General features: G+C 42.8%; 1 protein-coding gene and 1 long non-coding RNA gene across 6 annotated transcripts; both read left to right on the forward strand.

Moving 5' to 3' along the window:
* The first annotated feature begins 12,518 nt into the window (after positions 1-12,518).
* On the forward strand, positions 12,519-48,851 carry nrip1b (nuclear receptor interacting protein 1b). Of its 5 annotated transcripts, XM_042431870.1 has the most exons (3): positions 12,519-12,802; positions 17,903-17,985; positions 44,712-48,851. In XM_042431870.1, exon 3 carries the CDS (start codon positions 45,171-45,173, stop codon positions 48,810-48,812), a length of 3,642 nt encoding a protein of 1,213 aa, XP_042287804.1. In that variant the 5' UTR covers positions 12,519-12,802; positions 17,903-17,985; positions 44,712-45,170; the 3' UTR covers positions 48,813-48,851. The 5 variants fall into 5 exon arrangements, with proteins under 5 accessions (XP_042287804.1, XP_042287802.1, XP_042287806.1 ...); XM_042431868.1 differs by lacking the exon at positions 17,903-17,985; XM_042431872.1 differs by lacking the exons at positions 12,519-12,802; positions 17,903-17,985 and adding an exon at positions 29,971-29,989.
* A 7,748-nt stretch (positions 48,852-56,599) lies between these two features.
* On the forward strand, positions 56,600-58,863 carry LOC121910846. Its single transcript, XR_006099744.1, has 3 exons — positions 56,600-56,651; positions 57,127-57,480; positions 58,798-58,863. It is a non-coding gene; the product is annotated as an uncharacterized LOC121910846 (long non-coding RNA).
* Positions 58,864-60,948: the final 2,085 nt, after the last annotated feature.

The following is a 60,948-nucleotide window of genomic DNA, read 5'->3' on the forward strand; positions in this document are numbered from 1 at the left end:
ATGCGTCACATGGTACCACATGCCTGCTCCATACTTTGTCATTTTTTAGTTTTATGTATTTCAAAGTGATGGATGCCTTCTGTTTGTGATAGTCCACGCAGGGCTATTCTTGTGGGCAGGAGGCAGACCCGACACAGCTAAAGGTCACGGTTAGAAAAAGAAACGTCTGTCTCTGCATCATTGCCCGACTGGGACAAGAGGGAGGGGGTCACTAATTTAATCTGTGATACAGTCATCAGTGTCAGTTCCCAATTACTGGAAACTGTTTTAACGGGTGACGCAGGCTCTGTGGATATCTGGTATTTTTATACCAAAAGAACAAATCTCAACAAAACATTTAGTCCTATTTAGTCTTTCAATAGTTCCAAGTGCAAAAGGACTTTGAATTAGAACATTCTTGTATCCATTGACACTGTCTTGGTACTAGTGGGCAAGGGGAGGTGCTTTGGAAACAAATTAAATGATCAAAGCAGAACTAGTGCTGTAGTGAACTTTAATGGATAAGGCTGGCTATTTTCCATATTTTTCTAATTGTCAATATGTGCAGAGTCAAACCAACAAATTGATCCTTTATACAAGTATTGTGTGTGTATCCAAAGCTTGATATACATCTTATTCCTCTGTAGACCTCCGTTGTTGTCCAAAAGCTATTAAAAATATGTCAGTGAGCCATACCGCTACACTGGGTGACATGTACCTTCCCCACAAAGATTTTAGTTTGTTTACTAACGGCTCCAAAGACTAATAACAGTGATCACATTTTCATTCTCCAGAGAGTAGTTCTGTGTATGGCAGACACCACTGAGCATGTGCAGGAACACAGTTTAATTTACAGAGTTTTGATCGCTTGTTTTGTTACATATTACAACCTCTTGACTTTGTACTAAAGTTCTTTGAGAAATTTATAATAGCATGGCAACATGCTCACAGTGATGATGCTAATGTGCTTATATTTTGCAGGTATAATTACCATGTTCACCAGTTGAGTTAGCTTGTTAGCATGCAAACATTTGCTAATTAGCACTCTTAACACAGCTGAGACTGTACTGAACTGGACAATCTGAAATGCTGTCCTGATGATGGCAGTTAAAGGGAAACTTGGGGGTTTTTTTCAACCTGGACCCCATTTTACCATCATTTTGTGTCTAAGTGACTAATTGGGACAACAATATTTGAAATTGGTCCAGTATTGGCTGCAATGTAATCCTTTAGGGCAATTGTGCCCCATTAATGTACAGAGCATGCACACCAGAAAAAAAAGCCTATTACAATTCACCCCGATGGGGCATCAATGTCTGCACCAAATTCAATGGCAATCCATAGTTGTTGAGGCATTTCACTCAAAAACACAAATGTGAACCTCAGGGTGGCGCTAAAGGAAAAAGTCAAAGGATAACCAAAGTCATCAGGATTCATCTTCTAGGCACCATGGATATCTGCACCAAATTTCATGGTAATCCATCCAATAGTTGTTGAGATTTATCAGTCTGGACCAAAGTGGTGGATCAACAGACCAACCACTGACCTTGCCATGCCTGTTACTTCCAGTTTGTGGTGGTATAGATCAGAAGTCATCTGTTGATTGGCATGTGGTGTAATGTGGCACTAACTGAAGATTAAGAGTAAAAGTGAAGTATACGCCAAATATTAAATATCCCTCTGTCATAGCTACTCTTCTACTATCTGAATATCACTGATTTTAAACAAATTTGGCACATTTACATCACAATGTGGTTCATTCATGTGTGCTGTCCCTGATAAATGAATAAACAAAGGGATCAATTGTTCATACAGTATACATACAGCTGATTGTCATCAGCATACCATCAGAAAATGGATGGCATATTTACAGATTATCTTACACTGAGAAGTATACATGATGCTGTGCTGCAGTGATATCCATCTATCTGTCCATCTCCAGCAGGTTTTATCACATGACACAGATAAGCTGAAGTAAGGTGTACTTATGTTCCTTCATGATCCAGAGATTAACCTCTCAATGATTTGTTCACCCTGGTTAACCCCAGATGTTGTGGTAAATCTTCTTGCACTGCATATCCTGTGGGTTGGGCCCAATCTAGTTATTCATCATCTGGATGGAAAACAAACACTCAAACAGTTGGTTGGTTGGTGTGATCTTTTCTATCAGTTTTGCACTGCAGCAGTAGACTACAGCTGTAACTTTGGCAATGCTATCCAGATGGGATACATCACAGCACAGTGAATTGGTGCAAACTCAAAAACATGGCTGCAGCAAGTTGCAGGCTACAATCTTTTAACTGCACACTTAAGGTGAACAACCCTGTCAGGTGAAACAATGATGTGTAAAGGTTTTGCGGAGTGCAAACATGCATAGTCAAACAAATTCAAACATAATAAAAAAAATATAGCTGCAAGCGGCAGTTCCTCAGTTCCAGCTTTTTTGTGCTCATCAGAGGGAAGCAGCTCAGTTGACCAAAATTAAAGCCGTAAGCAGCAACAAGCAGGTGTCAGGCTTCACAAAGGTGAGTAAAGTCACTTCAGTTAGTCAATTCTGTTTAAAGTAATGAGACCAATCAAACACTTGTTTCACTGTAACAAACCCTGCAGCATTTCAATAATTGCACTCAAGTTCACTCAAGTTCTGTCATTTGTCCCCCCTTCATAAGATGTGAACGAAAGTCAGTGAGTATGTTCAGGATGTCTGAGTTAAATCAGGATTGCTCAAAGGCATCTTGAGTCATGAGCAAATATGTGATAGGCCACACTATTTGCACCAATCAATATGGCACTTCAGATTTTGGTTAATATTTGCCCTCAGAGCATGCACACCAATTTTAGTGAAATTCTGTCCACTGGGTTTTCAGATACACCTTTATGGCATTTGTAGTGCTCCCTATAGGTCAGAATCAAAATGTTTTGGTACACCTATTTGCATAACTGAAGTTATGTATGAAGATTTAAGATGATTGGACAAATGGTTATTGAGTTATGACAAATATTCTCTAAACCCCACCCATTGCGAAGATATTTTGGTTGATGGCAGCCATGTTTTTCGACTGATCTTGCTCATTTGTAGTAGATTTGTGTATTTCAGCTGTATCCCAAATTTTGTATAGACCGAGTCAAAATCCAAAAAGTAGATGTCACATTACTGTTTTTCAGATTATGCAAATTAGAAAAAAATCCATCATTGCAGAATTTTTGGTCCAAGAGGCTTTTTTGTAGAGTACATTGAGATGGACTTGTGTGTCAAATTTCAAGTCAATCAGGCTCATGGTCTGGGGGCGCAGCCTTTCCAAAATTTAATTTTTGGGCCTTAATTACAGTGCCACCATCCGACCGATTGGGCTCATATTTCTTGTGAGCACTTGTACATCATTTCCAGTTACTGGGACAAATTTAATGGTTTTCGTTCATTTCAGCTCACAGTAATTTGAGCCAATGCAGCAGAAAAGAAATAATAATAATAATACACCAGCCAAACATAGAAGGTTTCTAACTCCTTGGGGGTTTGTACCCTAATTATACATAATTAGGGTTATTGTTTTAATACAACTTACAAATGTCCATTTTAAAAATAAACTCCAATGAGCACCTATAAACATGCACAGGCACACAAATTTTAAGTAACACACCAAACCATGCTTCTTTCTGTAATTAGACATTGCATAACCGACATCTGGAACTTGCTGACACACTTGCAATTTCAAGTGAATGCAGCAACTCTTGAGGCATCCTATACATGAAGGGATGGGGGGGCGGGGGGAGGTTGCCAGCGCTCACCTGGCAACCCGCTTTGGCTACGCTCTAAAAGCCTCAAACATTTCATAGCTCAAAGAGTTTGCGGGGGAAGTCTTTAATATGGCTGGTAGTATCTGCTACCGCCTGTGCGTCTTGCTCGTCTGCCTTTGAGCGGCAGATCAGACACATCAGTGCCATCACCGCTTGTCATGAGGAACAATCACGTCTTGAAATAACACAAACAGCCGTGTTCAAAGACCAGACATGAAAAGATGACATGCATATCAAGAGTTCTGAATGCGTATTTTTGTGTGTGAGCGTGCGTGTGTCTGTGTGTGTGCCACATTAAGACAGACAGTTTTGCAGGGATGGAGAATAGAATAGAATAACTTTTACGTAAGGTGCAGAAAAAGAGGGATTTAATGTGAATACAAGTACTGTAGAAGAAAGGTAAAGAGAGTGAGGGATAGAGGAGGAAACAGTGAGACAGGCGGGGGGTGGAGGGAGGGATGAGAAGGATAGACTTTAACTGTCTGAAGGACAAAGCTACTGACCCGCGGATCATTCAGAGGATTGCCTTTCAGTTTCAGAGCAAGGTCAGGCTGCTTATTTTACCTCAGTGTTTTCACTAATCTGTTTTTTGTGTGACACAAACAAACACTGAGGCTGCGTACACATACACACAGGAAGCACACGTGCACACATGCAGACACTGAAACTAAGCCTTCCCATACTGCCTTGAAATAATAACAGCCTATGTAGGCTTTGCTATCAATAAACATTAGATGTGCAAGCTTTGTGCCTACATGAGTATCACACTACCTCGGACCTGTCATGAATTTCAATTGCGAGAAGGGGCCATCACAGACTGCACATGTCCACGCTGAATTCTAATGTCTGTAAGATGTTTTCAATGCTGATGATTTGGCCTTCAAATGCATGAAATACTGTGAGCTTTATGCTTTAATCTATTGTTAGACATCTCAGCGCAAAAGTGTAATGAGCTAAAATCTGCCTCCATCTTGTATTGACAGGTCTTGAGGAGCTGACAGTGGTTCTTAGTTGGCAACTCATTAGCCACACTACATTTATGTCAACACGTTTACTGACAATCAGCGGAGGGATGCTGGGAAGCCTTGGTCGTCCCATGGGACCCGCCAGCATCTGTGGAGGAGACGTACCAGTGGGCGTTCATCTCCTGATGGAACGCTCCATCGAAACACAACAGCACTGAGGAGTGATCACTGGAAATTGCTTAGTGCCCTACTGTGGGTTTGGGGTAGGACTGCTATGAAGCAGAGTAATCTGCAGTTCGTGTGTGTGGAGTCTGAGGGTGTGTGTATGTGTATACAGAGTGGGTTAAAGTGCCCCAGCGTGTTCCATGCTGATCTGATAATGAATGAGCAGGGTCAATAGGATGTTAACGGCCCCGTGGGAACGGCTGCTGGTGGATGGGTGGAGGAAGGACGAGGGCCCAGGGACACTGAGCTGTGTTTTCACTGTCCTCGCTCACCACCATGTGTGTGTGAGAGAGAGAGAGAGGGCAGCAGGGACAGTAAGGTGCCTCTGTCCCTGATATTTGACTCTTTAGCTCAACCCCCGCTGTGTCCTCCCAGTAAAGCCTCAGTCAAACAAAGCAGCTCGTCCAGTGTAAAACCAACATCAGCACAGCAGCTTTGACTACGGATTAGTCTTTGCTCCCCTGCCACATTTGTCACACACATGTAAAACAAATATGCACATTGTATGTCCACTGACATATCAAAATATAATGTTAAAAACTTGGTAATAGCATCAAAGTGTCCGTTGTTTTATAGTTTTACTCCCAGCTTAACATCAGTCTGAAGGTGTTTTAGTGAAATCTGGTGGTGAATGCTTTAACAGCATATCTGTGACTCATTATGCTTGCAAATGGCCCATGCATGAGCAGGTTAGAAGAGACATAAACCACAAGGTGAAAGAGTAATTGGATCACCCAAACATAAGTAATAAAACCTCATACAAGAAGACAGCATGTCAGCTGTGTGTCAGGGAGAAAACTCCTGTTACATGTGTAAACTGAGAGACCAGCAGCACTGATAGCTGAATAGAATGGATGGCTACATGATCAGGAGTACAACTGGGCCTCTAATTGCTCAGAAAACACACACACTCTCGGACACACAAACACAATGAAAGTATCAGTGTCACTTTGAACCGGTGGGTCAACATGTGCAAAAAATATGGGTGCCTTTTATGTCTGACAAGTGGATGAAAGAAGAAGAGCCGTGATAGCATAGGAGAGAGAGGAGGGGGAGAGAGAGAGGAAGTGCAGGGAGCACTAAAAAAACATTGCGTGTTGTGTTGGCAGGCGCTCCAGTCAAATCCCTTGGCAGTTCCGAGGCCCCGCCTTTGCCATCTGATATTCAAATGCAGAGGAAACTGGAGGAGAGCTCCTCCCAGACCACCCGCAGAATCGCCAGGGATTAGTCAAAGAGCACCAACTAGGTCAACAAGATGCAGGGCCAGTGCATGTACAGGGGGACGTGAGGCAACTCACCCACACAGGAGCCGCCCTAGTCTTGCCTGCGTTCCTATTCACACGTGTGAACTGTCTCTCTCTCTTACACACACACACACACACACACACACACATACACGGTGCTCTCACACAGAGGCAGCCACGCTTATGCAGTGACCTGTTTTCCCATACTTTGACAGTTATCCAAAAACAACTCCAAAATTCCTCTTGATTTTTCTGTTTCAGAGCAAGTGGGTATGGGTTAAGCATTAGATATTAGGACAGGCGTAGGGAGATGTAAACATTCCCACTGCTGTCAGCAGCCTTACAATTGAATCCCTGGCAGAACATTTGCTTTGCCAGATAAAAGCAAAATGATGAAATGATGAAATGAACAGTTTTAATAAGTGGGATGTTCTATTTGGATAAAACTGCTTGTTTTACCTCTAAACTTCACATGCTGTATGTGTTTAGGTCATGCAGACTACTGAACAACGTCCCTGCAGTTTCATAGTCACACCTTAACAAAACAGCTCCAGGCAAGATGGCCTTTTTTTTTTTTTAAACTGTAGGTGTTTATTAAGCCTATTCTTCCCTTTGCCAGTAGCAGACTGAAGAAACTGTTGAATGGGAAAGCAGACACCATCCCCATTGTGAGGCCAACATCATGATATGCCTTCGCAGAGCACTGTGTTGAGTGTGGATCCTTTCAGTCAGATCAGTGGCTCTCCAGAGAAACTCAACACGGAGCTGATGTACTAAATAACACTGACATACCTGGACAGTGACCGTAGTATCAACTGTCTGAGCGTCAACACCCCAGAAGACATTTCTCAGCGTCCCATGATGACCTCAGTCAAATATAATGTTGCTTTCCTGGAGCACTTTTCCTGGCAGTGCAAATTTAAATAACTCACAGAATGTACTGATTGCGAGTCAGATGGGAAAATAATGTGAAATGGGAGAGATGGGGTCATCATACTGAATCAGTAGTTTGGCACACCTTTTCTGACAGTGGCAGCTGTGACTTTCATGTATCCCCTCTCTTAGCGCACTGCTGCGTTGTACTGAAATTATCTATCTTGTCTATCAGACACAGTTTCATCTCTCTGACACTCTTCAAGGACAAAAGCAGAATATTTACCAAGACGACTGAGATGGCTGTTTAGCATGTCTGCCATAATCCAGTCATAATCACTCTTGTCTGTTTATTTTGCACAGAGGTCAAGCATTTTCTTCTCCGTCCATAGTTTGCTGCACCAATAAAGACAGTTTCACTCGTTAATGAATAATCCACTCATCACAAGGTTGTGTTGAGTCTGTAAAAAAAGGGATATATTTTCATGACATTGGAGGATGTTCAGGTATTGACCTTATCTGAATTATTTTAAAAGATGAATGTGGATTTACGTGCTTATTCCTTTATTTGCTTTGTTGAATTAAATACAGTAAGTTGCCCTTGCCAGAGTTTTTTTTTTTTTTTTTTAAGCACAACAGTTGAAGAATCCAAACCCTGCAGCTGTATACGTGGGGAATGTCACAACCATCCCATACTCACTCCAGTTCAAAGGTTACAGTATGGTGTGACTTCCAGCGGGCCCTCCCACTGCAGCTCGCACCTGCCTCCTCCCCAAGAGGCCCTCCCTTCACTCCAAACCTTGGGAGACACTGCGGCTGAAATTGGGGAGTAAAGGGTCAAAGGTGGAGGGTTAATGTCTGCTGACACTTCGCTCCCTCCCTCTGAGACAATCAGGCGTCTGAATCTAAACTCTCCTGTGTTTGCTGCCAGGCCAAGAGAACACCACTGCAGAGCTGACCTTTGCCCTCTCATTCATATGTTTTCCATCTTTTCTTTTCTTACCTTGATATATTCAGCGGAATACAGTATGATCATATAGAAAACCTAATTTATAGAGGGCTGGGGTCAGATTACTCTATTCCTGGATGGAGAAACAAATCAAATCCGCATATCCCATCCAAAGATTTGAATGATAATCTGCCCCAGTAACCGTTCAGTGAACTCAAGCTGACATGAAAGGTGAGTCACAGATGAATTGGCTGTATTGCAGTGTTATTCAGCTGAACAAATCTAGTGCATAGCTTTGAAATATGTGTATAATGTGTTAACTGAAGCGTTTCTGCTTTTGTTTTTCAAAGTTGCTTAAATACTTTAAACACCACCTCAGTTTTAATTAGCTGAGAAGTCTGCAGTTGTTTAATTAGAGAAATAATATTCTACATGAGGATACGACTTGTTAGGTTTTAAAATTTTGAATTCATTGTACTTAAATAATTAAAACAGTAAGATTTTTTTTTTGAAATTCTCAATTTCACTGTATTCTACAATTTTTATTTATTTTGATAAAATTAAATTACAGAATCCCAATCCTGCACTGTTTTACACACTTCATCCAACACTGTGTTAACAAGATAGTAAAAAGTCAGTCTTGTAAAACATCAAACGTCTGTTTCCTAATGACTTTTAAACGCCTGTTAACCTTTCCTTTTATAATGCGCCACACTTTTTCAATTTTCTTCACTTCTTTTGTCACTGACCACAGCTGTGTCACTGCAAGCGGACTGTTAACATCTGTAACCAACCTTCTTTTCCGCAGTGCCTGACAAAATGTGTTAAATCGCCTACATATATAAGATCATGACAAAATGTTTTCAAAAAGGCCTCAGACTTTTTTGTTAGTCACAATCTGTCCCCATACTTCAGGTCAAAGGACAGAGTTCCCTGAACCACATTTCTGTGAAAAGCTTCAGGGGCAAAGTTCAGCGTGTTCTGGTTGGGGGGGAAGGAATGAAAGGGAGGATATTGTATCTCCATTTATGTGGCATTCTGGGTCAGAGTTCAAAGATGAAAGGTCGCTCCAGTTCAGAGGTTACAAGGTGAGATACCATCCAAATTGCTGAGCCAGTTGTGCTAATCTAACTTGAGGCTGATGTTAACGACTGAAGCGTGACACAAAAATAATGTCCTGAACAGCACTTGTGATGCAATCAGACAACAACAATAAACATCAACTTTTTATGAATACCACTTTGGCGAGGACTTTGATCAGACTTTTAACTGCTGTTGTATTCAAAATGCAAATCGCAGGTAACACCTATTGCGAACAACAGCCTTGTAAAAGAAAACTATCCAATTTACCTGACTGACATGTTGAGTGCTGCCTCTGTTTATACTACTGGCAATGAACTGAATTACTGTTTAACACCACAGTGGGGTTACAGCAGGTTAGAAGGCACAATATCCAACTGGCTGAATACAAGTGGCCAATAACACAGCATGATGTGATAGCAGAGCAGTGGGAGGACAGGGAGGGACTACCCCCCCAACCACCCCCCCCAAAACACACACTCCCTCCTTACATACACACAACCCCCCATGCTGGATTTGAAAAGGGAAACACAGACAGAGATGGGTAGAAGTAGGTTATATTGTTGTGTTCTTATTCATGAGAACACTGATGTTCCCCAGGTCCTTAGAGACATTTTGTTCAAGGCCAAGTTGAGATGACTGACTGTAGGCCAGTGGACCTGATATCACAGATTAGCACAAGATGTCAGAAAAGAGAGAAAAAACAAAAGTTATTTGGAAGCATTTGCCACACAATTGTTCGTTTAACTTTACATTATTGATAATATTCTCTCAAAAGTAATTCTTCATATTGCCGATTTGAAACTCATGAAGTGATATTTTAAGACAAAGTAAAAAGTTTCCATGTGCACATCCGCTGTATGTGAATGACACCCTGCTTCACACTTTAGTGACACACATTCACACCTGGGAGCTGCCTCAGTGCCTTGTTCAAGGGCACCTCGATGACGTTTATGTTGTTCATTTTCTCCACTTGATCACTGTGTGCTGAGCCAGGTAGTAAATCTCCAGTACTGTGGCAGATATATTCTTTTAACTCTCATATTTTGGACCTCATCCAAGGAGAGGCCTAATGATTTGTTTAGAGATGCCGACTAAAAGGTTGGTTGGGCCACTTCTTATTTAATCCCTCATTTAACTGAAAGGCCATTTTATTAACCCGCTTTTGTTCTGAGAGGATAGGCTGAGGAATTATTGTATCGTCTCCAATAAGGTTTTTGACTTCAAACTGCCCATTAATTGGTATCAGACCGTTCATTATAAAACAAAACATGTGGAGACAATGTACAAAGTTGGTAACTGTGCTACAATAAATGATGTCAATTCTATTTTCCACCAATTAGTTTTATGTTGACCCAAAAAACGTGAGAGATCTTTATTCCAGAACTAAAAAGAAAAGTGAGTTTAGGATTATTGTCTTACATTCATGTATATGACATTAATATTCAGTTTACTATACATTTTAAATCTGAGCAGACCCTAAACATATTAAGCCTTATGGAAGGGGGACTCCAGTGATTTAGTACTGCACTTCCACAAAGTTAGGACACTTGTGAAAAGCACTTTAATAAATAATGGTCAAAGTAGATGCAGCAGAGGCCTAACTGTTCTGATTTTAGTCACTAGTATGGGTGAAGTTCCAAAAACGCTGGATCCTACATTTCCCACAATACAACGTAACCAAGCGGGTAGTTCCAGGTCTGAAAAGTGAAGCCAATGCGGAAGTGCCTTAAACCTACATTCTCTCTAAAGGCCAGCAGGGGGCGACTCCATCGGCTCCAAAAAGAAGTCCGATTGTATGGAAGTCTATGAGAAAATGACCCTATTCCACACTTGATTTGTCACCTCAGTAAACACTTTCCTAATAAGTTTATGGTTTCAAATCTTCTTCAATACAGCATGATGTTCATTTTGTAAATTATGGTCCAATTTAATTTAAATTTACGATAAAGCATCAGTATGCTTTAGGGCATGGCTATGTTGTGATTGACAAGTCGCTACCACAGCGACAACGTTGGTTAGATACCGTAACCATGGTGTAACTCCAGATTCACAGAGTATAGGCATAGCCATATACTCTGTGAATCTGTTTATTTTTCAGTGTGTTTTCATGAAAGTTAATTGTAACATTTTGGTCGCCTGAAAAAGTCTTGTTCAGCATTTGGTTGTACTAAAAGACCCTCTAAGGAGTCAGCTCTTCAGTTTTTACCAGTAAGTACATTTTGTTTTAATGGTTTTATGCCTGTACATTGCTAGCAAAAATTAGCATTAGCAATATTACAGTCAACCATACACTGTAAATGCAACATGCTAACCAAGCTAGCAGCTAGTGTTAGGGTCAGATCTCCCTGCGGCCCAAAAAGCATTTTCCCCATAAACCACCATTGTAAAAAAGACGTCTGTAAAACTGTTGACAGGACACCTTGAACTGCAAACAACTTCAATTATGACTCTTTTTATTATGAACTTTTGACCCATGGAGGTTTTATATTTGTAAAACTTTCCTCGAGCCAAGAAAAGCGATTTAAAAATCCATGACATCATCACAATGTAAAGTCTATAGGCCTAGCGTAACTCGCAGGTGGGGCCAGTGGGGAAACACCACTGCGCATATTCAATGGGTTGCACAACGTGGAACAAACCCAGAAGCTAGAAACTTTTTTTGACATATGCACCAGTCGAGCAATTCTGTAGGACTGAATGGGTGCCATTTTTAGTCCAGTATCCAGCTCTTATAATACATCCATGCTTCTGGCTCCAACAATCCAAGATGGCGACGGTCAAAATGCCAAACTCGAGGCTTTAAAACAGAGTCCACAAACCAATTGGTGACATCACGGTGACTACGTCCATTAATTTTAAACAGTCTATGAACGTAACACCATATTTCATTAAACTTCCCCTGCCTGCCTGGAAAAGGTGACTGTACAAAGTCCCTTCAGAGCTGCAGAGGACATTATACAAATGTTTTCACAGGCTGTACAGAGCTCCCCATTGAGAGTAAACTAAAGCTCATGTGTGAAATCGGTGGACTTCCCCTTTAAGTAAATCTGCGCACTCAAGAACTTTTTAAATTTCCTGCCTTGACTCTGTGTTTTGCTGATATTCACTGTAAAGCACTTTTTGGAGTTTACTGTGCTTTACTAAAGTGCTAATATACAGTGTGCTGCTGCTACTGTTACACTCAATACTGCTACAATTACTACAGTTGCAATTTACAAAAATAGTTGTGGTCAATTAAAAGAAGAACATATCAAATAAAAACTATAGCCTGCTTAAAATGTATTTTATTGTTATGATTATGATTATGATTATTATTGGCAGTGGCAGTGTGTGGGCAGCAGCTGTTCCTTTAAGGGTGGTGTCAGCGGCAGGCGGAGGAGGAGGAGGAGGAGGAGGAGTGTGGCTGTCTCCGCTCACTTCTCCACACACAGCGAGGGGACTCCGACAATAAACAATTCCCACAGACTACACGCTACACACCTCAGCTCGGTCACAGTCGCAGCGAGAGAAAAAAAAAAAAGAACCGAGGCATTTTTTGGACTAAATTTTGATTTTTAAAGCCTGCCTCGCCATTTCTTTTTCCTGCTAAAAGTGTCAACATAGATGCCAGCCGTTTTCATTGGATTTGCCTCCTCCTGTCGAATAATAACGATGCGCCTCTCCGGCTGACTGTGGGGTGGACAACGCAGGTAGGGATCTATGTGCTATAGATAAACGCACTGTCATATCTGGGGAATTATTACCACTGGGGGTGAAAAATACACGGGTACCCATACAGGACGCGGTGTCGAGGATTATGCTAGATTATAGCGTGTTTTATCGAGGATAGGAGAGGCTGTTTGTGTGTCGAAAGGCGAGCAGAGGCGCATATGGATACACTGTAGCGTTGAAAACGCTGCATAAAGAAGTGGAGAATCAACCTGGCTGTGTAGTGTTTAGTAGCTAATAACTACCGCTGTCTGTATTCCTTGGCTAGCAGGAAATTAGGCCCAGAATAGAGGTATTTTTCTCTGTAAAAATTGCTAAGATGGTTGTCAATTCTAGTTAATTTATCCTTATGTGCGAAGCTGAATCAAATAAAACCGTCCTGCTAATTTCCTAAATATGTTCTCGGCTACTGTAGCGTTACTTTCATATGCTGGCCATGTGAACGCTGAATGAATAATGTCAACCCATGGGTTAATTTAATAACAATATACAGCACAGGGCCGTCCATGTCAGAGGAGTTGTAATGTAACGTTAGTACAGTCACTGTAGTTCATCACGTTGGGTCAAAACAGTAGACAGCCTCCTATTCCGAAGTAGTTTTAGCACCACCAATGGTGGCAACGCTTCACAGTGGCACTATTCTGGCAAGTCCCGGTCCTTAAAAAGATATTGAAGGGTTCTGAATGAACCTCAAGGCCTTGGAAAGGTATTAAGTGCTGTTAGGTATTCAGTTTGAGTTCTAAATAGGGTTTCTGGTGTGTTTAAGTATATCTTTGTCTGGGATGCAATAGGCTGCTTAATGAGGCATCTCCCTGGTTGTCCAGACATATGCTTAATGTTTTGGAGTTTTAATAGGTTTTATATTGTATTAGTATCTGAAAGAGTTTAAAATGCACCTTGTACATGTTTGTGTAGTGTCATTTTCAGTTTTTGACATTGCAGTCCCACTCAGGGGGAGTCAGTGACAGTGGCACTAAACCCTGAGCACGTACAGTAAATACAGTATAGGCAAAGGTATCTAAAAATGTTACAAAGCAGTGGCACACTGTCCGTTGCTACAACAATACTACAATTAGTATGGAGGTAACATTTGGCCTTTTAATGCACTATAAACAGCCATGATCTGGATTTATGGCTTAGTTCATGATCCCCATTAAGGGTCATTTTGTTTTGCTTTGTTGTTACACCACATTCTAAAAAATCAACTTGTCTGTCATCAGTGGATTATTCCATCCTGCAGGTTTGGTCTGCCGACCAAAATGCGGTTGGTTGAAGTTGGTCTGTTGCAGCCTGTCACATCACTGATCATCATGTCAGATATGTTTTGATAGAGTTCAAAGACTGGTTTTCAGTAACTGCCAGGGAGGCTTTTTGAGTGGCCTTTGAGTAGGTGTTCCTTCTTCTGAAATGTCCTATTGCCTCATTGGACTTTGAATGAGCGCAGAGGCAAAAGGTCATGGGCTGAAGTTTGCAGCGAGTTACGGGAAATAGGGCAGAGTACATCTTCAGTTCAGGTTCTAAAAGGGCAATTTACAAAGATTCCCAGCAGCAACCTGTTTGTGTTTCGCAATATGAGGCTAAAAAGAAATGGTTTTCAGTTAATGTGCTACCTTTCACAGTACCATTTATAGTAATGTGGAGAAAAGTCCAACTTTTTTTTTTTTTTTAAAGCCTTCTAAATACTGTCTGTGTCTAGGGGTCTGCCTTTTAGCCTTTCTTTTGTTGAGCATTTAAGCTGCTTAATTATTTGACCTGAACTTACACAAGATGTTCAAGGTAGTTCAGCTTGTCCTCTGTTGCCATAGATAACTAAAACCTCCACATTTATAGCCTAACTTTAAAGTTGCACTTTAAAAAGTACTTTTGTTTGAGTGGTCTGGCCATGCCGCTGTAAGTCAAAGGATCCTCTGTATTGGATGTAGCTTGATTTGACTGAGCCATCTGCTATTGTCCAGGGAGCTACTGTTGAGTGATGTGCAGTAGCCTGCAACAGAAAACCAGAGGACATTCAAATGGCTAAATGCAAATGATGCCAAGGCTGCTGAACAGTCACAAGACTGGACTCTGCACTCTACTCCCTTATCCACTGGCTGCCTTTCATGACAGCAAATCTTATCTGCCATCAAAACATCACTGCTGCTGCTGCTGTATGGAAGTAGCATGTTTTGACGTGTGTGTGTGTGTGTGTGTGTGGGTGTGTGTGGGTGTGTGTGATTGTGATTGTGCACATGCAGGTGTGTCCTGCATGTCTGTTCTGCAAATGTGTTTTACAGATAACATATTGGGTTACAGTCTGAGCAACATCAAAACACATAAAGTAATTTCAGGATCGCGCCGCTTGTCAGTTTCCTGTTTTTTAAGCAAATACATGTAACAGTGTATTTTTATACAGAAAGCCACAGATACAGGAGTACCTGCCCAGACACTTATCTCTACTAACAGCCTCTCTAATTACTACCACTGTGCCAACTCAAACCCCACTGTTTGTAAATCTGTCAGTCACAACAGCAAGAGACACAGGGCAGGCAATATCCAGGATAGCATCACGCTTTTTGATCGCTGAGATACTCGGCGTCAAAAACAAACTAATGTGCAATCTACCTGAACAAGTGTCACGCATTTACTGCAGAGTTTTTGATTTATTATAGACCTGGGAGCTGCCCAGCACTTGTGTTGTTGGCCACTGAACATTGTTCAAGGGCACTTTGACAGTAGATGTTGAGGAATAGAAGTGCATTTCTCATCTACTCACAGGCTCGTACTATGTCAGCCCACTGAGGATTCAAACCCGAGACCTTTTGGCCACAAGCTCATTTCTCTAATTGTTTGGGCTCTATAATATTTGTGCGGGGCATGCATTAAGCCGAATCATTTTATTGTTCTGTTTACTGTTTGTTTATTCAGTAGACACTCCCTTCTTATGATATTACTGCTGTTATTATGCAAAGATTTACACCGGAACAATTATGCTGTAAATTTCATAGTCGGACTGTAACGTTTATCTTAAATTCACAAGACAGAAACACGACACGAGACCGCTCCATGTTAATGAAAGTGTTTGAAACGGATAGTTTTCAATATCGAATTTATTACTAACATGTTAGCACTTGTTAGTATCTTGGATCTTTTCTGTGCTTCTTCCTCTTCCACACCTCTTATCTCTGAATGTATTTCACACGCATAAGTATCACACATACCACGATGGGGCGGGATCGCATAGAAGCGGTATAGAAAATGTCTTGGAATGGATATGAGGAAGACGAGGCTAAAATGTCATGGTTTAAGTGATTTTAAAGTGTAGACATACAGCACACAGATTGATGCAGTGACTGAAGCAGCACCGGAGCCAATAAAATTGAATTAAAAAAAAATAATATAAATGAATATATACACTACAGATATTTAAACCAACACTGCAGCTCCACTATTCTTAACTGATCTTCAATTAGTCAGGCAGAGACATGACTTATGCTGTTTACTGATTATTTTAGTGTATTTTCTCAGAATATTCTGCCATTAGAATACCCAGAAGACTGAAACCACATTAGAAAACAAGGCACAAAACTCCTGAAGTTAATGTCGCTTTCTGAAATAAGATCCTTGTGTGGGCAGTTTTGGAGTATTCCCACCGTGTGCAGCTTAGAAGATAGGGTTTTAGTAGTGGCTCTCAGTTATAGCAGCACTATCTCGTTCAGAGACAATCACTCCGGCTCCTGTTGGTGCTTCTGTCATGAACAGAAGGCGACCAAAGTCAATGGGACTCATTTTGATGACAAGGCAGGAACTGCTAAATGCGTCTTCACAGCCATCGCTCCTCGGATGCAGGCTGGAATGACGAAATGCGAGGAAGAAAGATGGACGCCTCCGCTGCAACCCCTGAGAGCTATACTAGCCAGAGCTCATCTGTTGAATGACTCTCCTCCTTCGCCTCCTCCCCTCACCCCTCCCTTCACCCTCACCTCCAACTCTCCACCCCTCTGCCTCCACGCTTTACCTTGGCCTTGGCGCAATGACAGGCCCCTCAATTATCTCCACCGATTGATCGCTGCTGATTGCAATTGCTGTGAATTATTTAGACTTTGCTGAAATTGCCCACTAAATTGGAAGGATGCCGAAAGAGAAAGATATTGCGGGTCAAATAAATTACACGTTACCCACGTGAAGCATCGGCCCTGTTTTGAAAACAACAGCTGTGGAAGCCTAACTGTGCCGATCAATGAAGCGGAGCAGGGAAACCTTGTACTGTGCTACCAGCTTAACACCAAATCTCTACTGTCCCTCTCCTCTGATACGTTAAGTAAAGACTGAGGAGATGTAGCGTGGAGCAGCAGACCTCTTGGGTGATGTGAAAGGAGCTGACTCCTCTCCTGGCTGGGCTGGTGTGGTCACAGTAGAGGAGCGGAGTCGAACTGACTCCCTCCCTCGCTCCTTCTCTCCTTCTCTCCCTCCCCTTCTGCCTCTCTTGCTCTCCTGTAGCAGAGCTGCTGCCCCCGGGCTGTAGAGGTGCAGTAGGAAGGTTTCTCTACCATTGTGGCGAGCGTGCTGCCAGGATGCTGCAGTCAGACGAGGGGAAGGTCTCTGCGTTGCCACAAGCAGGCCTATGTCACGGGCGTGACAGAGTGGGCGGGCTGCAAGGGGAATGAGGACAGACGCTCGTAGACGGGAGGCATTCCCAGCCTGTGTGTACATGTGAAAGAGAGCGTCTGCTCGGAATACAAAGACGGCAGATACTTGAATGCATGTGTGTGTGTGTAGCTTTTGTCGGAATTCGTCGGGAAGATGTACGTAATTAAGTCTGCGATAATACAGCCGTTGATCCCGAGGATCATAGCAAACACGGATTCACGCGAGCTTGCGTCATGACACAGCCACACTCAAACAAAACAGATCCTGACAGGAGTCTGACAAGGCTACTGTACCGTGTGTACTAAATGCTATTTGTGCCTCCTCCAGTTGTATTATTGCATACTGTATGTTCCCGGAGTGGTCTAAGAAGCCTAAGGGTTAAAGGCTAGAACAACGGGTCACAAAGTCCAGAGACTGAGGTCGGCTGTTATTCAACTGTGTCTTATTTTAACCAGGTTATGTGGCAGGAGTGCAGGGGAGAAGCTGGGGGCTAAGTGAAAATGTCACTCATTCCTGAAGAGTCCCTGGCCTCGTCAAGGTTAGTGGCTTGTCTTTGTAAGTTGAGGGATTGATGCATGAGCCTGTCTGGCGCTGAATTCAAAGTCCAAGGCTGTCACAGGCAGCAGCTCCCCCCCCCCCCCTCATCCCTCTCTCCCTCCCTCCCTCCCCTTTGCAGGCTATCACAGGGCCCCGTCCTTCCCAACTTCTTAGCAGTCTGTCCTTTTGGGAACCTTGAGCAGCCCAGGCAAGGACACAGCGTCTGGTGCAGTAAGCCTGTGCAGAGGGGGAGGCTTTACGTAACGTTCTGCTTTAAACATGGGTGTATGACTTCCCTGACACGGAGCAGTGCGGTGCAGAGCTGCACAGCTCACAGCACATGTCCCCTCGGCCCCCCTGGACAAGGAGGGGGCAGAGAGATCCCTGCAACTTAATTATATCTTTCTCTTTTAAAAGCTTTCGTTTGAAATTAAATTTTCCCAGGCAATTAACTAAAGAGGAGTTTTCAGAATTTATGAATGAATGATGGATATATTGCACGGGATGACAGGGGAGGGAGGGAAGGAGGGTGGAAGGGAGGGGGGGGGGGGGGGGGGGGGGGGATGCATATGCAGTATATGCTTGGAGGTTGAGGTCTGAGATTTATTTCTATTGTGAAGTTCGGGGAAATTCAGACATCATTAAACTTTGTACCTGAGAACTGCTCTCGTGTGCAACCAGCTCAACAACATTTCAAAGTTCATAGTACACCGTCCTGCTGTCAATATTTGGGTTATTGTCAGCGTAACCTAGTGAACACTCACACACTTTCACATCGCTCAGCTCTGCAGGATGGGTAGAAAACGCAAGAACCGGGCTTTCCCCACTTCCTCTTTCATTCAGACACACATCTTATAGCAGTTGGATATAACTTGCTGAATGATGTGATGTGCTGTGCACCCCAAATCCTCTTTTGGCTTGAACTGTAATTGTGTAACTTTTTGGCTTCTAGTGATGAGCTGAATTGTTGCTGGGCAACAAGGGACCTGTGCGGGTGGCCGTGGAGAGTCGGAGCTCTGTGAGTTCAGATAGATCTGCAGCATATTATCCAGGTTTCCAATAGAGGAATATCAAAACATCCCCTCTGAAATACTTTTATTTGTTGCATGTTGCATTCCAAGGTAGATGATTTTTTTAGCTAATATAAAATAACATTCCATTTCAGTGTGTCTCCTGTGACACATTAAGTCCTATCTTATAATGGCTCTGTCATTACAGACTCCCTTCACTCTATTCCAATATGTCAACAAACACATAAACAACTCAGTGCTCTTTCAATAAATATTTTTCAAAGAACATGATCAAATAAAGCTCATCTCTAAATCCAAAAAAAAAAAAAAAAACCCCAATGCACTCCCACACCACAAAGCAAGGACCAAGGACATTTGGCATAACCCCAGTCCTCCTCTTTTACTGAGAGTGGTCTCTTGAATTTCTGAAACATCCTCTCCTTTTGTGAACCTCCAGCCCACTTGTAAATCCATTAGCGAGGTGGCGTTATTCAGTGTGTCCTCACTAGAGCCGGGTAAACAGACCGAAAGACTGCTGTTCAGAAGTCCAGCTTTTCTCATATAAACTGTGTTAGAAGGCTCCCAGTAGAAGAGAGGCCATTTGAGAGGAGATGGAGGAGCGCCGGGCAGATGACTTGAGGCAGCCGTATGACCTATTACTTAGGGAAAATGGACTGGTGACCAGAAGATTGCTGGCTCATACTATGCTCACCCTCTGCCCTTGAGCAAAGGCAATTAACCTGGATTCCTCCAGTAAATACCCAGCTGTAGAAATGGAAAGAGATGTGCAAGAGTGATAATCGTGTAAGTGACTTTGAATAAAAGTGTCCACTAAGCAGGAAGATTAATACAGCTAATAGAATCATAGCTTGTGTTTTCAAGTTATCAAGGAGCCAAGACTGCTGAACATGTAGAGCAGTACGTAGTCACCCCTCCTCCCTCTCATCTGTCTTTGTGCACTCTTCCACACACACACACACACACACACACACACACACACAAACAGATTCACAGACTTCTCTCTTTTCCTTTGGCATTAGGGCTAGAGCGTGACCTTGACCTGATTGCTGAGGAGGCTTTTTAAGTAACTCTCCAGAAGGAGATCCAATCATGTGACACCCTTCACCCCTATCCTCTCTCCCGACCTTGTATGTCTACAAGGATGAGGGGGTGGTGGGTTGCGAGGGGGGGGGGGGGAGACACAGGCATGCATGCAGCTGCAGGGGCCGTCATTCAATTGGGTAATCACTCCCCAAGGTCAAACAGGGTCGAGGTCGTGTCAGTTGGAGCAGCGCGGGTCCAACGATCCCTGCCCTTATCTAAATTTGGGATCGGCAGGCCACAAGTTTCCACCCGGCTTTCACTGCTGTGACGAATCGAGCAGGTTTAGTCATCTTCTCAATTCTCAATCACTGATACCAGCGTATGTCAGGCAAAGGTTGTTTCATGTCCAGAGTGATTCATGTCCAGAGTGAGCTGGCTGCTCAGGATTTGTGTTATTGCAGTTGCCTCCGCTCTCTCTCTCTCTCTCTCTCTCTCTCTCTCCCCATACAGCTGCCCTGCTGTTTAAACCACGCTGGCTCACTGTCTCTCTCTCTCTCTCTCTCTCTCTCTCTCTCTCTCTCTCTTTTGGAGCACGCTACTGTCTCTGCTTCAGAGTATTTTTATGCTAGTATGTTAACATCTCTGCCCCCCGGATATGTTTACCATATGGTTGGGTAAATCAGGATCCCCGGCCCACTTTGTTAAAACTGCATTAACGGCAGTCTATCAGTGTAGGAGTCAATCACTTTTTCAGAATACTGTGTTTTACTTTGCCTTCTCACTGTAGTTGGAGAATTGAACAATCAGAGGGAGGCACTGTTTCCTCCTGCTTCCTTCAGGCTAGTTGGAATCTATTATGATAGTGTTTCCATATAGCACATGTGGCAGAAAATCCCAGGCTGCCTTATGTATCATTAGCAACTTTGTATACATTTTAACTTCATTTCTGAATTTATGATCAAGTGTCATTACATAGTCAGTAAACATGGCCCATGTTACATAACTTTATTTCTTTGTTTGTTGTTGTTGTTTTGCAGTGGCACCCTACACCTTAAACATGCCTTCTTAGAAATGATTAAAAAAAATATTTTTCTGGTCCATTCAAGAGTTTACAGAAGCCTGTGAGACTAACAGAATAATCTATTGAATTTACTACATTTAATGTGAGGCTGAAATATAACATAACTGAATTAAAGGTTGTTTCACCAAATATAAACTGACCCTTAATGTCATCAGTGCAACTACTGTGAATTCTTTACTTGAGATAATAATAATAAGAATATTAATCAGATGAATTTGTTAAGCCATACAACCTCTTTATACAAATGTAACATTGCATCTGACATGAAGGGCATTTATGCTGCATTCAGGGTCTCACAAAACTATACGAAGAAGACTTATTTCCAAACAGGTTTTTCCCTTGAAATCTACTCCCTTTATTTTCTCTCCACGGAGCCAAGTGTCACTAATTCTCCATCGCTGTGCTTCTCACGTCACCGTAGCGTTATTAGATACATGCCGAGACATGCCGTATTCTTCAGCTTTAATAAAAACTAATCATTTTTTGGAAGCAGTACAGCACTATACAAGATGGTTGCCAGTAGTTGCTATAGGTCACAATTTGTCAGGGTGGATAATAGTGAGTGATCCAGATGAGCATATGCTTCTGCATCTATTACATACTAAGAATGTTGTTCTCATATATATATAAAACTTGTAATTTAGTACTTGTTTATTTTATTTTTATTTATTTATCATGGATGACCGCAGTGGGAAACTCTGGCATCTTTAGCGCTCTCCCTTCTTGATTATGTGCAAGAGTCGTCTTGTTAGTCAGAACTTAAATAAAGGTGATCACCCGCCAGGATGTGACATTTAAAATCAGACATCAATTGCCGCCCGCATGAATACACCTTTATCTCACGCACACAAAGGAGCTAAGAACCTGTAGCTTATATAATTTGGATTTCCAATGTGAATTTTTCAGCCTGAGCCCATCACAGGAGCTCCTCTTGTATAACTGTAAGTGTCGCTAACCCATGTGTCATTTTAAATTAAGCCTTGTTTGGGTTATAAAAGGTAATGGAAGCTACAGCTTGTGTAACATGTGTGTGTGTGTGTGTGTAACCGTTTGTTTTGTTTTTTTTTTTTTTTTTGCACACACTCCCACACACACGTACACACACACACACCTAGGCTTAGCACAGAGGGAGCTGTGTGTGCTTGTGTAACTGTGTTTACACGTCTGGGGCTGGTGCTGGCACAAGAGCCAGACGAATGTGGTTTTATCCAGGGCCTCTTTCTCTCTAAGCCACCTTCCCTTCCATTCAGCGTTGACCTTGGTGCTTATGAGGAGGCAGGGCTTGACCTACATCCACCCCCTTAACTGGAACTAGAACCTCCACCAGCCCCTCGCTGAATAAAGAGACCTGACACCCTATTCTACTTTTTTTCCAACGGCCATTTTCTCTCTCTCTCTCTCTCTTTCTCTCTTTCTCTCTCTCTCTCTCTGGTCATATTTGCTGCACTTTACACCTTTTTAAAAAGTATGATACAGCAGAGCTCGGGCCGTATTTTGAAAGCGTGTCTGGCAGCGGAGGAAAGTGGAGCAGTGGGCTTCATGACTCGTCTCAGAGGCACCAACATGTCTGTGTGCACTAGGTCACCATTAGCACGCAGGGGCTTAGCACCAGGCTGGTGAGAGTTTAGCGGCAGGTCAACCCTCCTCTGGTTTTTTAAAGTAGAGTGTCAAACTGTGGCTGATGCAAATGAGTACACACGCAAACACATGTAGTCACTAGCATCTGGTGGGGCTAATGTTCTTGTATAGGCAAACTGTGTGACACTGGGGTGCTAACAGAAGGCATGCTAATGTTCAGAGAGCTGTTTGACACCAAGAGTGGGGCCCAAAATTCCACGTTTTCTGTTTTCATTCTTCTAAATTCTGTAGCGGATGAATAAAATGTCAACAATTCAGTAAGAAAGTATCCAAAAATGGAATCCTACATTGACTGAAACATATCGATGAATTTGTAATGATGCAGCACAACATTGCTTTATCTTTTTAATCATAGGAAGAGCTGCAGTACAGTCAGACATTAGCATGAAGAAGTGAAACAGATATGTGAGCACTATGGCCTGAAGTAATCCTTCACATTTTTGTGAGTGATGGCGCCGCGCACCGTAAAAAATAATGATGACAAAATAAGAGTGGTAAAACGAGGCTTATAGTGAAGAGATTTGAACAGTGATTTGCTCATCCTCCCACAGTCAGGGTGTAGCCTCTAACCAGCTGCAGAGATGGGCATGGTAGGATTTTTATCTTATCCCATGCTCTTATCAGTCCGCTTCTTTATCTGTGTTTTTACTGGGTATTTTTCATTGCTAAATAAGTAGGATTTTTTTTTTTTAAATTCTTATTTAAAAAAACAGAACAGGATTAGAATTGATTTATATTTAAAATATATCTAAATATTGTTTCTAGAGCAGCAACAGTAAAGTCACTATATAAACTCAATAATATGAAGTTATGAAGTTTAGAAAGAACACAGACATCAGTCCCCACCGTCCCAAACCAGTCTCTCCTGGGAGGGAGGGACTGGTTTGAGAGGGGGGGGGGACTGGTTTGGGAGGGATGGGACTGGTTTAGGAGGTGGGGACTGGTTTGGTAGGTGGGGAGTGGTTTGGGATGGAGGGACTGGTTTGGGAAGGGGGGACTGGTTTGGGAAGGGGGGACTGGTTTGGGAAGGGGGGACTGGTTTGGGAGGGAGGGACTGGTTTGGGAAGGGGGGACTGGTTTGGGAGGGAGGGACTGGTTTGGGAAGGGGGGACTGGTTTGGGAGGGAGGGACTGGTTTGGGAGTTGGGGACTGGTTTGGGAAGGGGGGACTGGTTTGGGAGGGAGGGACTGGTTTGGGAGGTGGGGACTGGTTTGGGAAGGGGGGACTGGTTTGGGAGGGAGGGACTGGTTTGGGAGGGAGGGACTGGTTTGGGAAGGGGGGACTGGTTTGGGAAGGGGGGACTGGTTTGAGAGGGAGGGACTGGTTTGGGAAGGGGGGACTGGTTTGAGAGGGAGGGACTGGTTTGGGAAGTGGGGACTGGTTTGAGAGGTGGGGCTGCCGTCTCAGCCAGCAGCTAAGTTTACAGGAATTTGCTACATTTTAAGATTTGTAGCAAACTAATCTTAACAGGCTACATCCAGCTTTCATTTTAGCTTCTTCATAAGAATTTCCTGCAGACAAAACAGATGAAAACATCACTCTCCTACATGTTTCTGCTTGTTGAACACATGTTTTGATAAACTTATTAGCTTTTTACTCGTGAAACTTATTGCACTGTCAGTAACGAATGTAGTTGTTGTTGACTGGAGTTAAACTTAATCTTTCACTTCACCTGGTTCACTGTGTCCACTGTGTCTCTGCTGTCCACTCTGAGTGTGTGTGTGTGTGTGTGTGTGTGTGTGTGTGTATGTGTGTTTGTGTGTGTGTGTGGAGGAGCTGAGCCCCGCCCTCGGTGAAACTCCAACACAGACAGCAGAGGACAGAGGCAGCACACCCGTAAATGACACCAAAACACAGTAGAGACGCTCAGCATAGTGTTCTTGTGTTCATTCAGCTCAGTGTGTCTTCTAATGTTAAGCAAAACATGATTTTTTTATAAATTGCATCCACAATAATCCACCTTTTACAGTTGATTCCATTTTATTATCAAATTCTGCGTGATCACAGGGCTCTATAAAAGATCTGTGTCACATTTTTAAATTTGCTTACACGAGTCATGCTGTGGTTTTAGAAGAAAATCACTATAATGTACAGTGACAAGTGGCTCACTACAAAGAAAGAAAGAGGTAGCACACTGTGCACCTGAAGTAGAATTGCTCAGTTCAGTAAGACTCTTTTAAAGGTAAAAGGTTTTTAAAAGGTAATAATTAAATGTCACTCTCACCCACAAATATAGCTCTCCAACAGAAGCTAAACAAAGGTTGCTAGGCGACACCGAGGCACCATTGAGTGAAGAGTGATGATTTTTGGCTGGCGTATTAATATTTAAATTAGCAGTCAAAGGTGTACTTGATTAGCTATTTCACAACAGCTTGAAAGAGGAATCCAACACTAACAAACGGCGCGGCGGGAAACAAACTATCTGTTTTTATAAATGAATGGAACTCTCAGCTGTCGTCAGAGGAATGCGCCGCGCCGAGGAGGAGAGCCGCGGCCAATGTATGGAGGGATTTACAAAAGCGATGCATGAACGGACGCGGCTTAATGAGGGGAAGGGTTTTGCATGAGAGACACCGTGCGTGATCTGAGATGTATCATGAGCTGTCCTAACCCGCACACAGGCATTCAAAGAGAGACCGGTGTCATGCTACCAGGCATTAGGGCAGCTCCCCCCCCGGCTCAGCTCGCACCCGTAATATCCCCCCCCCCCTAGCCAGGAAAAGCTCATAATTTTTCAGGCTGGATGACATGTCATACCTTCATGGGTGTTAAATGACTGCAAAAAGCAGTGTGTACGTCTGTGTTTAAATAAGGCAGAGGATCCCATTTAGCATTCTGAGTAAGAGATGAGATAATGGTGGGCCGGTCAGGCCTGTAGATGGTGTTTAACCTCAGGAGCAGTTGTTGTATTAAGGCGTGGGAGGGTTTTTTGCCAAGCATACAGCAGGCCAGCTGATAAGGGTCGCCACTATTCTAAAGGCCAAAGGAACCCATCTCTAAAATGCAGGGACTCATCTTAGAGAAGTCTCCGAGCCTGCCTGCCTTTTTTTTTTTTTTTTTTTTTTTTTTTTTAAACTTCTTTTCTTCCTTCGTCTCTCTCTCTCTCTCTCTCTCTCCCTTTTACTGTCTCCCTCGATCATGCTCTGCAGAACTCCTTGCACGATCTTAGGGAGGGGAGAAAAAAAAAAAAAAGAAGAAGAAAAGTGGGTCAGGGCGACCTATTTTTTTTTCCCACAGTTCACGGAGGCAGAGGGTGGCGGTGTTATCGTCAGTTAGACGAGGAGCAGGGCCTGATGGGGAGGCAGGGCTTGTCGCGAGACGCAGCCACTCAGAACTGGGTCAGCGGCAGAGGCTACGTCTTGTAAACGGCTTGTCATACTGGGGAGAAAAGCTGCAAATGAACCATAGATTATACGCCCCAAGCTGAGCACTGAGGTCTCTCCTCACTCCCCAGCCCCACACTTCAAAAAAAAAAAAAAAAAAAAAAAAAAACACACAGACACTCACATATAAGCCTTACAGTAGCGCAGGAGTCTCTGAAGCACTGCCACCTCCTATAAGTTCCTCTCTTCCCCTCTCAGTCTCCAGTAATAGCGTTTTGATTACTGCAGTCAGACCTGACAAGCTCAAAGCCCAAGTCACACACGCTTTTAAGTAAAGGATCTTTTCACATTTCTCTTCCTCTGACACACGGGTTGCTGTTTGCTAAATATAGACCGCTTCCTCCCAGATTTGCTCGACTTTATTCAGGTCAGGTTATTTACTGTACCAAGTTCAACTGTGGTTTAGAAATGAGCAATACAGATGCTTATTCAGCTGCAATGACCTCTTTGCATATCATCTGTGCCAAAGCCAGACATGTGAATAGATAATTTGCTTACATGAGCCCACATGAGATTTTTTTTTTTGTTTTTTTTCTGACCAAAATATGGGGCAGGTTTTGATAAGATTTTATTTAACTCATTCCTGTGTTCTTTTCCAAAGGAAGCCTAATAAAGCAGACTGATCATTGATGTTATGTTAGAACAAGACTTACTGGCGGGTGAATTATGCTCATGTTGATTTTTTGGCAAATCGCCCCGGAGTGGCGGGGAAGAAATTATCCACAGTCACCATATATATATTTTTTTGATATTGATTTCACAGGAGCCTGTGCCGTCGCTCGTTGTTTCACATCCTTTGTGTCGTCCTAGTGTGTCTCAGACAAAGCGGGATAAACACCGGGTTTGATCTCCTCCTCACAAATAATTGCTGTGGCTGTTGTACTGAGCTAAGACCTTTTAGAACTGAAAATCGAGGCTTATTCTTGCATCGGGGTCTGCTTATGGAGCAATGCAATTTTCAGGCAGTAGAGCTCACTCATATTTCACTATGTGGAACAAATCTGCCTGTAATGAATCTCCCAGGACACTCTGGTGCCTCCACAACCCAGGCTGCTTTTTGGCTTTTTTGGCGAAGAGGGGGGGGGGGGGTCTATAGTGGGCCTTTTTAATATTTCAACACACCCATCTCCCTGATATGAAAACTACATTTGAGTTTTTGATGAGCACAGCAAATGAACACATGCTTCATTAGCGTTTGAGTTAGCGCCGGGCGATAAAACGATCTCCATCATTTTCACCATAAAATCTTCTACGATAACGATGATGAATTCATGAGATTTGTTTTCAATACAGTTATTTTTGAGTCTGTTTTCCTCTATCTACAACACCAACAGAGAAACAAATGGTTGAGGTATGTTTCCCGGCACCTCCCGCTCACAACAACTCAGAATGACCACCTGTGTGTTGTAGCCTACTCAGATGAAAATGAGCGAAAGTGAGTGCGAGGAAACTGTCGCCAAAGACAAAGAAATTGTTCCGAAGAGGTAACGAGCCAGCCAGACTGCTCGTCATGACCAAAGAGGGTGGCAGGAGGCGGTTTGTTTGGGAAGTCGGCGAGATCCTGACTACACACCGGCGTTGCCAGGCGGAGAACACGGGGGAGGGTGATAGATAACGCTGGGCAAACAAGCCTGTGGCTAGCATGCTAATCTGTTAGCTCGCACCAACAACAGACGACCTTTGCCAAATTTACCTCGACAAACTTTACTGAGGGCAGGACTAATAATGCCCTGCCCCAGCTGTGTTTTTTTTTTTCCATTTATTATGAGAAAATAAAAAGCCCGAGACAGTCGACAGATTAATCTTTCTTGCAAAAAACGTGTGACGTCGCCAAGACTTTGCAATATTCACTGAATTTACAGTCGCATAATCATCCTCAACATGGAAGTTTTAATTTCATTTTCTTTAATCAGTGTTCAGTATGCTAACTGTAAAATGTTTAACATTTGAAACAAGACATTTGATGTGACTGGAATCACATCAGTTGTTTACATATTTATGATTTTATTTTATTTATTCAGTGTTTAGCCATGTTGGTTCTGTTGAATGTTTGTCACCTATTTGCTCTGAAAATAAATAATTGTATATCATAAACCATAATTAACCTTCTGGTTTCTTTAGAGTTCTGCCCTAAGGAGAATACTTTTAAAACTGTAAATTAAACCTTATTATTATTATTATTATTATTATTATTATTATTATTATTATTATTATTATTATTAAATATATATCATGATAATTATTGACATCAATCAATATATAAAAACATCACATTTTTGGCCGTATCATCCAGCCCTCTGTCACACTAACAAACCTAACATAATATCCCGGGGTGGGGCTAAACATGGCGGGGGATCGGATTAGCAGCAAGTCTCCGGTTAGTACACACACCCGGCTCTCCTCGGTGCCACAGCTCCCGAGCCCTGCCACTGCCGGGCAGCAGACCTGTCTAATGTTATTCTTAGCCCCAGAACTTCATGTCTCTGTGCGAAAGCCCCTTAACGCTAATTGAGGAGACTGCTCATGGCTCATGTCGCTCAACAACAGCCTCTGAGGGGGCGTATGTGTGGGACCGTCTGTTTTTCTCTGTGTGTGTGTGTGTGTGTGTGTGCGTGTGTGTGTGTGTGAAGGTGAGACATGCTGAGCAGTAAACCAGTCAGAACCAGTACTTGGCCACTCGAGCCAGTGTTGTGTTGTTTTTTTGTTTTTTTTGGTGATAGGGAGCCACCACAGCGCCTTTAGCAGATGGTTTCCAGCAGGCCTGCGTATGACATGTGATAACATTACAGTTTTGAAAGGTCAGGCATGAAGAGAAGCAGTAGGAGGGCTAGGCCAGTCTCTGAGTGTTCAAACCTCCAATACCATCCTCTGCACACACACTGTATGTGTGTGTGTTATGTTCAAAAGAAAAGGTCTTCTATGAATTTTCAAACACCCAGGATTGAACACATTGCTTCTAACAGAGCAATGCAAATATTTACTGTATTACTTGAACCTTGGTGCCCTGAGTTGCAGTCGCTGGAAGGGTGCTGCAATATTTGCATGCTGATAAAAACCCTTCTTTGTACTTTTACAGTAGGCTATGCCCATGCAAGAGCAGAGTTTGACAGTGCAGAGCCAGACTTTGGACTCTGCACTCCGCGGTGTTTACTCTGGAAAATCAGAGGTCTTCGTCGGGACCCAGCAGGCCGTCATCAACCTGTCAAAACATTGGCTCTGAGACACCACCCCCTCTCAAAATCAGAGAACCTTGATAGGCTGGTAAGCCAGAGGCTCATCTTTGGAACAGAGGCAGGGATATTTGTTTTGAAGCTACAGGTCACTGTGCCAATGGCTCAGAGCAGAGCGGGGAGGAAACACAGTCTGGAATTTCCTTGTACGTAAACACCTCTGGAGTGGATGGCCATCTCATCACACAGGTGTATTCCATAAAGCAACCCCCCCCCCTCCCCCCTCCCCCCCCCATCCCCTTTCCTGAAATGGCACAGGGCTTGCGCATGAAGGAGGAGGAGGCGGGGGTTTAAAAATAAATCCGCGCAGGCCGGTCAGACATTTTGAAATTCTGTTTCTATCTCCGTCTGATAGAGAGGTTAAAGATACAGCATCCTGATAAATCTCTTCCCACCAGGGGGAACAGATAAGGAGTGGCGTAGATTGAATAAAAGAGCTGAGGAGAAAGAGGGAGGATAGGTGAGGGGGGGGGGGAGTAGGAGGAGGGCTGAGATGTCTATCAGGCCGCGTGAAGGTTTTTTTTTTTTTTTTTTTTTTTTTTTGTCTTGCAGATCCAGTTCAAGGGCGCCCGCAGGCGAGGCAGCTCTCGCTCTTGCCGTGCCAACGCTGCTGCTCAAGGTCATATGAGCCAGCCCTGTGACATTAAAGAGGAACAGGAAAGGGGAACGGGGAGGGAGGGGGGGGCAGAAAGCCATCAACCACAGACATGCACACACACACAAACACACTCACTCACACACACACACACACACACACCACACAGAATTGAGTTGTAAGGGAAAAAAAGTAGCCTTTCACTCCTTGAATCTTTCCTGTGACTTTCTGCACCGGTGTCTGGGTCCATAGTGGATTTTGTGAGGGCAAGAGCTTTTTAAGGGCAGTAATGAGAGTGTCTTATTCTCTCTGCACAGAGCCAAGAGATGCTTGGCTAACTGCTTTGTAGTTGCCAGCCACACATACAGGCATTCGTGTGTGTGTGAGTGTGTGTGTGTGTGTGTGTGTGTGTGTGAGAGAGAGAGAGAGAGAGAGAGAGAGAGGGAGAGAGGGGGAAAGATGGAAGAGAGAAGAGTCACAGTGATAAACCTCAGGGGAGGGAGGTTGAGAAGAGAAAAAGGGTCTTAAAGTTATTTAAAGGGACAGCAAACCAATGACAGTCGCCTCCAAATGTTCTTCTGTAGAGGGTTTAGGCTAAAGTGAGTTTCAGCTGAAGTGAAATTCACCTTTTTTTTTTTTTGACCACAGAGCAGACTGTACTCCATAAGCCCACTATGGCTTATCAGCAGGTGGTTTCAAATGGATAGTAGAGACGTGGTCACAGGTCCAGGAGTTTAATGTTGATAACTTTTTCTGTTATTGTAAGTCATATTGATTAACGCCAGCAGCTAAAAGCCTACAATGTGAATATGTTTGGTATAATTACTTAGCATTTAATGATGTTAAGTCTATAAAACTAAGTTATCCTACTTTCCCGGTGGGTTCCTGAAGTGCTCATTTAACACCAGCGTTTCCCCTCATGACAGAAATATACTTGAACTGAGGTCAGGTGTCGATGCCGATTACTGACAATAGTCTTTCTGCCCAGAAGACATTTGGACACGTCACAGTAGGAAAAGCACAGGTGTAAATGATAACATTAATGATGGCTGAATTCCATTTAGCTGCCTCAGTTTCAGAGTCCTGGTGTTGCACATGCTGGTTCACTGTCACACTGTCATGACTTACTGGGACACTTGAGTAGAACTTGTTAAAGCAAAACCAGGTGACACAAAATGCGTCATCTGGCTTGGAGATCTGCTTTAGACTACATTTCCTCATTTTCAGTAGCAGCGCCTTCAATGACGGTAAAATGCGGCTTTCCCAACACTCTAACACGTTACGCAAGCAGTAGAGAAAAGCAGACATTAAATATCATACTACTCAACACTTACATCAATATATTTGGAAGAAAACTAGTTTCATGACAGGAGGTCTAGTATTGCACCGTTGAATCCGAGTCTGGAAAAGAAAGTGGCCACCGGATCAGAGTGATGTTACCGCCGCAGCTAAGCTAATAACAAAATAACAACTAGCTTTACACTATAGTGTCAAAGCAGAGATGTGGCACCACTATTACAATTTATGAGGCCAAATATAGTATATAGTGTATATAGTATAATATAACACTAAATATTATGAAACAGAACGTCTTTGTATTTACTTTGCACTTTGTATCCATATATCAATTTCATATATCAAGTTATATGTTATATTTTGTTAGAATCACTATATTTTTTTATATATATATATGTATTTACATGTATATGCGTGTGTGTGTTTGTGTGTGTGTGTGTGTGTATATATATATATATATAATTTTTATCTGAAACAGTATCTTGATATGTATTTTTCTTATTCCTTTTTTGACAGTTGAGTTAATTGCGATGACGTCCATCATGTTTTGCTAGTGTCATATTTGTAAAATTTGCAGTATCAATAGCAGTCCCTCTTATTAGCTCTGATGGTGTTGATATGATAAAAACAAAGCCCATAACTGAATATCATCCAGATAATAGAGTGTAGTATCTAGTATCCAGGGGCTGACTCGCTCGTCCACTTTATGTTTACATTGTAGTCATGTGTCCATCGGTCAATCAGGTATCAGTTTGCAGTGCCCATTACACTGTATGGCTGCATGGTGAGAACGTGGTCTCGTCCTACGACAGCACACAGCTGTACTTATGAGGGATGCACTTAGGGCAGCAGGGTGGTGTAGAGAGTTCAGAGATCAGCCTTTAGCTGAAGGACCTGGGGTTCACTTCCATGTTTTTGGCAGCACGCTGGATGCTGCACTGAATTGTCATTAAGAAAAACACTGGATCACTACCAGTTCCAGTCCAGGGCTCTGCTATGTAGCTCACCCTGACTCAGAAGTGAAGAGGATTTCCCTGAATAATGTATCGAATTATAATATAATTCAATTATTATTTTATGCAGCTGCATTTCAGTAAGAGAATGTGTTACTCCTCTGGACCAGTGCAGTTTTTATTATCCATAGCCAGAAATGAGAAATATGTCCTCCTCTATGATTTTACACCAGTATACTGCTCACATACAATGAGTTAGAAGAGAAGTACAAGGTGAATGTAAAGTGGATGATTTTTGGACAGGCATAAGGCTATGTTTTCTGGAACAGAACTAATAGCCTTACTATCATCTAAATTTCCTCCGTAGATGTAAAAGTACAGGCAGACATTGTATGAGTCCACAAAGTCAGTCTCCCAGGCCGTTAATGGAGCAGCTTCAGGCTATGCATCAATATGACATCACAGATTACAATCTGTAGACTTTGGGAGCACTTTAGGTGCTTTCAGTGTTGGAAGAACGGAGCAAGAACTGGCCGACAAAACACTGAGTCATTATAATAACAATCACAGAGATGGGTGGAGTCACACAGTGATACAGCCTCACAGAAATGACTAAAGTGTTCCTATAGGGGCTTGACAGGGATTTTACAGTGAACTTTAATGAACTTTATAGTATCATAGGGGTATCACAGTATTCCTATTACATTGTTCCAAAGATTAGCAGTAAGATTGGATTACAGTAGTCAGTCATCTTTATTTGCTGAATATATATATTATGTAATATATAATTTACATTGTATTTCACTAAATGCAGTTAATGCTGGAATCCTCTCCAGCACATCAAAGTAACCACAATCAATGAGTGGTATGTTGTAATGTTGTAAGGAGAGTATTCTAGGGTACCAGTGCAGGTACAATCACATATAATGTCAGGTAAAGTATTACATTATTATCTTATTGATTCAGAAATAGGCTGTTTGGTAAAACTCTACTCTAACTACTTTAAGTTCCAGTATTTAGCATGTATTAGCAGGTGTAAATACTTATAACACACTATAATGTAGTTGTTAGCAGACATAAGTGTAAGTATATCTAACAACCATAACCCATAAGTAGGAGCCAGTGTATAATGAATGACAGCATATACTGAACATTAATAAACACTTAAAAATGTCCTTATATTCTGCTTCTAGCTGCATTATACTGTGTTAGAAAGCATTTATCTAATGTGTTTGTACTCTGCTTATGAAATCTTAAAATAGGGGACTTAAAATAAAGTGCTACCTGCTATTTTTCCTAGAAATTTCTAAAATATATTTGCATTATTTCTTTACTAGTATTGACATACATATGAACAGAGAGTGTTAACAGTAAAGGGGTTTATAGAGAATACACAGGATATAGATAGAAGATGAGAGTGTAGGTACCTTGGAAAAAAGTCACTTCCAGTGATGAATAATTAAGTGACATTCAAATTGCAGCAGAGAAAGTCCTTTCTGTGGGGTGTTGCTCAGAGGATTTCACTGTTTATCCCCTTTGCATGCTCTAACTATATTAATGGAACTGGACCTTTTTTTTTTTTTTTTTTTTTTTTTTTTTTTTTCCTCTTGCCTGCACACAGTCCTCCCTTTCCATTTTGTACTGTAGGTTGACCATCTAGCAGGGAGGACAGACCCCAGAGACACCTGTAGCCAAGTGAAAATCCCCCCCCCCCCCCCCCCAGGGTGGAGGAACATATGTATCCAGCCTGTATGACATCTAGCCTAAGTCCCTATGAACTGTACTTTCTACTCAGACAGGATTTACTGGATAAGTGTCCCTCGCACTTGTGACGCAATCCTTTTGAACACTAACCACTCAAAGCTGGATTTGAAGCTCCACTGAACCCTGATGAACTTTGGCATATAAAGTGGGACTCAGGAAGAAAAGAGTGAGGAAAAGACTCTCTCCTCTCTCTCTCCAGCAAAAAAAAAAAAAAAAAAGCCTCTGTGCCCCCCCCCCCCCTCCGCCCCCCCCACCCCCCGGGGCATTCGATCATACCTGTTCATCACCCAGCTGGCATAGTACCATTTTGACTCTTTCTTTTGATTAAACGAAAAAGCATTTAGACTAAACAATCAATAGGTACAGGCTTGAGTCCTGAATCGCTCTAGCATAAATCTTCCTGGTGCCCGGCGTGGAGTCGTCTCTGTATCATTTTTGCTGATTAGTTTTCCCATTACTCAAAACAGATGTGTTCGCCGGTGATGAATGATCCAATTATGGGATATTTGTCACCCATTTGATATCTGCTGCTAGTCTGGGACTGTAAAGAATTTCAGTCTGGTGCTTTCCCTCCAGTCCACAGTCCACTCTGGTCGGGTATGTGCTGACCCGACCTTTGGATTTGTTTAAACGGTCAACTGGCCGTTAGACGGGAGCTTTGCCCCACGGTTATTCTCTGCCCCCCCCCAGTAGCACCCAGCCACTTCTCTCTGATCATCTCATCAATCTTGTGGTTAGAGATAAGAGAGGTACTCCACAGAATATTCAGCACTTGTTTCATTTTGTGATAAGAATAGTCGCCTGTCATAAAATTTCATTTAACTACTGTATCCTCAAAAAGTCCGCGCGCCCCGCTGCTCCTCCTGTTGACATGCCTCAGATAGTAGTCATACATGTCTAAACTGTAGTTGACCCCCTCAACTGCTCCACACACACACGCACACACACACACACACACACACACCAAAACAATACACAGACACTCACAGCTGAAAGGATTCATGTACACCCCCTAATTCCGCCCCTCTGTCTGTGGACAGTAGGCTGATTCTGCAGCCTCCCTCCCTCCCTCCCTTCCTCTCTTTCTCTCTCTCCTGCTCTGCTGTGCTGAGCTGAGCTGTGTGTGTGTGTGTGTGTGTGTGTGTGTGTGTGTGTGTGTGTGTGACAGCTGCCTAATTGGGCATTCTCCCCTCGTCGGAGCGCCTGCCTCTCCTCTCTCTCCTCTCTCTCCTCCAGCCTGGGCCGGGGCTGCTGACGAATGGCAGCGGATTACAGATGAGGACACGGTGACCCGCCTGACCTTGCTGCACAGCCGCGGGGGAGGGAGAGGGGAAGCGGAGGGGGGGAACAGAGCGCTAGGGGTGGGGCGGACGGGGTGCTAGGACTGCAGAGGGGCTGAGTGGGAGGGGGGGGCGGTGGGCATAGGTGGAGGAGGGAGGGGGCAAGCAGCGTCAGGTCAGTGGAGGATGAGGTCGCACGAAGGTGGGCAAGATATTGGTAGGAGATCGGGTGGGGTGGGGTGGAGGGGGGGGGGGGGGGGGGGGGGGGGGGGGGGGGGGTGTTTGCCAGGTGGCCGGGCGGGCAGGCGGGTGGACAAGCGAATGACAAGAGTGTCACATGACAGCACCTCCCTCCCTCCCTCCCCCGCTCGTGTCAGTATGTCAAGGGCATGAGCCCCCGCTGGCAACCGCCACTGCGGCATTTCCCCCCCCACTTTTATTTATATATTTATTTCCTCACCTCCCCTTCCCCCCACTCTTCTTCTTCTTCTTCTTTTTTTTCACTTCTTTATGTGTTTTTATGTGTCTATCAGACGAGCAAGTTCTATATGACTGCTGGCTTGCCTCCACACACACCCTCAGGCCGCGATGTGGTTGGTCAAAAGGAGGCGGCGGATCCTTGAGTGTGGTGAATTTTAATTTCTGTGCGCACTATAGATATTTCCATGCCCCCCCTCACCCCCCCCCCCCCCCCCCCCCCCCCCCCCCCACCTTCCTGCTGTGCGTGTTAGACTGCCAAGGTGAGGTTGTGTCCTCTTGTTAAGAGCGATTAATGGCACTCGTTATGTACATAATGAAATATCCCTGCTGATGCATAGGGTGGCGTTGTCTCTCTCTCTTTCTCTGTCACACACACACACTCCTATATATACGGGCAAGCGATAGGAGTGTGTGTGTGCACGCAGTGTAACACTCTGTTACAGCCTCCAGGCAACTCCGGTATGTGTTTGATTTGGTGAGACCCCCCCCTTGTAAGCCATCTCTCCAAATGAAAAACGAACAGGAATTAAGGCCCTGTCAATTCACAGTCGAGTTTGTTCCTCTTTTTTCGCTTTAGATGCACACAACACTGCAGCTCCCTGCGTGACATGTGTTCTGAGAGATAGAGATGGGTGGCTCACCACCGAGTCCCGTTTTGACTGGCGGAGTAAATTTAGATCTAATCTTCTTGTGTGTGTTCTTTTATAGCCCGAGAATGTTCACCTAACATCAGCTTTTAAGTTGACCTTGTTGTGTTGTTTGCTCGTCAGAGGCTTGTGTGTTTGTGTGTGTGTGTGCGTTTTTAGGACGTGACGCTGCTGGCTTCCCTATAGGTTTTTTATTTTGACCTCGTGTGTGTGTGTGTGTATGTGTGTGTGTATGTGTGTGTGTGTGTGTGTGTGCGCGCTAACACCATTCAGTGCCTGAGTCAAGCTGTGCAAGCTCTTTTAATCCCACGCCCCGGTGCACGTAGGCTTGATTAGTGGCAGCAGTTATCTGTGCAGAAGACAGCCTGCCCTCCTTTAGCATTTGGTCAGGTCTGGGGCACTGGGGGGGTGTCAAGTCATGAGAAAGGTGAACGAGGAAGGAGAAAGGCAGAGGGGGCGGCGGCGGCGGAGGAGGAGGGATGGAGAGAACGAGGGAAGAGGGGAGGGCCGGAGCCTGATTAGTATTCTCAAGGAGCACTCCTGCCAGTAGAGCAAATTGATTACTGCACTTTACCTGTATCAGCCTCCACAGCTAAGGATGACAAGGTACGGGGAGCATGATGTGTGTCTGCGTTCACCTCCCAACCACAGCAGAATAGGTGTGTTTGCAGTTGGCTTAGTGTGGATTTTTTTTTTTTTTTTACCCTGTTGAGCACTTTTTACTACATTTGCTACTGGATAGTTTTCTTTCTCCTCAATCTACTTCATTACGGAGAAATAATAGGCTGGTTGCAGTCGGGTGCTGGCCTTGTCTCTCTCGCTCTCTCTCTCTCTCTCTCTGTCTGATTTAATAGTCAATGGCTGACTGAGGGAAGACAGACTCATTTCCTGCAAGCCTTGGCCTCGTGCTTGTCTGTACCTAGGACGACAATTAGCGTGTAACTTGTGTTTACAGTAAAGGAAACCTGATCAATCCCAAAGAAATAAAACAAATATTCAATTATTTTTCCTGGATCATAATTTCCAGTAACATGCTGATCATTTCAAATGACGGGTTGAGTTGTGGTCGTCAGGCTCCTGAGCCCTGCTGGTTTTCATTCTAGCTACTCAATCAGGGGCTGATTACACCTGGGCTGCCAGGTGATGGCAATTAATTGCAATTAACCTCTGCTTAGCTAGAAAACCAGCTGTACTTTGAGTAATTAAAACCCAGAATTGAGACCCATTGACTTAGATACAATACTTCACTCACTTCATTTTTTTTAATTGTACAGATTTTATACAGAAAATATTCTGAATTATAGTTTGAATTATTGCTTTTTTTACTGTCTTTCACTGTGAAATTCTAATTCCCAGCCAATCACAGTCATCAGACTAGCTCTTTAGTTGCGTGTACTGTGTTGTCAGTGCGTTTTCAAGCATTTTTATATTCACCGCTCCTCCTCCTCCCCCCCCGCCGCCTGGCCCGAATCATGAGCCCTCCATCCACTGACAGAATACGACCACTGAAAGTTGATTAAGCACAATCTTATCTAATCCACCTGTTTTTAAAAAGGACCCCGTCTAAATACAGAAGTAGGTTTATTATTTCATACGCCTGACTTGTCACTTTCGTTGCACTTCACAGAGATGAATATTCCCTCTCTGAATCATCCTCCTGACCACTGCAGCAGAAAATATATTTATACACATCTACCAAATAGTTTATTTGTGTAATAAATGTATTTTTTCTTTTCAATTCCAAAAAAAAATGTTCTACCCAGTTAAACATGACTTGTGTAGACTATCTAGAGGGGGGATGATAATCTAAAGAAAATTGAAATAATGAGCTCCTAACAGGGACGACACATCCAACTACTGGACAGACAGTCCAGACGGGGCCTCAGATGGCCCTACTGTAGTTAGTAAGTAGTGCAGACCGCTGTTGCTGCTGTTTAGACTCAGTGGTGAGGCACAGACTTAAATATATGGAGGAGGTCAAGCTAAGTAAAGCATGTTTTTCCCTGGTGTGTGTATAGAATATGGATTTATCTCTGGATCAACTGGAGATTATGGTTCTCCTCCGTGAACAACTGTCTGATGACCTCACCATCTTTATTCACGTTATGGTTCATGTTTTAAACTGAAATCCAAAGTATTGTCACAACTTTAGTATAACAAGAGCCACCGCCTTATTGTTCACGCTTGTTGTCGTATGAAAAAAGGTGGTGAATGTGTTTTTTTAGATCCTACATTCTTAGTGTAAATTATAAAGATAAATGTCTCAGATAATAAAAACATGGATTCTGTAGTTATTATAGTCATATCAGCATGAGCATGTAAATGATTCATAAAGCGTGTTTCTTATTTATGTGGAATATTGGACGTTATTAGGACTTTTAAGAGTGAGCGTTTGTGACCATGCAGCACTACTAGTCTTTTTGCTCACGGGGGCAGTGATGTCATTGTAATTAACACGGGGTTATCCGAGCTTAATCATTGGTAGAACATATTTTTTGTGTGGTTTTTGTTCAGTGTTTTTTTTGCTTGAAAAGGAATCACATGAGGCATGTAACATTAACTCAAACGGCTGGTTTTACCTGTCTACAGCGCACTCTTGGGTCTTCTCCAAGTTATGTAACAACAAGGTGGGGAACGAGGTCCTCTGGGGTGACGGGATGGCGTATTGTTACTTGTTCTGTTACCTTAAACCCTTGCATTGTGGGGAAAGTATTGCGGGGCGTTTACTAATTTTGGCGCGGTTCTCTTGACAGGGCGTATGCTTCATCCTCCATGAGTTCAAAGTTATTAATCATCACTTCACTTTATTTATCTTGATGTTTGTGCCATCTTGTCGCTGCATCATGTGATTAATGTAAGTGTAGCTGGATGATGAGTTAGATTACTAATTCAGCCTACAGGCGTACAGATAGATTTGCGTCACCGTCACCTGATAACCAAGCAACGGACTTATATTTAAACGTGGAGATATTAACCTGGATGCTAATTTAGATTCTGAGACTCAGGAATATTTTGAGTGTGTAGGTGTCGGCTGGTTGGTTGTACCAGCTACTGCTCTGTGAGTACTGGGTTGGGCAACGGGGCCAGGCGTAGGACTCATGTTATTGAAGTCTCCTGGTCATTGGCATGTAATCAGCTCTGCCCTGCCAACGGGATTGGTGCTGCTTGAGAGATTTTCTCTGAAGAGGTTACACATAATTGTTTTATGTTATTGGGTTAAATACATCTAATTGGTGTAAGAGATTATTTTAATTGTGTAACTTTGAATAGAACAAAAAAAAAAACATAGCCGAGTTGTGTTTTTGATGATTCTATTGGAATGTCCCTTCAACAACCCATTGTACTGTGTAATATTCGCCAACCTCACTCAGAGCAAGCATCAGGATGATTTAAAAACTAGAAAGTAGGTCAATGGGAGCATTATGAAAGGCAAAACAATAGCAGAGATATGTCCTCTTCTTTCTCTGTCACTTAGACCTCCGTCACACACCATATTTCTCCAAACCAACCCAAATTACTCACAGTAAAAAGAAGGGGGGGGAGGGAAAGCAATACTCTTTTAACCCAATAAAGACAGACATCTTGCTGACTCACGGCAATAGCCTTCTTAGGGCTGATGCCAAGGATATTATGGAAATGATTCATTAAAGGCCAAGGTCTTTTAGCTGGTTTTATCCAGCTTTCAGGGCAGCCTGACAGTGGGACATTTGATCTCAATTGCAAAGTGGCCCATTTCCCTCAGACATCACCACTGCAGTCTGCTTCAAAAGCCTAGCTCTGCCTTTTGGCATGCTGGCCATGGGGCAATCAGCTGTTCCTATTTCCAGCACCAGTGTTTACAAATGGAAAATGTGTGTTGTTTTCGGGAGGGAAATGAGCACCATTTTGGACAGGCGATGTAAGCAGAAGATTACCACGGAGCCCAATAGAAATGAATCAGGTATAGATTGATGGCAGCCACGGCTCATTAAGGAGGGAATGTGTGTGTGTGTGTTTAATTGATGCACTAATTCGCAGCCACTCAGGAAATGGCCCTTGGGTGGGTCTTCCAAATGGCACACAAATATTTACTATGGACACAAACATTTTTTGTAAGCACATCCATGCACCGCCTAGGCATGTAAGGTAAAAGGGGGGGGGGAGGCTGTCTGGGTGTGTGATACAGTGCAGTGATACAGTGCACTGGCTAGTTGGCTGGGTCCTCTGACAGTCAGCTGGGCTCTGAACCGCTTAGATGACTCATCAGTGTGCATGAATTCCTCTATGCTCTCTCTCTCAACCCCAAGAACTCTTTGTACTGATGAGCACAGATGAAGTTAAAATCCGCCCCCGTGCTCTTCATCCAAGGCCAGATACAAGGCCAAGAACTTTAGCGCTCCAGTCCCATTTTGTCCAAGTCTGAAAATGTTAGCTTTCAGTCATCACACACTGTTCCTCACTGTGAGTGGGATGGGTTTTCCCAACGGATGGCCCGCGCTACTTAACACAAGAGGTCTGACTTTTCAGTATTCATGTATCGCGTTTCTTTTTATGTGGGGTACATCCACGGGTTTCTGTGTGTGTGTGTGTGTGTGTGTGTGTGTGTATGTGTGCACATGGGGGCGTGTGTGCTATGCATGACTTGTTTGGTCAATGCATCCTAAGAAGTGGGTCAGAGTGCCCTAGTTCTCATTGTGTGGGCGTGCATGTGTCTGTGTATTGCATTTCAGTGTTATTTGCCCTGATTGACTTATCTGCAAAAACATTTTCTTGCTCTAGCTCTCCTGCTGTTTGGTAGCATGTTATTCTCTTGTTTACCCCTCTCAAGGTGAACGAGAGCTTTTAATTCAACTTTCCTCCGGTGCACTCGTTCACTCGCGGAAGGCTCGGCAACAACTACAATTGGTCAGGTAGCTTATGTTTTGTCTTATTTAATCATGTCAGGCCATATTGAATTTACAAATAGCGGTCACGCCGCATGTGTAAGTGAGCTACCCCGTTGAGTATGTGCAGCAGGGCTGGGCTGCAGATTACATGATATAATAGTGTTTAGGCATCGCCTCTCCTTTTTAAATTCCTTTAACCTTGACTCCCCTTAAATGCAGGGAGAACACATCTGCCAGGCTGGTGTCAGACATTAGTAATACACACCGCTCGGGCAGCATTGTCACTTTTTATTAACGCCCAGAGCTTTGCATGGACACCAGCTGTTGCATCAAGTGGAAAAGCCTTGGCGGCATGAATGACCTTGACTTTAACTGCCGCTCCTTTGGCTCTTCCCCTTTTTAATTCTTTTGTTTGGTCTCATACATTTTAAATGGCTTAAATGGATTACCATTCCTGACAATGAAGGTCATTTAGGAACTTACTTTTTTTAAGATAAAGAAAGGCAAGTGTGTTCTTGCCTGTGTGTCAGTGGGTGGAGGAGGAGGAGGGGGGGAGGTGAGGGGGGTTGTTATCTGGAGGTCAGTGAAAGGAATGAAGGTCACATTGCGAGATCTAATCCGTGACATCTGCATTGGCACATTTTCATGTCGGCCTTCTGGTAATTCCACGTATCTTAGGAAGCGGCTGAGGGTGCGGTGACCTTTTTATATTCCCGGCGTCTTTTTAAGTACAAGAAAAGCAAGACAGAGAGAGAGAAACACAGGAAGAGTCGACCAACCAGTGGTGATGATGAAGCTTTCACCCCTCCCCGTCACTTGCCCTCCCTCTCACATGTACGTGGCCAACTGTAGTGGGTAAAAATCACTTTAGAATGGTGCCTACTCTGTCATTGGCTGACATTGTCAAGGATAATGGATAATCACCACAGAAACCGTAGAGCAGCTCATTGGTACTGTGGTGTCCCACGGTGGGGGAGGGGGGAGTGGGGGTGGGGGGGGACGGTGGAGGTCAGGCTTTTTGGGTGCCACTACCAATGAGATGACATGTTAACAGATGTGTAAGGTCATTTTCAATGTATACACCAGGGGAGATAATGTAATAGTAATGCACACATCACACAACCTAAGAGAGGAAAGGAGGAGGGCTGCATGCTTTAGGGGCTCAGTATAGAGGACAGCTTTCCTTATATTAAGGTCATTTATTTGTTAACAGAGCACTGTGACTGAAGAGAACATCTTTTTTTTTCTTGCCCTTGCTGTAGCAGGGCTCTCTGACATCGGCTCTGTCATTACATGTCTCTCAAGAGCCTGAAGGTCCTCACTTTGTTTACAGAGTAATTCCTACTTTATGTGAGATAGTGAATGCAGTAGCTCTGTTCTATATAAACTAATGTAGTGCAGTGTCATAGTGTCCCTGTGCTCCCTACTCTGCTCTGTATTGAAGTTTCTTTGGGCAAAAACATAGACAAGGTCAACTGTAATTCCAAAGGTTCACTGCCAGCAGCGAAGAGATTAACAGAATTTCCCATGTTGAAACCGTGTCAGTGTTTCTTTTTCCATTCACATTTTTTTTTTTTTTTTATGTCACTAACTGGAAGGCTGTATCATGGCATGTTAGTCCTTTTTTTTTCCAAGCTCTGTTGAAGGTAAACATGTGGGCATGTTTACTGTGATCAAACGTGGTGTTACAGGACATTCTAATATAATTGCATTAAGCTCATTGGCGGGAAAATAGCCCTAATCCTGAGCATCTAAGATTAGCATGACAGCAGACGTCAGATGGCCCAGTGTGACCAGGTTGGCGTTTGTTGTTGTCAAATTTAGGTCAACAGTTTAAAGATGGCCGTGAACTGTAATTGATGCCGATGGGCCAATTTCAGTGTCATTTATTGTTTTCTATACAATGCAACACATTATGAAGAGTCTCATTAACCTTTGGACCTTTTAGTTTTAGGAGGTCTTAAAATAGATAACCTGATTGTTTTCTTACCGTTACTCAGACTTAATTGCTCACTGATCAACTTAAATCCAGCTTTTAATCCCGGCTCATTTTCAAGGTGGAATTAAAAGTACCACCTTGTTGCCCTTAATGTCATGACAACCTGTGGACCTTGGCCACGGGGATGGATTTCAGCCTGATTAGAAGCCTATTGCTTCGTTGTTTTTGGCCCTCGCTGCTACTCTCTGTGAAGTATTTAGGCTGGCGGCTGCATGGGTTGCCATGGCCTTTCGTCATAATCAAGGGCTGCTGTCCTGTTGTGTAACCTGCTATGTTGGTCCACTCAGCGGACACCAAAGGTGAGGACAGCATCGGGGAAAGGACACGGACAGCAGCTGAGGCGAGGTGGAAACTCTGTATTAATTAACCTTTATGGGATGCGGCCAGGACTGTCGGAGGTGTCCTGTATCCACGGAAACCACGCTGACAGGGTTCAGAGCAGAGGTCTCCCAGGGCAGCGCCACTGACACTGTCATGGCAACTGGCACAATGCTCACCCTGGTGTCACTGACTCTGCCCTCCTGACAGTGGTGTGGTGTGACAGGTGCACCTGATCCTTAAGCCACCCCCAACCCTCAATATACACACAGAAAAAATACAGACACACACACACACACTTGACGGTCGAGTACAGCATGTCTGTTAGCCATATCCTTGCTGTGATTCTCCACTGCCTTTGTACAGTACCTGTAAACATCAATTCATTTCATGTTTTGCTATTGTTTTCTCATTTAAAAACAATACAGTCACTAAAGAGATAAGCTTGATGAAGGATTGACTCTGGCCAGGTGTTGATAAAGATAATGCAGTGGTGACACTGAGTAGCCAACAGAATGATTTTCACTCATTCTGTGTATGTTTAAGAATATCCTGCACATGTATGCATGTCCTCATACACATATTCATGCTTGTGCCTAGGCATTAATGCTTAATGCTTACTTGTGTGCATGTGGGTGAGTGGGTGGGTGGCTCTTGCTTTGTGTAGACTGAGGGTTGCGTCGTGTGAGATGCCGCTCAAGTGCATAAGGAGCAGGAGGTGGTAGGGGGGGATAATCCACTGAAATGACAAGCTGCATAAGAAATTATTCACAGCTCTCACAAGGCCCTTCACTTTTGAAAGACATCGCTGTGAGGGGCTTACGGCTCAAGACCTGAATGTTTTCAAGGTAGTGGGCTTGAATTTTCAATTTGGATCCAATCAGACCTAATCTACATTTGTCGTCTGTTCGGTGGCTGTGAGGGGAGAGTGCAGAGAGGAGAAGGAGCCATGTGCAGTCAATCTGAAATGTTGCTAAGTAACAGAGATGGCAGACAAGGTGGTGAAATGAATGTGATATAGTGCTGTGCAAATCCCTGCTTCTAACACAGTTTCTCCTTTTTTTTTTTTCTCTCTCTCTCTTCTTTCTCTTCACCCAACCTTCTCTCCCTCCCTCCCTCTTTTCTCTCTCACTCACTCCCATAGGTCCCCCTATGTGAGATCTGCAAAGCTGAAAGGCGCCACTGACAGAACCACAGCCAGGCTGTAGGACAGACATCCCAAACATCCACAGCCACGGAATGTGTCAACATCTTTGTGGTGAAATCCCGCTGACTCCTCACTTGCTTCTCACATAAGCCTCGAGCTGGGCCTTCTGGGATCCTACAGTGTTTAAAGGCATACAATAATGCCTGGGAGGCCCACCTGCCCCAGATTGGCTCCAACCATGGTTGCTGTTTCACCATAGTGCTGACTGTGCCCACTACAGAGAGGGATCACATCCAGGCAGTGCATCCTTCAGCCCCCCTGCAGACTCACTCTGTGCAACTGCCTGCCCTCTTTTTGGTGTTTAGGAAGTACATGCCACTGTCAACCAGATGACCTAGTGGACATTTGTTTCCCTGTAGCAGTGCTGAACCATACGAGTGGATCCTAGTATTGAACATGACTCATGGGGAGGAGCCTGGCCCTGAGACACACAAGGATTCAGCTGTTCTAACTTATCTGGAAGGTTTACTGATGCATCCAGTGGTGGCCGGGCCTGGGGCCACGGCAAGCGGGAGGTCTGAGGCTGCCCACAGCAACCAGGAGCAGGCTGACAAGGTGGGCGGGTCCTTCCAACTGTCCAATCATGGCCCCACAGCTCCCAAGGCTGGAACCAATGGGCCCACACTAGGTGCTTCGCAGCATCTGAAGAAGGCCCGCCTACTGCGCTCTGGGGCCTGGAATGATCCAGGTAACCAGCGGATGAATTCACCCCCGATGGAGCTGAATGGCCAAGGGGGAGGCCTGCAAAATGGGTCCCTAGAAGGATCTCCTCACGCTGGAGAGAGCACCCTGTTGGCTTCCCTGCTTCAGTCATTCAGCTCACGCCTTCAGAGTGTGGCAATGTCTCAGCACTCTAATAAGCCCCCCAGTGAGTGTTCCTCTCCATCCAAGGCACCACCTGCAGACAAAGAGCCACTTCCTGTGTATGGGACAGCTTCAAGCCGCTTGAAGGGCCTAATGAGGAAGAGCAAACTTCAAAATCACAGCAACACACCGTACAGTCGTCGGGGACACAGTCAGGACAGACCCCCAGAATCACCACGGTCAGCACACAGCGCCACGCCACCATCTGCTCCTACAACTGCTGAATCAGTGTCCTGTGCGGAGCGTCTGAAGGCAGTGGCCAACATGGTGAAAATCCGTTCTAGTCCAGCACCTTCACCCAAGCCCAGTGTGGCCTGCAGTCAATTGGCCTTGCTGCTATCCAGTGAAGCCCACCTTCAGCAGTACTCCAGAGAGCATGCGCTCAAAGCCCAGCTCTCAGGAAGATCTGCCAGTGAAAGACTAGCTGCCATGGCGAACCAGCAGCATGGCCCGGACAAAAGGCCACCTAGTGTGGGAGGGACTCTGCCCGGAGCCCCAGACACACTAAGCTCCTTAACAACCCAAAATGGAATGACAACAACAACCACAATAACAACAACACTCCCTCGAACAGCCCTGTCCAGTCCACAGAGTCCCTCTCTGCTGCGTGGCCACAGCCAAAGCTCCCCACCCACTCCCCCACATGCTCCAAGCCACACTCACAACCAACCACCAAGGGAGAAGCGAGGCTTTGACTCACGCCCAACTCGCCCGCCCCAAACATGCAGCAGCTTGCTGCTGCTGCTACTCAACAACCACAACAACCAGAAGCAGCTGACCAAGAATGGGCACCTGGAGGACAGCTGCGGTATTCTGCCACAAAGCGGTTCCTCTTCTGTCACATCGGACAGTGAATGCTCCACCCAGGAGAGGAGCCTGACCAAGGACAGCAGTGATGCAGAGAGTTCCTACTCGAGTTGCTCTCCCATCGATCTCTCTATGAGAAACAGAGCCAATACACAAGACATAGGGCCCAAAACTACAACCCCCTCTTCCTCTTTCTCCTCTGCCTCCTTTTCCTCCTCTACCCTCTCTTCTTCCACCACAGTGTTTTCCTCCACCGCAGCTGCATTCTCTCCTCAAGCTTCTGCTCCACCCTCCACTACAGCCTTTTCACCATCCTCTACTGTTGTCTCCTCTGTCTCCACTGCTATTTCTTCATCTTCCTCCTCTATCTCTACCTCCTCCCTGGACAAACTAACAGAATCTTTAATAAACAAGTGGAAGCCAGAGCCATCAGGATCAAAGGTGCCCAAGAACAAAGAGCCTGAAATGAGTCCAGACCTAAAATCCCACTCTAAGGTCACACTTATGCAGCTTCTTCTTGAGCGCAGAAATAATGAGATGGCTAATAAAAACATGGGTAACCAGGATTTGCCACTTGATATAACTATGGCCACCATGTCTCAAGGCCAACCAAAAGGACTAGTGCCCTGGGAGGAGACCAGGACAAAAAGCCCCATAGATAGACCAGTAGCCCCAGCCCAGCCCCTCTACTCACTTAGTCATGACCCTAGTGGTGCAATGTCCCCATACTCCTACCCCTCCCCTCATGTCCAGTCCAGCCCTTTGGATTTGTGTAAGTCTAAAGCCTTCCCTGCTGAGAAGGCTTCAGAGTCTGCCTTCAGCGCCAGTAAACTGTTACAGAATCTGGCTCAGTGCGGGACAGCTTCTTCCTCCCCACCCATCCCCTCCACCAAAGGACTGGGCCCGGAGCTCGATGCCAACAGGCCTCTTGCCCTGTTGGAAAGGCTCAATGCTCCAGTCCATAGGACCACCACCACTCCACTCTCCGACGGACCCTCAGGCAGTGGCACACCTTTCAGTCGGAAGGAAGCTTCTCCTCCTTCCTCACAGATTGAGAACCTTCTAGAGAGGCGCACTGTACTTCAGCTCCTTCTAGGAACAGGCTCGACTACTGCTACAGTCAGCCGCAAAGATAGGCCCAGTGGGAGTGGCAGGAGGAGTGTGGAGGTAGCAGGGGGGTGCTATGAAAAGAGCCCTGGTGCCTCCATCATCTGTGACAGCTCCAATGGGCCTGCTTTGGATGTAAAGGTCAAAACGGAGCTCATGGAGGAGGTGGGGCCGTCCTCGGCCGTGTCTAAGGACTTAAGTGGCAGAAAAAGACCGAGCAGCTATGAGAAGAATAGCCCCCTCTCAGACTCTCAGCAGGACTTAAAAACAGAACCACGGCCTACAGAGGTCATAGCAAAATATGGCCTTCTCAGCCAGCTGCTTAAACAACAGACTGCTACCTACTATACCAGTTCTGTTGTGCAAGCTGGGTCACAGCCCAGACAGGTTAAAGAGGAACAGAGGGAGTATCCAAGCCCCAGTCCTAAGAAGAGACGCCTCTGTTCTGATCGGACTGATAATATGAATAATACCAGCTCTCCAAGAGCATTGGACAGTGGTGACACAAACATTTTTCCCTCGTCTGCTGTTCAGGAAGAGCCTGACCAGCAGAGGATTCTGAAAGAAGAGGAGGCTCCACCCAGGAGCCCACCAAGTGAAACCCTCACCAGAGAGAGTCGGGGCTTCAATGTGCTCAAACAGCTGCTGCTCTCTGACAACTGCCTGAAGGAGTTGTCCCAGCAGCCCCGTGGGGCACCCAGTCCTTCCATCCTGCAGGCCAATGGTAAGGCCAACGGCAGCATTCTCAGTCAGCCTGCCCATAATCACAGCTTCCTCCACCTGCCCAGCTGGCACCCCCACGGTTCCCTCAACTCAGGGCTTCCGAGTAATCTCAGACCACTGCCCACCCCCCCTGCAAGTAACAGCCCTATCTGCACCCCCTGGGGCCGCCATCCAGCTCCGTGGCCAGTCACTCAAAAACGGGACCCCCCGACTCTTGTCAAACAGGAGCCAGAGAGCCCTGTGCGATGGAGTAGTCAGGAGAATGAGGAGGAGGAGGGTTGTGACTCAAACCCGGACTCTCCACGGCTGTCACGTTCCAACCCCATCCTTTATTACATGTTGCAGAAGGGCAGCATTCAGCTGAGGAAGGAGGTGAGGGATCAGGCAGAAGGAGCCCAGTCTGTGGTCAGAGTTAAAGAAGAGCCAATCAGTGACATGCATGCCTATGAACACAGTCTGAGCTCCACCCCGCAGTCACCAACCCACAACGACAAGCACAGCCATGAGAGCCAAGGGCTGAGCCAATCATCTGATTAGAAGTTGTATCAACTACAGAAAAATACAAAGTGGAAAAGATTTCATTGACTCTTTTTTTTGTTTTGTTTTGTTTTTTAATGACTTGCCAAATTGGTTTGAAGAGACAAATAACAAAGAATGCAAAAATGAAGAAAAATGAAGTTCAAATTCAAATGCATACTTGCATTGCTTTTTCAATTTTAAGTAGCTAGGTCATGGAATGGTACAAAACAGGTCTATCTTAGCAAAATGTCGAATTGATACAACCAAAACTACACAAACGTCACAAAGTTAACTTATCAGTGATAATCATGCACTACATATTTCATTTTGTAAATGACAAAGTCCCCCCCCCCTTTACAATTTGGTCTTGTTGTACACTTATTATTTGTATCTGAATTATAACATATCACTTTTCCATGTCCTCTTTGTTGCCGGCCATGAAACATTTAGAAAGAACATTTCAAGCAACATTTATTATTGATGACTCCAAAAATGTTAGCACTCAGTTCAGTGGACATTTATTTATTTTTTATCCATCAGAACATATTCAGATAGACAGAGTCCCATCAATTTTAAATAAGATTCCAAATAAAGTCATTCTAGGGCAGTCACAGCGGTCTATTACAACAATGTACATGATAGATTCATTCAAAGGAGGAACCTTGAAAACAATACTCACACTGCAGTAGCTTCAGTGAGGGATCCTACCATGATGAATACTTTGTCTTGCTTTTTCCTCAAGATTCATGGTGTGGTATAATATAATTACCGGTGGAATGAGAATATATCAACAAAGATTTGAATGGTCACAACTCATTGTATTTTGCTTTTTATTTGAATTGAACTTGCAAGGCCAATATTCGACAGTGCAAATTCAGGGTAATGTGTTTGCAGATTGTGCAGTTTTGAGCAGATGGGTCAACAGAGCGTGTGTGGCTCTTACAGTTGAGCAACTGTGTGTAAACAGGTTTCTAGAGCAACAGTTAAAAGGCTGCAGTGTCTGTGAAACTTATCTTACCACCCTGGTTAAGCCCCGCACCACTTTTCTTCATGCACACAAAGACTTAGAGTGTGAAGCACATGGCTTTTTTCCCCCCTCTTCATTTCATATAAAGGAGCACCCAGAGTTTGCACTATCGAAGCTGAGTCCTCTTTGTCCTTTTCAGAATAATTTAACGGCATGTAATAAAAAAATGTCAGTATTGTTATCTGTTGAAAATTTGACAGTTTGTGGTTTTGTTTTCATCATTTCTTAACTGTTGTGGTTTATGGACATCTTTTTATTTTTGTGGCAGTCTCTTAATTCATAAAATGTCAAAAGAATTGCATGATAATAAAGAGAAGACCACAGGTACATTTTTTTTTTTTTTTTTTTTTTTCAAAGCAGCTGGATAGATGTACCTGCCCCCCAATAATCACCAAGACATTTTGGTGTCTTGAGGGATATCTGCTATCTAGCTCCTTATTTTCATTTCACACACTGCTTTATCCATTTAGTCTTGTGATCTTTTTAATACATATACCTATGAAGTACGTCTCTTCGATTATTAATACATTTTCACAATGGTTAAATATATTTGTGTAAATAGTACTTTCAGTATGAAAGATGACTATTTTGTAATGTTTAAGAAAAGATATTACCCTAGTTTTTAATGCCCTGATATGTAAATATGAATTATATGCGTACAAGTGTACATACAAAGGCAGAGGATGCTATGCCCATCTTTTTTTGGTTGGTTTGTTCTTTGCATGTGTCTCTATGTGGTAAATGATAATCTATCCTGCGCTGTGTTGTGTAATAATGTCTGACTCTCCTCACTGCTGCCTGTTGCATGCAGACGCATGGGAACTACCTGTGTATCCCTACTGGTGATGGGGGAAAATGTCAAGTCTTAAAATAGGTCTTTTTTTATCACAGAGAGAGGTTCGTTTAGAATATGAACAGTCCTTAAATAACCACAGACTGTTGAGCAAGTTGATGAAAAATGTGTGAAAAATAAACGTGCATTGAATATTTTTGTGATTTTCTTTTCTGTTACTGGTTAACAAAGCTCTGTGAAAGAGCTCGGGGCTATAGTGGGGGATTGACGTACAATCATAGATCTGCATTGTGCATCTAAGAAATACATTTGTAGCAGCAAATATAAAAAAAAAAGATGTTTCATTTTTTCATGTGAAGACCTGAAACATAATTTCATTTTTTTATGTTTTCATTTTTGGTGTTCATTTGCACTGATATCTCAAAAATAAAGTACTAAAATGCATGACCTAGTATGAATGTGTTCCTCTTTTTCTAGTTTGCCGTTCACACGGTCTGTTTTTCATTTGACAATGTAATACACAAATCAAGGATGTGTCCAAGTATGTTAGATTTTTAAGGGAAAACTCCACTCTTTCAGCTACTACCATAAAACACATTTGTATTTCTTTAAATTAATTTAAACAATGTTTAAATATATTTTCTTGTTCAATGGTCAGTGACTTTTATAGATCATATTAATACGAACCAAAGGAATCAACAGGGAAACTAGCACCATACATCCCAATATCAGACTAGCACCTCTACAATAAAGATTATTATTATTTAAAAGGACATCAAAGTCATGCAGCACTCTGTGTACTCAAAGACTCAGATATTTATTAAAGTAGAGTGAGAGGATGTCCTGTATTTGCCCAAAAACTCCTGCTTCTGAGTTGGCTGCTGCTCAGTGCAGTGCTGAATCTTAACAAAGGCAGGAAAGACACTGAAAGGAGGGAGGACACATGGAGGTCACCAGATGTACACTGAATGCCTAAGGATGTGCCTTAGAAAATGGAACATATATCTTTTATTTAGAGCCCAAAATAGATTTCATTGTACAGTCAATACAAAACTTCAATTACTGTGTTCAGTCTAGAAAGTTTTTGTGTCTGTTTTGTAATAATTTTCTCAACTTGAAAAAAAAAAAGCAGCCTGTAGCGTGAGACTTCCTAAAGGTGAAGAGGAGTTCAAGCTAAACTTCCTTTGCACTGGGTTTTAATATGAAGTCCAGTGAGCAAACAGACGGCTTTTTGTCTGCAGTGCACTTTTGAAATCGCGCCGCAGTTCCTCAGCCCTGACTTCCCTTTTATTTAATCCTCCCCATGACTGACTGCACTCTCTTTAAACTCACAGCAACCTTTCCCCTCCGTGAACTTCTCCATTTCAAGATTCTTATCAAGGCTGAACCACCAGTAACCTCTTGATTTCCTCCGATTGCTGAGGCAGCGGCAAACATAAAGGAGGGAGTCACAAGTTTAAGCTGAGGTCAAGGTGTAAAACTTGACAATCGACTGTTTGTCTATGTGGATTTCTCTCTTTGATTTCCTGACCTTAGCATGAGGCCAAAAGGATGTGAGTGCTGCACACCAGGCCACCAATGACTCAACTAGGGGCCAAGGACTCGGAAGTCACACAACAGGCATTTCATAGTTATGAGACCTCCAAAAACTATTTCCTGGCGATACAGATGCTTATTCTCTGACAAACAACTTAATGACGGTACTTAACGTGCTCAGTCAAGGGTTTATCTTCATGGGAACACATGAACTGTTTAAAACACCAAGCACTCTTGTGCATGGTCTGTAAATCTGAGTGAGATACTTTTAGGTGCTTTGTTTATTCACATGGAGGCCATACAGAGCTAACACTTGTCACTTGTTGTCATGGTGATTGGTGTGATAAATATGCTCACAGATGTTCAATCACCCTCTTCTCATACAAGTGTTTGAACTTTGAGCACATGGTTTGACCTCACATGTTATGTAAACACACACACACACACATTTGTTTTTCTATAGTTGTGAAGACCCTGATTGACATGTGTTCTCTACCCCCTAACCTTAACCTAATTCTAATCTTAACCTTAAACCGAGTCTAAACCCTCAAACATCCCTTTGAAGTAGTGGTGAATGCAGACAATCAGAAATGTCCTCACTATGATGGTTTTAAAGTAAAATTGGTCCCCACAAAGATAGAAAAACAAGCACACATCTATATGATGTAATAAGCATTTTACGGGTTACATGACCTGATTTGGAGTGTCATAAAGGCAGAATATATAAATAAAATGTAAATATACCAGACTTTCTTCTTAAATATACCAGTAAAAATCTGTTTGTACGCTTGCCTTGAAGTAGCGCTACCGCAGCGCCTGGATGAGTGTAAAATACATGAGAGCAGCGCCTCAAGTCAGACAACAATAAAGAGGTTAAAGCAAACACCTGGGGAAACTCCTGCTCTGAGAAAGGAGGTCAAATTGGTTTATTTTCCCAACCTTATACCGGTTCCCCCGATGGGGCCTTTGCTTTTGAAGATGTACCTCTTTGTGAAGTCTGTTCCTCAACCCCCAGGGTCACGACCTTTTGCCTCCCTCCTTGCCCTGACCTGGCTGATCCTGTTTCCCGGGACAGGATCAACTGTTGGCCTGCAGCTGTGGCAACCCCCTCCTTCCCCTCTCCTCCCCTCCACCTCCCCCCTCTTTACACAACACACCACCAGCACCACCCACCTTCCTCCCCAGCGTTATAATCACAAAGCTATTCTTCCAACGTTTCGTGTAAATATGACAAGTTGCAGTGCAGCTTAAGTCCTTTCTTCTCCTGTCACGCCTGATAGACTCTTGACCCTTGCTGCTTCCCATGGCCTCCTTGTAGGTCAACATCCATGAAGTGGCAATTAGTCATAAATGACTAATAAGGTTGATACGCAGAGTTTGCAGAAAGAGTGGAAACAATAAGTAGCAGTGAAAAGACAACTTATTTCAACAGTGAGCTCATTGGGTGTAAAGTACAAGAGTTGACTGTTTTTATAGTTGCTAAAGTTAATGTTTGCTATTTTGTGAAGCTTTCTTATTGATGGCCACATGCAAGCATGTAAGCAGACCCAATGTAATATTCATGATGACTGAGAGTCCCTGTGGTCCACAGAGCAGCCTGTCAGCTTGAGGGATCTTGGCTGACACTGAAAGAACATGGATGATATTTGCCATGTCAGATAAGCACAAGGGTAAATGTTTTACAAACTGGCTAGGGAGAGCTAGCAATGTCAATCTCCTGTCTGCCAATGTCTTCTGCCACTACGGATCGTCTCAGAAGGGGAAGTAGCCCTTTCACAGAAGTACTTCTTCATACATTTGGAGGTTTTGATTCGTGAAGATAGAGGCAGATCCCCTCTGTGGTCAATGTTTCCACAGTTGAGTAATTTCACTCTTGACTCTGACCCCACAGTGACCTAACTTACTCTCAGTTTAGACCTAGAGACGGCGATGTTAACAGTCATCTCAGCAAATTCTAACTCTTTCCTCTGAGAAAATCTTCAGGAAAGTAGGCCTACTTGTCGAAGCATCCTACTAATGACATTAGGTCACTAATTTGTAATAACCTGCCCAGGGACTACTGATGCTTAATGTGCACTGTCACTGGTAAATAAATAAACAAACAAATAAAAAAAAATGTAGTTTCCTGTATGTTTGATCACAAATAATAACTTTGTGGTTGATCTGCAGGGTCATGAACTTTCCAAGTAAACATTTCTCAAAATCCCTGGTAGAATGAGAAAGGGCAGTTCAGTGTCAACCCGTCTGGCTAAGACCAGCTTGGGATGTGAACTTTGTGCTGCGGGGGCTAAGGGCCATTTAGGACGAAGCATGCCAAATTTAACTCTGTTGAGTTTGTGCTCTGATGTTCCACTCTGTGTGAAGTCATAGAGAAAAAATAATAAAGCTGCATCTGGCATTCAGAAGGGACTTAGTTACATCTAAAGGGAATGTTAGGAAGACTTAGTGTTAAATGTTTGATGGTGTCATACAGTATTTAGAAGGACAATCAAATTGTAAGAAATGAGGAAGGGACAGACATTACTTTGTTGTTGTTCAATATTTGAACAAATATCTGCAAAACTAATGACATTCCCATCAGTCTCAGCTGTACTTTGTGCCACCTAGCAAATGTTAGCATGCTAACATACTGTATGTTGACTATGATAAACATCATACCTGTTAAACATCAACATGTTAGCATTGTCATTGTGAACATGTTAGCATGCTGGTGTTAGCATTTAGCTCAAAGCACTACTGTCTTGCTAACACAATGGTGTATGACATCTACTAATGAGATTTCTATGTATTTTAAGCTTTAATTTTTGAAACCCTACATTTTGAGTGACTATTGATTATATATTTGCGCTCAGCACTAGTGTGTGTACATGAAGAGCAGGATACAAAACAAAACAGATACATATACAGATACAATATCTACTGCATATAATCTATGTTGTCAAGGAAACGTTTTCCTCTTTCAAATCCTTCATCTCTTTATGCTAAGATACTTAAATTCCTCTGGCCAAATTGTGGTTTGGGGCATTAACACACCAGAAGTAAGAAAAAATTAGCTTTAAAAATTCATAATAAATGTGAAATGCAGTTTATTGCTTAAGGGGACTGGATAGTGGAAGCGGTGATGTCTTCCACAACAGGCTTTAACTAGGCTACTTCATTCTTTATACTGTCATAAAATCAATGCTCATACTGCACTCTGAGGAAAAAAAATACAGCAAAGGAAAAGGACACAATCAGTGTTGTTTATAATTAAATGAACTATGTATTATTGTTGCCATGACTGTTTCCAACAAAATACATTGATACATGTTTACTGACTGTACCTTGCTGAGCTGTGATGCCTCTCAGGTAAGTTGTGCTCATATTTTCTGTATCACATAATAACATCTGTGATAGAACTCTGTGTCTGCATTTGATATTAAATATGAGGATCAGCTACTAAAATCTCTATGTGGCACTTTAATTTCCCCTGACCGCAAAACACACCGAGGCTTATCTTGCTTATATGAAGACCACGGCCTCATATATGGTTCCATGCGCTATGAAAAAATGCTCTCAAATAAGGAGTGATTTTTTATGGTTTTGTGTTTTATGACGGATAAATATCCTGCTGGGAACTATAAGTCTGCAGTGTTGAAAATAACTGCTGGTTTGCTGCAAGAAAGAGACTGATTGATATATTGATAGACTGGCCACTTTCTCTTTAGAAACCATAGCTTTGACCTGGAAAGCAGCTTCTTAAGATCCCATGAGTTAGATCTTATTTTCCTATATAGAAACTAACCTTATATAAATAACATGTCATCACTGGATCACCAGTATTGAGATTTACCGATTAAGCAGTTGCAATCTTGGTGCCTTTAAAAATGGTGAAAAATAATGACTTCCAGTATGCATAGAGAAATATATCAGATTTCATAGTGACTTTGCCAACTCATTTGGACTTAAAGCCATTATGTGATAGACTACACTCATAAAAATGATCACAAGTCAATTTCATATAGAGACCAGCACAATGGCCCGTTCTAGAGCGGGTGGATGATACTGGATGATGCTTTGTCAGCCAGATTCAGAGACATGTAATTGCCACAAGCCCTTCGCTAATAATTAAAAAATTGCTTTGTTCACAATAATTCCACTGTATCCATCTGCAGCCTTGGAGTCCGGTCTGTCACTAAAACCCCTGTGAGCAAAATATGGCAAATGCACAAAAAGACTCAAGAGGGCAGCATAGAGGAAATGACCATGGACGCATTTCAAGATTTTGTTTCCAAAACATTGTTGCAATATAATGTGTATACAGAGAGTCTGCACGGAGCCAACTCCACCTGCTCCGTCTGGAAAGGGTCTTGTTTTAGTGGCAGATTAAAAAAGAGAATCCTGGGGGAAGCTGCTTCTCAAAACATTCTCATCCATTCATTTTATAAACCTGTTTATTTTATTGTTTCACAGGATCCCGAGGAGCTGCTGCCTATCCGAAGCATGCATCAAGTGAAATAAAGTAATAACTAATATCCCCATTGAACTATTGTTAAAACAACAGATATTCTTCTGCACCTGTAATACACTATATAACAAAATAACTGACAGTTTTATTCAGTGTGCAAACCCAGAATGTCAAAATGTTGTGGCAGCTTTACCCACTGGGCTAGTTGATGTCTTAGATCATCAAAGCCTTCATGAGCTAACACATCTGTAGATAAATTTGACATTTTAACATATTTCAAAGTTGAATCAGAATATACAGTATGTGTCCATGCAGATAAAATCTAAATAAAAAGGAACCCAGAAGAAAATATGTGCCACAATTCAAGAAACATACAGGATTTCTATATTTAAAAACAATGCTTGTATCCAGTCGTATCTACACAGCACAGTACAATTTGCAGATATTCACCTTTGTTATTACATGAACATGAATAAAAAATAATTTCAGTACATTACTGCCGTTTTACTCTGTTGCATGTTCAAAACAGAACTCCAATAGTGAACATATCTACTGAATCAGACAGAGAGCAGAGGAACTTACTGGATGTCCTGGTGTGAGTGAAGCTATTATCATACAGCCCTCAGGCTCACTTTCAGGATCCGTTTTGATCTTCAACAATCAAGTCTGAGCTCTTTATATCAGCTTGTCAGCCAAGAATCTATTCAGACTGTGGCAGCTACTGTTTGACTTTGCCAATTGATTCATCAACTTATTTTCTGATTGGTTTCCTGACAGCTTCCCACATTCTCTGACTGATAGCTCTACCTCCTGCCTTAAGGTCAAACTGTATGATGTCTGCTCAAACAAGAAGGCTGTTTAAGAAGCATTCTGGCTGCTTAAGGTAACCTTCACACACTCTGGTGGTCAGTCAATATTTCAGCATGCTGCAGATAGAAGTATAAAATATTGATTAAGTTGCAGTGCTGAAAATTGGTAGCAGACCTTGTGATTCATAATGCTACTTGATTTACCAAGTGGAATCATTTTCATGAATCATTTCCTTTTCTACATTCCTACTGTGTGGGTCTTTCTTTATGCAAGCTGGTGCTCCAAAGGAGGATGTTGCCATCTGCTGGAGAAAGGCTGAACGACGGTGCAATACAGAAAAGCTAATATTTGTAGCCTACTGAATGAAGCATTGGGACTATGACAAAGGAATGTATTGAAATCTACAATATATATACATATATATATATATTGTGCATATAAAATCAAATGACACTGCATGGTTTTAATCACCATTCCTCTTGTAATGAAACTGCTGTATGTATCTTGACGAAATCTTCTGTCTTTAAATCCCAGTTGTTGTTAGTTCTGATGATTCCCATTAATATTTATATGTACTAGTTAGATGACACAGTTCATGTTAACAAAGCATGCTGACTGCTTCAGTTATAACCATTACAACAATGCTATTCCTGAACATCTAAAGGATGACCCAGTTATGAGAGGACTGTTCGCTTCCATCTTGCACTGAATTAATAACAGCTGACAGATTTGAATGCCCAGTGTTTGGATGCTGGTGTTATTTTATCTGTCTGAATAATTAGGCCAGAAATTTGACAACAGAATTAAGTGTCTTTCTCCACAAACAACCAAACCTGTGCTGTTTAACCAGTGAAGTCTGTTAACAACATACAGTACCTGGACACACTGATGCTTCTGGGGTTCACAGATTATGAAATACTGCAGATGCAAAGCAGTCAGAGGTCAAGAGGTGTGAAAATGTTTCATTATCTTAGATAAATGATCAAACTGATTTTAGGTATAAATGATTGCCAATGCCACATGATATTCAGTTTTGATATACACATATCTGATGACATTTAAATTGACTTGAAATGGCTTCTAGCACATGCAGGCCAGTCATGTTTAGCATATGAATGATATTTACATTGGATTCATGCATTTACATTGGATTGGATTTACATTGGATTAAATGTAATCTTCCTCACATCTTTGCTCATTTATTTGAAACAGACAAAAATGATCATCTGTGGTGTTGTGGGTGTTATGGAAGTGATCTGCATCTCAATCTACATATTTACTCCAGAATTCCATATTAAAACAAAGGGATTTAAATACTAAGTCTGTTCAATGTTAGTGATGTGAAAGTTCCACAATTAAATAATTGTAAAGGTTTGTGTTGTTGTTTTAGCTCCTCCTGGAGGCCAAATGAGAGCTTTTTCCTTAAAGGAGCTGAAGATGCAGTAAGGAGCACGAGGTAACAGTTGAGCGTTTCATTTAGATATACTGAAGGGTGCTATAGGGTTGTAGAAACCTTGATCTGGCATTATTAGATAACCTGGAGCAATCATGTGAAAGAAATGCAGGAGAAACATTCAGTGAACATTCATTATAAGAACAGTAACTTTGGATGTACTGCAGTTGCACTCAAAGCTCAACCAGTGGCAAGTTGAAGGTCTTTGTTCATTCATTGGGGCTAAAACACAAAATAAATCTTTTCTAAGGTCGACATCCAGGCACTGAAGTGTTTCATGGGTGAAATTTAAGGAAAGCAAACAGATATCATCCCTGAAGCAGACACTTATTCATGAGAGGGATTTTTGAAGATCATCAAATCATTCTATAAATTGTAAATACAAACTGAAGCAACAGTCAGTTGCAATTAATTTTAAATTATACTGCAAATTATTGGGTTTATCTATAATAATAACTCAGTGGAATTTTGGTATATATTTCCATTATTATGATGTTGAGTTATTGAGTTAATCTACCTTTCACAAGGCAGGCAAATTTGGTTATAATATAATATAATATAATATAATATAATATAATATAATATAATATAATATAATATAATATAATATAATATAATATAATATAATATAATATAATATAATCACTGAAACAGTGTTTAATTTACACTTATGAATGTGACATTCTGTCTGGATAATTATGGGGTTAATAAGGTAGTTGTGCTTTAATAGATTTGCTCATGGTATTGTCATGGAAAACAAACAACACATCTAACAAATATAAATCAAAATCAGGAAGGATATGATCAATGATAAAACTACAAATATCAGACCAAAACTTGTTTTATTTCTCTTTTTTTTTAACAGCTTTATTGGAACAAGTATACAACAAGTTTACAACACCTTGTGTGTACACCTCGAGTCTACAATCATAAATAAAAGGTTGTAATAAAATAAATAAAGCTTACAGTATATGTACGTTTGAACAGCTTTTTTGTTTGTACATTCATTCCAGAAAGCAGCTTCAACAAACTCTGAGTCTAAACCTGAACTCTGAGTTGATGAATCACGAGAAATGAAACTGTGAGTAATCAGTTCCACAACAGCTGATCAGAGTCAGTTCAAACAACTCACCAGCGCGTAGGTGATGAATGAAAAAAGCCATCATCAATTGAGCTCCGATATTACGAGTCACCATAGCAACAGGTAAATAAAAGGCAGGGCCTCCATTTTAATCTAGTGGATGTGGAGATATTAATATATGTGTATGCGGACGGTGCATATTTATCTTTAAAAAAAAAAAGAGCTTGAGTGAGACTGAACTTATGACTGAAAAGTGTCAAGAAGTTAACAAAATAAAGTTTTATTCATTGTCAACTAATTCATCATTTACCAGACTTATATTTCCTTAATGATGAAAGTGGAATCTGACTGTGTATCAAGCTGTAGCTACATTACAGTTTAAATATATTTGTTCAGCTTTAATCTGACAGAGACAAAACACAGGAAGCAGCAACTGAAGATGAAAAATATAGTTAAAGATTTAAAACATATATAGATCAAAGACATAGAGACATGACTGTAAGCTCACAGTCTGATCCAGTAACATTGTGTTTGGTGATTTGCACATGAAAAGGCGTCGAGGTTAAAATACAGTAGATTTTAAAAACTTTAGCAATCCTTGCTTACTCAGAAATATTAACATAATCTCCAATATTATAGAATTTATGTTCCATCAGTGCGACCAATCACATCATGAGTGATAGAGATAATTATTCATTGATCCCACATGTCTAAAGCTTCATATCGACTTTTTTAGATATAAACTGAGATTACACATCATGTGTAATAAACACTTCAGTGCAGGAGCTGCTCTAACAAACTAACAGAGTCTCAGTGTTGTAACAGAAGGACATGCAGAGGTTTTATTCTGAGCTGCATATTTAATGTGAGAGCAAAAACCGCTGTTCAAAGAAACGACTGATATGCATAAAAGCTGTAGGCTAACTTTAGATTGTCCTAAGTAACAAACTAATATCCAACCAGAATTTATATTCTGACAAACAGTAAACCCCCGCTGATTAATGCGG

Source organism: Thunnus maccoyii, chromosome 13 (assembly GCF_910596095.1).
Source record: "Thunnus maccoyii chromosome 13, fThuMac1.1, whole genome shotgun sequence".
Classification (NCBI taxonomy): domain Eukaryota; kingdom Metazoa; phylum Chordata; class Actinopteri; order Scombriformes; family Scombridae; genus Thunnus; species Thunnus maccoyii.

What these genes read in the sequence shown, in the direction of transcription:
- nrip1b (XM_042431870.1), top strand. Translation starts at nt 45,171, where the DNA reads ATGACTCATGGGGAGGAGCCTGGCCCTGAGACACACAAGGATTCAGCT.